This window comes from Bidens hawaiensis, unplaced genomic scaffold (genome assembly GCF_021521415.1).
Source record: "Bidens hawaiensis isolate Kalapana, Puna unplaced genomic scaffold, B.hawaiensis_p1.1 tig00000326_1, whole genome shotgun sequence".
NCBI classification, from domain to species: domain Eukaryota; kingdom Viridiplantae; phylum Streptophyta; class Magnoliopsida; order Asterales; family Asteraceae; genus Bidens; species Bidens hawaiensis.
The window spans coordinates 7,128,698-7,200,786 of NW_027491025.1; the positions used below are offsets into that span (position 1 = coordinate 7,128,698).

The 72,089-nt window shown below is 36.2% G+C and overlaps 1 protein-coding gene across 1 annotated transcript; it reads left to right on the forward strand.

Moving 5' to 3' along the window:
• The first annotated feature begins 2,179 nt into the window (after positions 1-2,179).
• LOC143622092 (uncharacterized) lies at positions 2,180-52,526 on the forward strand. Its single transcript, XM_077093336.1, has 3 exons — positions 2,180-2,297; positions 51,581-51,667; positions 51,730-52,526. Exons 1-3 carry the CDS (start codon positions 2,180-2,182, stop codon positions 52,524-52,526), a joined length of 1,002 nt encoding a protein of 333 aa, XP_076949451.1.
• The last annotated feature ends 19,563 nt before the right edge of the window (positions 52,527-72,089 follow it).

Sequence of the window (72,089 nt, forward strand, 5' to 3'; positions counted from 1 at the left end):
GAGCGAGGACTACTATGAGGCTTTCTTTAACCAAGACCAATACATTGACCGAACCATGCCAATATATTTCCCTGGAACAGAGAATTGTCCAATAAACTTACCCGATAGTCCACCCATGCCAAGAAATGATCCTCCAAGACATTCAAGCTACCACCCGTCAAGCATACCCATATACCACCCATCCAAAGTCCCAACATATCATACTTCCGAGATTCCAACATATAAATCGTCTGAGATCCCGCCATATTACCCATCTGGTGCTCCAACATACCTACCACCAAATCCTCACCCATTGTACACTTTCCTCTCCAACCGACTGATCAAGGAGGAACCTAAGTCTGACTCGTTCGATTGGATGCAATGCCATTCTGACCAACGTAGATGGCACACCGGAACATCTGCCTTTGACTCTGTTGATTCTCGCCCCAACAACGTTGAAGGACCATCTCGCAAGCCTAAAATGAGAGTCATGATGCCATACAAAAATTTTCGCATGCCTCCGATAGTGAAGGAGGCTGCCCAACTGATGGAAGAAGAGGACCCAGAAGAAGAAGAGGACCCGGAAGAAGAATCTGAAGAGGACCCTGAAGAAGAGTACCAAGAAAACCCCAATGAAGTGACAGCACTGATGGAGGAACTATTCTTTCCCCAGAATCCAACTTATGGATCCGTTGATCCTTATGTGAAATATCTCGAGGAACTCAAGAACAAAGCTTCATCAAGTTTCCCACCATACCAAGGCGAGATCCCATCAATTTAAAACCAAGAAAATGAAATCCGTGAGCAGAATGAGGCTACCAAAGCTTTCCTCAATTACCCATTCGACGTGACATTATCGCCATACCCAGACCCAAGGAACCACTACGATGTGGTCATGATGGGGTACCGTGATCCGCCACCAAAGTATGGATACCCAAACGAGAACCCTTAATCACAAGAGGAACATTTGGACCGAGCCTTGCATGAAACAGATGACTTAAGAAAGAAGATAGCAGTGGATGGAAAGAAAAAGAAGAAGGTAGGAGAAAAACTTCTGAGAAAAATGTAATAAGATGACAAAAATGGTGAAGAAGTTCATCAAGGATTGAAGAAATGCAAGATGAGAGCATGGTGTTGTGAGGGATGTGTGTGTTTGATGTAACTTTAATGTGATATGTGTAATATGTGTATAAATAAGGATAGTACATATGTATATCGAGTAAACGATAGACATATGAAAGTTGGAAAAATAAAATGTATATATATATCATGTTATGATATATATATATATATATATATATATATATATATATATATATATATATATTGTGACATAAATAAAAAGTGAGTTTAAGAAAAGAAATTTGTTATATTTCAGTTAAAAAGAAAACGTGATGTCTCAACAAAGTAACAACGTTGAAGCTACTCGAAAAGAAACTGATAATAGAAAAGAAAAAGGAAAAGATCATGAAAAAGAACAAGAAGAGAAAATTCCCGACAAATACATGAATCAAATACAGAAAATGATAAAAGAAGCAGTGAGGGCTGAAACCAAAGCTAGATCTCAGTCTAGGCAATCCAAACATTCTCATTCTGTAGAACCCTCCCGTAAATCCGTTAAATCTCGCCCGAACCATCTCACGTAGAAAGTTCTCATGAGTACAATGCCAATGGTGAAGTTAGACAAGAGTTTAAGAAACTAAAGATAGGAGGATGTTTGTTCAAAGATTATAAGTATTTTGGACCCAAGGAGTTTCTTGGAGACAAGGGAGCTATTACGACTGTTAGATGGCTCGAGGAGATGGAATCCATTGTAATGATAAGCATGTGTTCCGATCAAGAGAAGATACAATACTCTGCCCAAATGATCAAAGGCGAAGCGTTAGAATGGTGGAATACACTGATTTTAAGCAAAGGTCGACAAGTACTGTACAATCTGTCGTGGGAAGAATTCAAGGAGATGTTGATGGCGAAATTTTGTCCTATGCATGAAACCGACCAAATCTAAACCAAATTTCTCAATCATAAGTTCGTAGGAACTGACCTTCGTGAATACATTTCCAAGTTCCACGAGTACTGTCGCCTCGTTCCCTAGCTGGTTAACCCTGAGTCTAGCAAAGTGACACGTTACATATGGGGATTGCCGCCGGAAATCCCTGACATGGTGAGGTCTCATCTCCCTTAAACTGCCGACTCCGCGATGGAGTTAGCTGGGTATCTTATGGGTGGCCTTGTCCGCAACAAAGAAGAGGATAAGAAGATTATGTCAACCAACGACCAGAGGAAGACTGGAGGAAGTGCCCGATTCAAGGGCAAAAGTATAAACCTAACCGGATTCAATTCAAATGCCTCGTTCTGCAAGACATGCAGAAATCACCACAGGGGAAAATACCATAGACCCGGCCACGCAACGGTCGATTGCTTGAAAAAGAAGATGACCTGCTACAACTGTAAAAAAATGGGTCATATAAGATTTGAGTGCTCCAAAAACAAACCCGCGACTGGTGGTGCGGGTGGAAGTGGTCAAGCCAAGAAAGGCAATGCAAGAGTCTTCGTTCTTGCCACCAAAAAGGCGGCTGACATGCCGGAAACCATCACCGGTACGTTCCTAGTTAACGACACATATGCTAGGGTTTTGTTTGATTCTGGTGCCAATTTAAGTTTTATAGATTATAACTTTTGTAGTCTATTAAACGAACCATTAACAAAACTAAATAAAACTCTAAGCGTCGAGACCGCTAGTGGTGAAATAGTCAAAATCTCCGAAGACTTTGAAAACGGAAAAATTCTTTTAGCCGGTTATATTCTGCCCATTCAATTATTGCCAGTGACTCTTTCTGGTTTTGATATTGTACTTGGTATGTACTGGTTATCCAACAATCATGCTCGTATCATTTGCAATAGAAAAACTGTCGAACTTCAAGCCCCTGATATATGAACCATTTGGATTGAAGGGGACAAAGAAGCTGGCCAAGTTAGCATAATTTCAATGATTAGGGCTAACAAGTGTTTGAATCAAGGATGCTTAGAATTCATGGCCTACGTCACTGAAGATCCAAACCAAAGGAGATAAAGGACGTGCCTATTGTCTCCGACTTTGCCGATGTTTTTCCCGACAAACTTCTTGGAATCCCTCCCGATTGTGAAGTAGAATTTAGGATCGATCTCATTCATGGTACTGCTTCGATCGCCAAAGTACCATATAACTTAGCGCCAATTGAGATGAAGGAATTAAAGAAACAACTCGACGAGCTTCTCAAGAAAGGCTTCATTCGACCGAGTTCATCGCCATGGGGAGCGCCGATACTTTTCATCAAGAAGAAGGATGGTTTCGTGCGTATGTGTATTGACTATCGAGAATTAAACAAAGTCACCATCAAGAACCGTTATCCACTCCCTTGAATCGATGATCTATTTGATAAACTCCATGGCGCAAGCTTCTTTTCAAAAATCGATCTTCGTTCTGGTTATAATCAACTCAAAGTCCAATCCGAGGATATTCCGAAAACCGCTTTCTGAACGAGGTATGTCCATTATGAGTTCACCATTATTCCGTTTGGTCTCACTAATGTGCCGGTCTCGTTTATGGATATGATGAATAGAATCTGTAAGCCTTACTTGGATTAATTTGTTATCGTATTCATCGACGACATACTTATTTATTCTAAGTCTAAGGCAGATCATGAAAATCACCTCCGAACCTAACTTGAAATACTTAGATCCGAGAATTTGTACGCCAAGTTCTCGAAGTGCGAGTTCTGGTTGCACAAAGTGCAATTTCTTGGTCACATCATTAACGTGAATGGTATTCAAGTGGACCCCAATAAGATTGAAGCAATCTCTAAGGGGGAGATCCCAAAGTCGCCAACCGAGATTCAAAGTTTCTTAGGTTTGGCCGGTTATTTCCGTAGGTTCATCAAAAACTTTTCTCGTATAGCCGTCCCCCTAACTTCTTTGACTCGCAAAAACGTTTAGTATGAATGGGGAACTAAACAACAAGAGGCGTTCGATATACTCAAACAGAAGCTTACTTAAGCACCTATACTGGCCTTGCCAGAAGATACCGAAGACTTCGTTGTCTTTAGTGACGCGTCTCATTCCGGTTTGGGATGAGTACTGATGCAACAAAAGAAAGTGATCGCTTATGCCTCTTGTCAACTAAAGGTGCACGAAAAGAACTACACAACTCACGATCTAGGGTTAGGCGCCATAATCTTTGCATTAAAGATATGGAGGCACTATCTCTATGGAGTAAGATTTATCATGTATACCAATCACAAGAGTTTGAAACACATCTTCAAACAAAAAGAACTTAACATACGTCAACGACGCTTGATGGAAACTCTAGACGACTACGACTGTGAGATTGTCTATCACGAAGGCAAAGCCAACGTTGTGGCCGACGCCTTAAGTCGTAAGGAACATGAAAAACCAAGAAGAGTCTGTGCATTAAGATTAGAACTGCAAATTGATCTCATCGAACAAATCAAATCCGCTCAACTTCAAGCAATCATTGAAAACAATATCTCCGATGAAAAACGTAACGGTACCATTGACTCGCTAGTCAAGGGTGATGATGGTATACTTCGAATGGGAAACCGGATTTGGGTACCAATTGTTGGGGACTTGCGTGAAGAGATAATGAATGAAGCTCACAAGTACAGGTACATGATGCACCCCGGTAGTGACAAAATGTAACAAAATCTCAAACCGAACTACTGTTGGGATGGGATGAAAAAAGGACATCGCTTCGCATGTGGCGAAATGTCTAACTTGTTTGAAAGTTAAGGCTAAACACCAAAAGCCATCGGGATTGCTTCAGCAACCCGAACTTCCCGTGGAAGTGGGAGTTAATAACCATGGATTTCATCACTAAACTCCTGAAAACGACTCGACAACATAATGCCATTTGTGTTATTGTGGATAGGTTAAAAAAGCCGCTCATTTCATACCCAAAAATGAGTCCTACTCAATGGATAGACTAGCGCGTATCTATGTCAACAACATCGTTGCTTTGCATGGAGTACCGTTTTCTATAATCTATGATCGAGACGGTCGTTTTACGTCTCATTTCTGGAAAAGCTTCCAACAAGCGTTAGGCACAAAACTAAACCTTAGCACCGCCTATCATCCACAAACTGATGGGCAAAGTGAAAGGACAACTCAAACGTTGGAAGATATGCTCCGCACTTGTGTAATAGATTTAGGTGGAAGATCGGACAACCACTTACCCCTAATGGAAATTTCGTACAACAATAACTATCACACGAGTATTCAAGACGCACCATTCGAAGCGTTATATGGTCGTAAATGTAGATCGCCCGTGTGCTGATCTGAAACCGGAGATAATCAATTATCTGGACCCGAGATAGTCCAAGAAACCACCGACAAAGTTCTACAAATCCGTGAACGACTTAAGGCGGCACGTGATCGCCAAAAGAGTTACGCCGATGTCTGTCGTAAGCCGTTGGAATTCAATGTTGGTGACAAAGTTCTTTTGAAAGTCTCGCCATGGAAAGACGTAGTTCGCTTCGGAAAGAAAGGAAAGCTAAGTCCTCGATTCGTTAGACCCTTCGAGGTACTTGAGCGAATTGAACTGTTGCATATCGATTGCGACTACCCGAGGAAATGCAAGGGATACACGATGTATTCCACGTCTCAAATTTGCGTAAATGCTTAGCCGATGAATCTTTGTCTATGCCCTTAAAAGATGTAGAAATAAATGAAAACTTAAAATTCGTAGAGCGACCAATTCAAATTGAAGATACAAAGATAAAGAAATTGAAAAGACGAACGTTGAAAATCATAAAAGTAAAGTGGGACTCACGAAGAGGCCCCAAATATACTTGGGAACTCGATTTGAAATGAGGAAGAAATACCCCCACTTATTCTAAAGAAGCGATCTCGAGGACGAGATTTATTTACAGGTGGGGAGGATGTAACATCGTGAAAATATCGGATCAATAATACCAAGTTCCAAAGTCAAAGAACCAAAAATGTCAAATTCTAAACCTTAGGGTTAAAAATGAAAAGTCTGGTTTCCTGACCCATCGCGATACGCGACGGATCAGAAGAGAAACCCATCGCGTGTAACATTCGTTAGTTTTAAAACCCGGAAACCCGATCCATTGTAAATTTTCGGTTTTTATATGTATTGACATATATATAAATCAAGTTTCGTTTCATGTATTTGTATTCGTTAAACTGACCCGCTTTGTCTTTTCAATATATTCGTTTTTGAAAGTTATGAATTTATATAAATTTCAATGATTTAAAGTTCGCTTAAGTTCACTTTATATTCATATTATTTAATTAACGAATCTCCGAGCTATAAATGTCTATCAATTAATCATAGTTTAAATCTATTGAGTATAAAATGTAAGCAATCTAAGGATATTAAAAATACAACAAGTTTTAATCAGCTTTGCATAATTATGAAGTTCAAGGTTCAAAGTGAAACAAAGTTAAAACAAGTTTATATATATTCTTAAAGTCCAGGGTGTAAATTGTAAATTTGAATTTAAATTATAATAAAATAATAATTTTAAACCCCAGCCGCCCCTTACCCCCTTCCTCGCGTTTTTCAGGCGATCCCAATCCGGCCGGCGACGGAAATCTCCGGCGACCTTTAACCACTTCAAAATGCATTTTTAATCAATTTTAATGATATAAACTCGTTTCTCCATCATCTTAAAGCTTAATCAAGCCTCATTACGCGTAATAACACACTACAACGTTCGGATTCAAACCTAAACCGTCGGATAATAATTAAAAATTGAGGCTATAAATAGCACTCTAGTCTCTTCCTAAACGTGCTACAAACTTATTTTTACACTAACAATCTCGTTACTATCACCAATTCGTCCTTAAAACCTCGGTTCCGGTCGACTCGCTGTTCATCCACATTCCGGCACCATCTAAGGTAATTGTCACATGGTTTTGATTCGTTGTAACCCAACAAACAAAACCCCTAACTCTAATTTAACAAACATGGAATTGTTTTGGAGAATTGAACTCTAGGGTTTTCTAAAGAAGAAGATGAACTGCATGTATTATTTTTATTTGTCTTTTCTGGCTTGATTTACAAACGAACAAGTAGCCTAGTTGGCTTGTCACCTTTGTTTGGCCACCAAGACCCGGGTTCGAACCCGGGTGAGGACCATTTTCCTTGTTTTTTTTTATTTTTAAAATCTTTTTCTTTTAAATAATAACCAAACTAAAATCTATAAAAACTATATAAATCAAATAAAATTATATTAATTTAAATAGAATTAGTTTTAAACCACATTTATCTTTTGTCACCTAAAAACCAATCTTTCAAACTCGTCAAGGCTCGTTTAAACTCATAAAACATTTTGCATATTAATTTATCGTTCGTTAAACTTTAAAATTCGTTAATATATTCTTTTCAAAATAAAAAATACTAATAACACTCAAAATTCAGTAACGTTATAATATTCAAACCTGATATTAACTTTAAAATTTATTATTAAAATATTAACTCGTTAAAATTCATTAACGTATAAAATAATATTATAATACCCAACTCCATAATAAAATATACATTCAACACTTCTATTTCCCGACAACCCGATCTATTTACCTTTTAAGTCGTTAGTTAATATTGATTTTTTACTTTTAAATTCTAGTTCGTGACGTTCAATTGCTTCGGTTTCATTTACGCACTTTCGCTTATATTTCAAGTTTGTCTTCAACTTCAAGGTGAGTTTCTCACACCCTCTTTTTACCCTTTTTAACTATTTTGGGGTTAGCATATATATCCTATCAAAATTCAATTTCGTTTATTTATTATTTACAAACTACAATTAGCATCATGGACTTGTGTGTTTACTTGTTACTTGCTCAATTATTACGTGCATGGATTTCTTCGATAAGTATGATCATACGCCCCCCTTTGCACCCATGAACCATTTGTTTCTGGTAGAAAAGAGACTCCGATCTGAGTACGTTGGTACACAATCCCAACTGGAAAAGACCTTCATTTATTCTTTACACTCATAGACCATTGTTTCTAGTGTAAAGAACCCTTATGTGATTTTCACAAGTTTTCATGGAATTGTATGATTTTTATATATTATTTTCAACTGTGTGAACTCACCAACTATTGAGTTAGTTGATTTTATTTTATATATATGCTACAGGTACTTTTCGTTAGAGGATGAATTGGCGAAGATACTAGAAGTTAGGTTATTTAAATAATAAACAATAAGACATTTGTTTTGTTCCTTCTTCTTTGTGTTTGTTCATTTGAAATAACTTGTGTATTTGATGCTTTGGAATGATTTAATTACAATATTGTCACTTAATAGTGTTACATGTGTTTTGAGCAATCTGTACGTCACACTCAGGCGTTTCCGCTTTAGCTGGGGTGTTACAGATTGGTATCAGAGCCGTGACTATAAGATAGGAAATTAGACGTAGTGTTCTAGTTGGTTATAGTTTATTTGCTTAATTGTTTAGGTTGCTTGATTAGAAATTATGTTGGCCTAATTTGATTGTTCAATGCACATTATTTTGTTATTATTAATTTGTTTATGCCTCATGTACGCAAATACTATTATACTGATGATTCAAGTACTTCAATTACATAAGCACACACAAGTACAAGGCTTACGCCAAGAAACAAAGAGTTTTCCAATATTTTCAATTATTGATTTTTATTTAATCTTCTTAAAGATGGTTCTATATAGCGGGTATGTAGTAAACTGTAAGGGGGACGTGCCTGTTTTCCGAAACTCTTGAAACCAAGGTTATTGAAACCTAAGGATAAGCAATGCGTATAAATCCCAATCAGACGAGGGACCCGGTTGCTTACCCGGAGAGTTAGGAAAGAGCACGAACTCTATTAAGCCAAAGCATACCAATTTCAACGCCATATGAATCACAACTTTAAGTTTTCAAACACGACCATGTTCTCTTTGTGAAAAGAATATGGTTGCACTCCTCTATGTTTTACGATGTGTTTTAACTGGAAGTCCGTACACGAATACCCAGCTTTCGGTTCGATTTAATTACGCATTTTTATACGAGAATAGTTAAGTTTAAAAAAAATTCATGACACGTTTTCTTTATATATTTATACGCTCATTTACGGCTTAAACTTTTAAAAGTTTGCAAAGTAATAACCGAATTTCAAACAACTCCTTTGTTATTTTACTATTATGTGTTAGAAGTGAAAATTTAAAAAGTCATGGTGGTTTATGAACATTCGATTTTCAATTCGATTTTACTATATATTGTTAAGTTTAATACTTTTTCCATATGATTATTCAATAATTTATGAGGTTTTCGTTTATTGAAAGGTGAAAACTCAAGACGTTTCATGGGAATTCCAATTTCGATTTCAAATTTGTTTCATGCGATTTCTTTTCTTTACTTGTTTTCATTGATGTATCTATTAGTAGTTTTCATACTTGCATCCCAAGTCACGCAAATTCTTCATGTTTCGTATCACGCCTTCTCGTTTTCCTAGTTGTCGCACTCAACAGGCGAAATGACAATCAAAGTTATCAAGTAAATGGCCTCCACGATCCCGATCACCCCACGTTTGACCGCACCTACCTTCATCGCTATAGTTAATTCAAATTCAAACCCAACACCATTCTTGGAAACGTAAACTAAAACCAACCGAATGGCCTCACGCTGAAACACACCCTTTTTACAGTATGTGTAAATTCCACCACTTTACTTCGCTAAAACGTTGACATGCTTCAATCCGTGGTAGATTCAGTTACCACTTATTGCTAAGACCAACCCAAACTCAACGCCCCCATCTGCAAGACCTGTACCTAACCATTTGTCTCAATCACTTGTTTATCCTTATGCTTCAAGCCTACTAACATTTTGGTGACCTTAGCACACTCGCCATACTTTGGAAGGCCTAACTTGTTTCCGCCATTAAATATCCTAACCCCGCATCCTTTGTCGACCTTATGCGATTTTTCGGTTTCAATACTTAGATTTTTTTACAAAACTCATCAAACTTGTTTATATTTTCTTTTGCATACTTTTTCTACATTTTATTTCTTTTACTAACACCTCGCGCCTAATCCCAAATCCTTAGTTATTTTAACCTTTAGTCAAATGGTTTTTCTTTAAAAAGAATTTATTACCTCTATTATTATTATTATTTTTAAAATTGTTAATAATACAATCATTATTAATGTTACTACTACTATTGTTATTAGTACCATCACCGTCATGATCATTAATATTATTACAGTAATTATGAATATGGTTATTATTAAATTTTTTTTCTTATTATTATCGTTATTAGTAATATCATTATAACTAGTATCATCGTCACTGCTATTAATATAATAATATTTAAAGTAAAATATTTGCTTCAAACAAGTTTTGAGCCCTTTTGAAACTAATTTTCATTCAATAATATTTTTCTGATTAGTAATATTATTATTACTAGTATTATCATCACCAATAATAATAATGTAATTATTATTTCAACCCATATTTAAAGTAAATTTTTGCTTCAAAACAAGTCTTAGGCCCTATAAGGCTAATTTTCATTCAACAATTCAGATACTTTGACGATCATTTCTTTCCTTTCTACCTAGGTCGTGAGCCAAAAGAAAACATTTTTTTTATGTGAAAGTTTCATAAAATTTACAACTCTTAGCGATAGCTAAAAACTTTTTGCCTTAGTAAAATAGAATAAATTTTATTTTATCATGAGATGAAAAAAAAAGGCATCACGATTTACAACCGATTTTTGTAAATTAAAATATATATTGCATCCATTCCTTTCTTTCCCCTTCATTAACGCCAATGAGTTTCGGCTAAGAAATCATAACACCATCTCTCACGTCAACATTCCTACCCCAAACAAACCGACACTTGAGAATACAAATGTCGAAAGCTACATTTACTTTTCTTTATTTTCTTCTTCACGTATGTTTCGAACTTACCCAAAGTGATTTTTTATATCCACTTGTTTAGAATATTGTTTACGAAGTTTTTCGATTGTTCATTGATCTTTGATCCATATTCGTTTGTATTTTACGAAACGCAAATTTGTACATCATCCTTAGTCGCATTTTGTGAATCGGTTTACGTTTGTTACCTCGGGATCTATGACCAATTTCCCATCAACGTAATCGTTAAGTGGAAATTGGGACTATGAACATGTATGTGTACATAGTTACCTAATAGAAACCGTATTTTCATTTTTATTTCTACATTTTACTATCGGTGACCGGTTCTCCAAAAACGAATTCGTTTACTTAGAACCGAGACTGTGTCCCATGTACATGCCGAGTTTATTTTAAGTTATATTTTTTTACACAAATTGTTTTGTTTATTCGTGTACTTCTCTTTCACTCGATGTTTTATATAAACCATTTTGTGGTTCTTGATTTCATCAATTTGGAACAAATGCTTTATTCTGATTTCAAAATTTAAATTTTTTACTTTGATAAACTCAAGGTTGCTATTGGAACTTTTCTTTCACAAACTTAATGGATTTCCATATTGTGATAACAGAATATTGTTTATCTATTTTATTTCAAATTTATTAATTTATATGTTGTAATGTTCACTTTATTTCATCTCAATGTTTTATTTGAACCAATATATTGTTCTTAATTTCATCAATCTAAGACAAATACTTTATTTTAGTTTTGAAGTTCTAATTATATACTTAATAAGCACAAAGTCACTATTGGAAAATTTTTCTTTTCATAAACTTAATCGATTTCAATATTTTAATATTAAAATTTCGCTTATCCATTTCATTTCGAGTTAGTATCAATTTACATGTTTATAAGATATAATTGTTTATTCATCTCGGCGTTGCCATTGGTCACGTCTATGTTTTATTGGAGATTTTCATTTGTTAAACATCATGATATTTTGATACTTAAAAAGTTTCGTTTATTTAAACTATTTTCGAACCTAATGTGTTATCAAGTTTCGTTGGTTAAATGCCACGTTTACTTACCATGTTATTCTCGATCCCATTACTTCAATTACATTTTACGATGTTCATAATTCAAATTTTTTCATTCTTTAAATATCATTACCTCGTTTATTTTGTTTTCATTGGTGCAACACAACGATGATTTCATTTACTCGACTTAGAGTTTTTCGCCTAGTAAATTGGCCTGAATGGTTAACAATAAGTTTTGTAATGTTTATACCCTTTTAATTCATTATTTTTGAATTTTCAACGTTCTATATGAGAATTTTTATTTCATTATCTTAGGTCTATGTCTTAAAACCACACAATAGAGCAAGTTATATGGACCATCCGACGATAGAGGTAATTATGGGTCGACACGTAATTATCAAAGTCCTCGCATGGAAAATATAATAAGTAGGGTTGAGTGAAATAACTCGGAACTTGGAATGATTTTTGGAGAACGGGACAAATACAATATGATAAGGGCATGGTGGATACGCCGCTGGTACATCCTATATATAAGTGTTCTTGTCATATTTCCTATTTGTGGCGTTCTTTCGGGTCATTCAAAGATCTACGTTATTTTATTTTAATAATGCATGTATAAAATTGCTAAAATTTCCAACAACTCCATTTATTAGTTGTTCTCTTTTAATTTTTTTTTATTTTTATTTTAGTTTCGGGACGAAATTTCTAAAAATTGTAAGTCCTGTAACATTCGTTACTTTTAAAACCCGAAAACTCGATCCATCGTAAATTTTCGGTTTTTATATGTATTGACATATATATAAATCAAGTTTCGTTTCATGTATTTGTATTCGTAAAACTGACCCGCTTTGTCTTTTCAATATATTCGTTTTTGAAAGTTATGAATTTATATAAATTTCAATGATTTAAAGTTCGTTTAAGTTCACTTTATATTCATATTGTTCAATTAACGAATCTCTGAGCTATAAAAGTCTATCAAATAATCATAGTTTAAATTTATTGAGTATAAAATGTAAGCAATCTAAGGATATTAAAAATACAACAAGTTTTAATCAGCTTTACACAATTATGAAGTTCAAGGTTCAAAGTGAAACAAAGTTAAAACAAGTTTATATATATTTTTAAAGTCCAGGGTGTAAATTGTAAACTTGAATTTAAATTATAATAAAATAATAATTTTAAACCGCAGCCGCCCCTTACCCCCTTCCTCGCGTTTTTGCGGCGATCCCAATCCGGTCGGCGACGGAAATCTCCGGCGACCTTTAACCACTTCAAAACGCCTTTTTTAATCAATTTTAACGATATAAACTCGTTTCTCCATCATCTTAAAGCTTAATCAAGCCTCAATACGCGTAATAACACACTACAACGTTCGGATTCAAACCTAAACCACCGGATAATAATTAAAAATTTATTAACTCAATTTAATCACCCAACGGACAAATTGAGGCTATAAATAGCACTCTAGTCTCTTCCTAAACGTGCTACAAACTTATTTTTACACTAACAATTTCGTTACTATCACCAAGTCGTCCTTAAAACCTCGGTTCCGGTCGACTCGCCGTTCAACCACATTCCGGCACCATCTAAGGTAATTGTCACATGGTTTTGATTCGTTTTAACCTGACAAACAAAACCCCTAACTCTAATTTTACAAACATTGAATGGTTTTGGAGGATTGAACTGTAGAGTTTTCTAAAGAAGAAGATGAACTGCATGTATTATTTTTATTTGTCTTTTCTGGCTTGATTACAAACGAACAAGTAGCCCAGTTGGTTTGTCGCCTTTGTTTGGCCACCAAGACCCGGGTTCGAACCCGGGTAAGGACCATTTTCCTTTTTTTTTATTTTTAAAATCATTTTCTTTTATATAATAACCAAACTAAAATCTATAAAAACTATATAAATCAAATAAACTTATATTAAGTTAAATAGAATTAGTTTTAAACCATATTTATCTTTTGTCACCTAAAAACCAATCTTTCAAACTCGTCAAGGCTCGTTTAAACTCATAAAACATTTTGTATATTAATTTATCGTTCGTTAAACTTTAAAATTCGTTAATATATTCTTTTCAAAATAAAATATACTAATAACATCAAAATTCCGTAACGTTATAATATTCAAACCCGATATTAACTTCAAAATTTATTATTAAAATATTAATTCGTTAAAATTCATTAACGTATAAAATAATATTATAATACCCAACTCCATAATAAAATATACATTCAACACTTCTATTTCCCGACAACCCGATCTATTTACCTTTTAAGTCGTTAGTTAATATTGATTTTGTACTTTTAAATTCTAGTTCGTGACGTTCAATTGCTTCGGTTTCATTTACGCACTTTCGGTTATATTTCAAGTTTGTCTTCAACTTCAAGGTGAGTTTCTCACACCCTCTTTTTACCCTTTTTAACTATTTTGGGGTTAGCATATATATCCTATCAAAATTCAATTTCGTTTATTTATTATTTACAAACTACAATTAGCATCATGGACTTGTGTGTTTACTTGTTACTTGCTCAATTATTACGTGCATGGATTTCTTCGATAAGTATGATCATATGCCCCCCTTTGCACCCATGAACCATTTGTTTCTGGTGGAAAAGAGACTCCGATCTGAGTACGTTGGTACACAATCCCAACTAGAAAAGACCTTCATTTATTCTTTACACTCATGGACCATTGTTTCTAGTGTAAAGAACCCTTATGTGGTTTTCACAAGTTTTCATGGAATTGTATGGTTTTTATATATTATTTTCAACTGTGTGAACTCACCAACTATTGAGTTAGTTGATTTTATTTTATATATATATGATACAGGTACTTTTCGTTAGAGGATGAATTGGCGAAGATAGTAGAAGTTAGGTTATTTAAATAATAAACAAGAAGACATTTGTTTTGTTCTATCTTCTTTGTGTTTGTTCATTTGAAATAACTTGTGTATTTGATGCTTCGGAATGAATTAATTATAATATTGTCACTTAATAGTGTAACACGTGTTTTGAACAATCTGTACGTCACACTCAGGCGTTTCCGCTTTAGCCGGGGTGTTACATCGCGTATCGCGATGGGTTGTCTGACACGCCAAACACGTGGCTGGCCACGTGTCCACACGTGGCACAACATTCTCCACGTATCACCTTGTATCGCCACGTGTTAACACGTGGCCCAACGCCTGCCACGTGGTAGGTCTAGATGGTGACGAAGTTGAGCTACGTCGCGATACGCGACGGGCTAGCCAAGGAGGCCATCGTGTATCACGATGCCTCCCCTGAAATTGCCTATAAATAGCAACTACGGGTTCAATCATTTCAGCACCAAAATTTCACAATCCTCTCTCTCTCTAACATATCTCTAGAACCCGAAAATCGTACCCTCGATCCACCTCGAAAAGCATGTCCATAATACTCGTTTTCCGTTCCCAATTCCTCAAAGTGCGTGCCATATACCATCGACGTTCTAACCAAGAAGGAGTTACCATCTCGACGACCCGCCTAGTCAAGCGTGCCGGCGTGAGGAGAAGTGTTGGTGCCTCGTTTTGCTTGCCAAAGTGAAGTGTTGATCAAGAAAAAGTTAAAAAGGGTAAAAGACGTCGAAGTGCTACTCGATCGTCTAAAGTTATTATAAGCCGACAAAGGTGTTGGTGCATGTTTTGTAACAGATGATCGCTGCATGAGCTTTGCTTTCAGCCTCATACATTTTCTTTTCTTCTTCTTCTTCTTCCATTTTATTGTATTTCTTTATCTGTTCACGACCCTCATACTCAGCAGTTGGTGGAATGTATCCATCTTGAATGCATACCCACATCTTAGCATCTTGGTATTTGACATATTGTTCAAACCGATCCTTCCACGCCACGAAATCGGTTCCCTTAAGCATCTTCGGTGCCTTAGTAGCTGAACCCGCTTCCACTTCCATCTTCACCAGTTCCGTAATGTTTATAGAAGTCATCTTTCACGAAACACAAAGAAACCCGAAAAACAAAAATTTTATTCTTAACAGTACTGTAGGCGAAGTTGAGAATATTATGGGAAAAAGAGTTAAATACATCAGGAGTGACAATGGGACTGAGTTCAAAAACTATCAGATGGAGATCTTCTGCTTACAGAAAGGGATAGAACACCAGTACAGCGCTCCGTATACTCCGCAAAAAAACGGAGTGGCTGAGAGGAAGAACAGAACGTTAATTGAAGGAGCCAGAACCATGCTGGCTGATTCGAAACTTCCTGTGGTGTTCTGGGCTGAAGCTGTTGCAACAGCCTGTTATATCCTTAATAGAGTTTTAACTGTTAAAAGACTAAATAAAACATGTTATGAACTTATGCATGGGAGAAAGCCCAACTTGAGTGGTCTCGAAGCATTCGGGTCCCCGTGTTCGATATTAAAGACAAATTCTAAATTTGGTGAAATAGCCGACGAAGGCATTTTAGTCGGATATGTTGTTGGGACTCCCAACAGACGAGTCTTTAATACATCGACCAGCAAGGTTGAGGTGGTGTGTAACACTGATATCACAAGTTACAAATCACCAAAACCAAGCACGGGACCCGCTGGGGTTTTCGACTATGATAGGCTTTTTAAATCTTTTAACATACCTTACTTGGATTGTGTAGAAGTTGATGAAAGAATAGCTACGAAGATGCTTTACGATGAGGAAGACAATGTTGTGCAAAGACCGCTGTATGATGAATGTCAACCTTCCTCGTCAAATGCTGTCGATACCCCTGCTGCCTCTACTGAAGAGGAATTTTTCAATCCTTTTCACTCTCAACAACAATCACCCATTGATGAGCTACCTTCGAACCTGGAAGAAAATCTGCAAGTCAGTGCGGTTCCGACTACGAGAGTTCACAAAAATCACCCTTTGCAGAACGTGATAGGTGATCTGTCCGACGGTGTACAAACAAGACAAAGCTTGAATGAGCACACCTGTGTTTACACAAGCATTAAAGATACGGGCATAATTAACGAATGCTTGTACACCTGCTTCATCAGCCAGATTGAACCAAAGAACTATCAAATGGCTCTCAAGGACAGCTCGTGGGTCGAAGCCATGCAAGAAGAGTTAGCCCAGTTCAAAAAGATGGAGGTATGGAACTTGGTTGCAAAACCGAAGAATGTGCATGCGATTGGCACCAAATGGGTTTTCAAATGCAAGAGAGATGAGAAAGGAATTATTATCAGGAACAAGGCGAGGCTGGTTGTAAAAGGTTTTAATCAGCAAGAGGTGATTGACTACAATGAGGTGTTTGGTCCTGTGGCGAGATTGGAAGCCATTCGATTGTTTTTGGCATTTGCTGCACACAAGGAGATGAAGGTATTTCAGTTAGACGTGAAGAGTGCGTTCCTTTACAGTAAAGTCGATGAGGTTGTGTACGTTGAGCAACTTCCGGGTTTTCCTGACCCAGACTTTCCTGATCACGTATACAAGCTAAGTAAAGCACTGTATGGGCTACATCATGCCCCTCATGCCTGGTACTCAACTTTATCCGACTACTTGCTTGAGAATGAGTTTGAAAGGGGAAAGATTGATAGCACACTGTTCTTTAAGAGAAAAGGAAGTGACTTTCTTCTGGTGCAAGTCTACGTGGACGACATCATCTTTGCTGCATCAAAAGTCGCCATGTGTCAGGAGTTTGAGGCCGTCTTGAAAAAGAGATTTGAAATGAGTGCTATGGGTGAACTAAATTTCTTTTTAGGACTGCAGGTTGATCAGAAGAAAGATGGGATGTTCATTCATCAGACTAAGTATGTCCATGATGTTCTCAAACGCTTCAAGATGGAGGACAGCACTCCATTTGATACTCCAGTCTGCGTCAACCATAAATTGGGTGCTGATTCTGACAATGATGCAGACGTGGACCCAACCCAATATCGGGTAATAATAGGTTCTTTAATGTACTTAACTGCTTCTAGGCCTGATATTATGTTTGCAGTTTGTCTTTGTGCACGCTTTCAGGCAAACCCAAAGGAATTTCACTTGAAGGGTGCGAAGAGGATATTGCGCTATCTCAAAGGCAAACCTAAGTTGGGGTTGTGGTACACGAAGGGAGGAGACTTGGAGTTGGTCGCCTACACAGATTCTGATTATGGAGGGTGCAATCAGAATCGGAAGTCAACAACAGGTGGATGTCAGTTTCTTGGAGGCAGATTAGTGTCATGGCAATGCAAGAAGCAGACCTCAGTCGCCATTTCAACCTGTGAAGCAGAATACATGGCAGCATCCAACTGCTGCTCCCAGGTTCTTTGGATTCAACAGCAATTGCGCGATTATGGTCTGAATTTCACTCATACTCCTATTTGCATAGATAACACTGCTGCTATCTCAGTAACTAACAATCCCGTAAAGCACAGTAAAACTAAACACATTGACATCCGTCATCATTTTATACGGGATTGTGCTGAGAAGAAACTGATTGTGCTCGAAAAGGTTGATACGTTAGATAATATCGCTGACTTGTTTACTAAAGCGTTTGACAAAAATCGTTTTCAAAACCTTGTTGAGCTGAATGGGATGATCAATCCCGAGTAACCGCGTTTTGTGTTTATTATATAAAAAAAAACATCACTATCGCTTAGAAATATGTCGGTTGCCTCAGTTTGAAGGACATATCTTCGGATATGTTTGTCCTCATTTCTACTTGTAGAATATAAGGATAGCCATTAACCAGATGACTGAAAGTGACCGGGGCGGTTATGATGTGTTTTTAATTCTTTCGCTGAAAATTAGTCGTTCATACTTAGTTAGAAGGACACATACTTGTATGTGGTCGGTCCAGCTGATCCATTGGATCTTCAGGATAGCCATTAACCTGAAGACTTTGACTTGATCAGGGCGATAGAAGTTAAAATTTTTTTTAAGGGAGATGAAATTATTTTTCAAGTCTACTACTTCGTAAGAAGTTCCTTTACTATGTTTAACAGAAAATTGATCCAACCTTGGAAAGTGATAGATATATTGATTCTGTGTGCTTAACTAGTGAAGTTATTAGGCCTAAAAGACTTTAGAACAGTCATTGTATGTCATGGTAGCTTTTTATGGTGCGTAAAAGTAGAAGTGATACTAACTAAATCTACTCGATTTTACGTGGAAACTCCTTAAGAGTTGTGCATGTCTCCATATATATATCTTTCCGAATGATAGGCAGAAAAGCGATTACCCAGTCATACACGAGCCCGTGAGTGTTCTGATTCCCGTGAAGATAGCGTGTCAAGAAACTGCAGTGATCCAGATTCGGGACTTGCAGTTGTTTACTACTCTGAAGTTGTGTAAATACTTAAAAAAAAATGTGTGAGTTATTGAGACATTCTAGAGTTCATAAGTTAATACTTCTCAATCAAGATGTAAGAAAGAGAACGGGAAGAAGAGTCTGAAGATCGAAGAGTAATTACTATTTAATCAGACACTACGGGTCGAGGTCAACTCCGGGTGACTTGGGGAAAGCCAAATATGCTTTGAGAATAGATAGGAGGCATCATAATTTCTGAGTTGTTGCCCATTTAAGTTTTGAGCTTAATTGAACCTAACCCGTATCACAGAAACGTTGAAAACCATTTTAAGTTATTTACCTGCTTACAACCTGTTTCTTTATGTCATAATACAGCTGAACATGGATCTGTGTGACAGTCACTTAATTAGTATGATTCCTGTTCGGATCTTTTCTATAACATGGTAGTCCCTGTCGAGACTGAAATTTGATCCCGTGTACTTTATAGTTTAAAATTTTTCTACTTATGTAGTTGTATGATTTTATACCTGGTTACTTGGTCTTGATCGTGTCAATTTAACTCTTTAAAGGATGTTTTAAAACTTAATTGCAAATTGATCAAATTATAGGGGTTTGTTTTGAAAATTTTATTATCAGCGAAGTTGTACATAACTTCGCCTGCATTAGGCGAAGTTATCCATAACTTCGCCTGAATAAACTTGACCCTATATAAAGGATTTTTAAGGTCAAACTGTTCATTATTTTCAAAAACCCAGCGAACTTATCTTCAAAAACCCTAAGCGAACTTATCGATCTACTCATCTGTGTTTTCTTTCCCAGTTCTAATCCGAGTTATAGGTGTGTAGTGTCGGTAGTATCGTATAATCATGTTCATTAAGGTTAATCAAAGGTCGTTTCGACCCGATTCACGACCTCGTTTTTCCGAAACCTTAACACCCGAGTTTCAAACTTACTTTCACGTGGTCGTAAACATAATAATCGTCCAGATCGTCTCTAAAACATGTGTTTAACTGACCACAATCTCCAAATTGCCTAATCAATTTGTTTGAATCGTCTATCTGTTGCCGTTTCATATTCGGCGAAGTTACAGTTTAGGCGAAGTTATTCTCAACTTCGCCTGAGGTTTAACTTCGCCTGACAATTAATTAATTAACAGTTTATTAGGCGAAGTTGTGGTTAGGCGAAGTTATCATTAACTTCGCCTGGCCCTTTTCATTTAACATTTATTAAGTGAAGTTCAAGTTGAGGCGAAGTTGTTCCCAACTTCGCCCCAATTCTAACTTCGCCTATACAGATTAAATCACAACTTCGCTCATGGTGAGAGGCGAACTTGTGATTTGCCTTGACGTTTATCTAATTTAGCCTGTTTGTTGCAGAAATGGCTGTTGTAGCTGGAGCAGACGGCGCAGGTGATGATGATGGAGGAGACAACCAACGACAGTTCTTCCCGGGTCATAACATGTACATAACATTAGACCCGGATGCGAGCGGTGTTGATGATTTCCGCGAGATCATCACGTTCTTACTCCGCTCTCGTATATTCCACGCGATTACCACAATACTGCCGATATCCTTGCCAAACATTGAATATTTTTGGCAGACAGTGGAGTATGACTGTCGTATCGAGCCCCCGGTTATGCGAGCAACGGTCAACAATCAGATTGTTCAGTTCTCATCTGAACAGATCCGGGCGGCTTTGCGGTTTGGAGATGAGACGAGAGACGATCCGACAGATTTCGTGGCTCCATTCCGAGATGGAGCGTTTCTGAGAATGGGATACTCTGGTCCCTTGGGGGACACTTAGAGACGCAAGGGGTTCTTGCTAGACCAGTGGCGCTTTCTCATGCACGTAATGATCGTGTGTATGTCAGGGAGAAAGGCTGGTACAGATGGGATGGGCGCGACCATGCAGTCGGCGATGACTGCTCTGACTTACAATAAGCGTTACAGCTTTAGTCAGATGGTCTTCAACGAGATAGATCGACAAAGAAGAGCGGTGGCGCGTGAGAGATTTCTTATGTATCCAAGATTCATTCAGATGATCTTGAATCACGTTGCTCCAATGTTACCTCAGCGACGCCCGATCAGATATGTAGAAAGTGTGAGTAAAAGGATCTTCGCCCAGTGCAGATCTTCCAGTGCGAGGAGTAAACCTGAGCTCCGTCCTCGACATACTCCATTATTCGGGTACTTGATCAACCCGGAGTATGTGCCAGCTCGTGGGGACGAGTTTCGGGATCCTCAACCACAACAGGCTGGAGCGACTCAAGCTATACCTGCTGCTCCTGTTGTGTCACCGGAGGACAATGTAGACCTTGATGTGGCATTTGGTGGTCAAGCATTCTTTGATATGGATCGGGTTGATCCAGAGGAAAATGTGCAAGTCTCAGTTGAAAGGGTTTCGAGTGTGAATATTGCTAGGCCAGCTCAGACGGTGGCTGATTCTGATTCAGATGATGATGTGGCTGAAGCGACACGAATTATGGTAACTCAAGAACGAATTCATGGGAAAAGAAAGAGAACTGATGATGACAGCGAGTCAGATTTTGAAGAAGAAGTACATCAGTTGATTCGTAGATCAAGAAGGGAGAGGACAGGTGCAGGTTCGGGAGCTGATGAGAGCTCAAGGGTGGTACGTTTCACCCCACCCGCACTGTCCGGTATGACAATGGTCCCTTCATCATTACAAGTTACAAGGCCAAGCGCCACGGATGTTCCCGTGGTGGCTACCTCATCTGCATTCGGCCTCCCATCCACTACATTTCAACTTTCGGCTCCGGAGATTGTTTCCTTGCCACCTCCAACTCTTACTCCAACGGAGGTTGTGGCAAGATTTATTGAGTCGACAGTGGTAGCTACTGCAGGGTTGTCAGTTACGATACCACCCGCGGTTACGTTTCTGAAGTCTCGGTTACAATGGAAATCCCTCCTCAGTACACTCAAGATATATCACATCTGAGGTTTGATTTCGATGCAACCTTATCAGACTCAGAACGAATAGTAGCGCTTGAGAGGGTCGTGGCAGAACAATCAAGGGTGAATCTTATCCAGACCCATGCTATTCAGCACCTTGTTGCAGAGAATCAGATACAGTCGTCCCTGCTGATAGAACATGGCAACATCATTAATGCTTTGAAAGAGTTCTTGGCATCTCAGGGGGAGACGAGCTGTAAGGGCGATGAGCTGAGGACTAAGAAGCGAAATGATCGAGACGATGATCCCAATGCATCGAAAGGTGCAGGTGGAGAGTTGCCAAGAACTGAACAAGCTCTTGGGACTTCCACATCTCAGGGGGGAGTCAACAAGTGCAGCGGGCGGTACAGGTGATGATGTGGTGGTCGTGGATGTTGAGGAGATGGATGATGAGTTTATAGGTGATGATGATGTATTACCAGTTGAAGAGATAGAGAATATTGGTGCAAAGATTGTTATTGATAATGAGATAGAAGAGGGAGAGATAGTAGAGGAGAATGTGGAGCTTGAGATTCCGGATGTTGATAAGGCAGATATAGGTAAAGATATGGGAAATGATGAGACGGAATGGGAAGAGCAGCCAAGATAGAAAGAAGGCTACGCTCAGTGGTTCATAAAAACGAAGAAACCGGCGGTCCCTACTATGTTCAAGAAGAGTTACAACATTAGAGGCTATGCTGAATTGAGAAAGGGGATTATATGCTGGATATATGATGAGCAGTTGAGGCTCTTTGTGATTAAGAGATATGATGGTGTTCAGTACTTCAAAAGGCTGTTGAGATCGTTGAATACATTGCCAGAATGTGAAGTGAAAGACTTAGCCATATTGGGGTTAATAAACAGGAGTGATGATAATATGGCTAGAGTCATTGGGAAGATTGTTTGGAAGGAAAATATAAAGGAGAAGAAGTTCGAGCTGTTGAAACCACAAAAGAGAAAACTTATCGAAAACAAAGATAGAGGGATGAGAGCAGATGGCAAGCCTTGGATGATTATGAAGTATAAGCCGATCCGGTGTCTAAAAGAGGTGCCGATGAAACAAATGCCCAAGGATGTGCTGAAGGATCTGAAGTGGTGGTATGTAGATTGTGAAACAGCTGAAGCAGTAATGGAGGACGAAGATGAACAAGAGCTGCTGAGAGTATATGATCCGATGCATCTAGTGAACTTGTCTCAAGCTGATCTGAAGGTGCTGAATGAGAAGAAGATATTTTATATTCCTGCTTGGAAAGAAGAAGCGAGGAAATATCAAAGAGTTGTCTCAGTTTGTGTACGAGAAGGAGTGCATGCTTAAAGATGAAGATACAAGATTGTTCAAGATTACAAGACACGTGTTTGAAGATAAAGATATGAAGCTACTGCCAAGGGGGAGTCTGTTGGTACATGATGTCAGTAGTTCAGTGTATAGTGTCTGTAATCGAGTTAGTTGGTTTAGTATTTTGTAATAAGCGAAGTTAGCTCACAAGTTCGCTGATATAGGCGAACTTGTAGAGTAAGCGAAGTTAGTGACAACTTCGCCTGAACATGCCAGGCGAAGTTGTCGTGTTTATAAGCATGTAGGTTACGGCTTGTTTAGATACAGATTCATTGTACGAGTTGTTCAGTGTTTGGTGATTGATATCACGTGTTTCCAGTTGCAATATAACGTGTCTTTGTTTATTGTAACGTGTGTTTAATCGTGTTAGCTCGTATCTTCTTCTACGCTCGTAACGTCTTACGTAGGGATTCCGCACCTACGTAGAACGAGATATTCCGTGTAGATCCGGCTGGGAACCTACAAAAGGTAGGCACAATGGCGAATAAAATAATAATAAAATATTATAAAGGTTTAAACCTAAGTCAAGGTTATACTCGATACCTCGATAAATAAAAGAAAATATAACAAATAAAAGAAAAGATAGAATTATGAATGTATATATAATATCAATGTGATTATATTATATGATTCTTTGTTATAGAATATTATTTAAGTGATAATAACTATTCTTAAATAATAACGAAAAGAATATGTTTCTTAAAGAAGAAGAAACGTAGGGTTTAAAGAAAATAAACTAAAGGTTTATAAAAGAAAAGAATATTTTTTAACTAAAGGTTTTAAAGTAAAGAAAGAGAGATTTGAACTAAAGGTTCATAAATAAAAATAATCGAGGTAAAGATTATAAAAATCTAAAGGTCTTAAGCCGGATTGTATATCCGACTAACAAAATGTTATACTCGTACTATAGGTGCGAGATAGCAACGGGAAAGACCCTCAGAAGGTGTATTGAAGCTGATCTAAATCAAAAAGGTGAATACACCTCAAACTTTACAAACTTGTTTTAAAACGAGTCAAACGTGTTTAAATGAAAAGGTTTACATGAGACTACGTGTCTCTAAAACATTTATTAACAAGAGTATAAGCCTAGCCCTCTTGACGTAGTATACTTTTGTCTGGATCCTTACATATGTGGTGGGCACACCACACCTGGTTATATTGATGCTTACCTGCGGGGAGTTAATGACCAAATGTATACATATGGGTACATAATTATGTCGAATGCTGCGGTGTTTGCTGGGGTATTTAGTGTAGAGACTCGAGTGTATAAATTGTGTTGTTTTAACTTGGTTATTCCTAAGCCACGATGGGCCGAGACCTACGTAGTCTCGAGGGCTGATTAAGTAAAAGAAAATATTTTTAGCGTCAACATATTCACCAGCATGCGTTGCTGACGTATTTTCTAAACATTTTGTATGTGATCAAGGTTAGGGTTTGGGATGACGAAGTGCTCAAGATATCCGATGGCTCGGATCTTTTTGTTAAACTTAATATAATATGAATGGTGGTTTTGTAATTAAAAAAAGTAATCCTTAAAACATTAAACGCGAACTTTTAAATCTCGTCTTTTATGAATGTAAATATTATATTTTAAATCCCCATGTTTCTAAAGACTTTCGCTTTTAAAACATAACTCTGATATATTTACAAATGTGGTACCAACATATGTGTCATACGCCTAGGCCGCGGTTTGGGGTGTGACATAAATATTTATAAATCTTGAAAACATTATATAAAGAAATTTGTTTTAAATATTCCTTTCTAACTAGATTTATGTTTACTGTATTTATATATATTTATTAATAAAGATTTCATGTTAACATTTAACGTTATATATAATAAATAATAAATACTAATATTTATATGTAATACGTAAACTATATTTTTAAATACGTGAATTAACGTGATATATATATATATATAGTTATATTAAGTTAAAATCCTTTTTAAATAAATTAAAACCTTAAACCAATTTTAATAAATAAAGTATAACAACTTCTTTTTATTTGAACTCTTATATATATATATATATATATATATATATATAACGGTTTTAACCAAGATTTGAAAAGTTTATTAGATGTTGTGTCGGTTTAATAAAAATATATTTTAATTACTAATTTATTATATTTATTACTCATTAGAATAGTTTAAAGAGAATGATTTCCAAAAATAAAAGAAAACAGGGTGGCAGGGTCTCGAACCCTGCGACCTACCATCCCACACCCAAGACACAAAACAACTGGGCTAGTCTGCTCACTGGTTATAACATACAAAGCCTTAAGTATAAACAACCAAAAAATAAGCAGAAATTAATTATAAACCCTAACAACATCAATCGGTTAATCCGATTGATGTTGGTTTGATTATTGATAGGGCTTATGATCAGTGACAACTCGCGATTTATATGCATAAACACGCTACCTTAATTGATGCTGAATTGATGGTGAAACAGCACTAGAACTTGACGGCGGTACTCAACGCCAGAACACAATCAAGAAGCTGATGATAAATCAATTATATAGGGGATTATGTTGGCTAGGGTTCGTAGAGAGTATCTACTGATTTAATTGAGTTATTGTGAATGATTTCTTAAATAGCAAGTTCGTTTTGACGTCGGCAATGTTAATAAGTAAGAACAGATCGTTTTTGATTGAGTTAACATAATTGGGTTGTCGATAGAAAGTATAACACGTTATTTGATTCAATTTCCAAGTTTTCTACTTAAATTGTGGTCCAAGATAACCTAATTGGAACCGGGTTTGTTAAATATGCATGGATTTGGGGAGAGGATCTGGGCCATCCAGATATGTAAATGGGTTATAATCAAAGTTACAAACTAGACCCTTGCAGTTTGAAAGTGGATACATAAAGAGATAAGAGTTTGGTTTTTGGGTCAAAATTGTCTATTAAATATATATTATATAATTAATTAAATATTAATAAAATAATCAATTTAGCTTGTTAAACGCGATATTTTTATAAAATGACCCGAGCACCGAAACGGGTCGGGTTTATAAGTTTCGAAAAGACCGAGTTGTTATATTGAGTGCTAAATCATTCCTAATCAAGCCCATATCGCGAATTTTGAGCCCCGAGAAAAGTAATCTAGTATGGTATAATGTATAGGTTCATTCTCCACTAATTCCCTGAAATTATATTGATCAAAAGACACAATTTTGGTCATTGATGCATAATTCTGTTTCTTTAATCGATTAAATGCTTAGCTAAACCCTTTAACCTCTGTATAATTCATCATAATACTTCCCCTGAACCCTAAAGCACCTGTCTCAGCCGTCATCAAGCTTTTTCCCATGAATTCTCTCCTTCAACTAAACCCTTTAACCCTTTAACCTCTGTATAATTCTGTTTCCTTAATTAGGCTAATTTGGGTGGTGACAAACGTTGTTTAGCCAATAATATTCAAACACGAATATTTACACAAGTTGGACATTTATTTATAAAATAATTGTACATGAGTTTAGTACACATTTATCTAAATAATATTTTTGTCCAACTTTTTGGGTTCGAACACAACTCCCAATTTTCCCACATTCCTTCACGAAGCTTCCATCTCAATTACCTGAAAAACATGTTTAAAATTTTGTCAACATAAAGGTTGGTGAGTTCTCAAATAAACATTTATTTATATAATTTACGGTATAATGGTTTAGCGACCATTATACACCAATTTGTTACCATAAGAAATGGTAGTATTTATTCCTCACCGTTCTTTAACACTGGTAATTAAAAACCTTTAAAATTTACATATTATTTCTTAAACAAATTGTATTAATGTAAACTAGCTAAGCTTACAATGCGTGTATGACTATCAAATCGATAACTCGAAACATATCAAACTCAAAATATGCGTGTATGACTATCAAATCGATTACTCGAAACATACCAAACTCAAAATACTCCCACTTTTAATCCAATGCGAATGGAAGTGGGGGCGTCACCCCAATAAATCTATAAATATTTATGTGCCTTTATTTATTTCTGTTAACAGTTATTTAACCAATTTAACTCATTCTACTATAATACAGTTTGTAAAATAACATGCATTTAAATACAATATGTCTTCCCCCCCAAGAATATTTAAAGTATTTAAAAAGAAGGGGCTTTAACATAAACTCACCTTTAGCGGGTAATACGTCAATAACGTCCAAACACTTGTGTCCTATTAATATAGTGCGAGTTTTAATAATCTATTCATGTTTATAAATTTTAAGTTGTTCATTCAACTTAATGCGTTCACACAAACGTTTATTTCCGTTGTTTCATTATTTTTGTGTTCAAATGACCCACTGACGACCTTGGTTCGGTTAATTTGAAATTGTTATATCCCACAAAAGCACATAGCTCCTAACACATTATACTCCTCTATTATTGCAAGTCTAACTTACTCATTTCTGTGCACATAAATACTATTAGTAACTATTTAATAATAAATAAACATTATTTATGTTTATCAAACTTAAGTTTTAGTATAGTTTTCTTACCGATAATATACACTTTTACTCCAAGTTTTATAAACTTTATGTTTTTGAACTATTTCTCCGGTTTTGCCGGTTTCGCGTCAAACGGTGAACCGGTTAACGTTTTGTTTTAATATTTTATGGTTTTAAGTATGAAAACACTTTTATGTTTAAATTGTATTGGTTTTAAAGTTTAGTTTATAAAAATATTTTTGTTTCGGTTTCGTTAACATTTACATAAAAGTAGTCATTTTTAACGTTTTCGCGTCGTGTTTCGCGACGTGAACCACCTAAAATCAAGTTTTGCCAACTTGAATTTATTATATACATTATAATATGTGTTATACATTTAAATTTTGGTTTTTCTTGCTGTTTTAAAAAAAAACCTTTTTGAACCTTTTTCGGTTTTGCATCGAAAGTCGTATTTTTGACCATTTAAGCAAATAGTTTACCATTTAAGCCAAGCAAAGCACGTTGAACACATAACACATAAAATATGAATATTCAAATGTGTTTTAACTTATATATTTTCATATTATATAGAGTGACTTACAAAAATGAATTTTCACCATTTAAAGTGTTTTTTTAAATCACGTGTATTATTTATCGCAACCATTAAGTATAAAATATCTAATCATTTTCGAATTATTATAAAACCTAAACATGTTATAAAAATCCAGAATTCTTATCAAAACATTAAGTTTTTGTTTTACATTTTTATAATATGCCAATTATTATTTTCCATTTAAAGTTACATTACACAATCATATATATATATGTGTGTGTGTGTGTGTAATACATGAATGACCAATTATATATTTTATGCATATTTTAAGATATAAAACTATATATGGACTAAATTTTATGATAGTCATCAACATGGATCATCATTTAAACTTAACAAACTAGCATTTCTATGTAACTAGTTAACAAAACACAAATATGTATATACACACATACATGCTTGCGACTATACACACATCTTCAAAATTTCCATTTTTACATTATTTGGTGTGGGTCTTTGTTTGTGTAATTTATCTAATTGTATGAACAACTTATTATCAAGGCTTTGAAATAAATCATAGCCTAAATAATTGTAAGCTTTTACCTTAGAATTAGGGTGAAGATGATGGTTCCTTAGTGTGTTGCTACTAGTTAATCTTTTATAACTCCTTAACATAGCTCCAAAATTGGCTCTAGATTAACTTCAACACTTAAACTTAAATGGTTTCTAGCATAATATTTTTAGGATGATGAAAAATTAAAAAGATAAGAAGTTGGGTGGTTTCTGGTGTACGTGTCGTGACTTACACACACATGACACGTGTCTAATGAGGTGTCATGCACTCAAGAGTCGTAGGTTCAGGTGTTGACACATGGCTCACCGACTCACCACATCTACCGACACTTGGCGCTGCATATTCTACATATTATATATTTTAACTAAGGAAATGGTCGTCATAAATTCTAATAACTTACTAGTTGAATCCGATATTAAATTCCTTACAATACAAGATAATATTATCAAGTTTTGGTGAATGTTAGATTTGGTGCTATTATGGTGTGCTATACCTGCTTCTATGCGTTTACTTTCTAAGTTTCCCGAACCAAAGCCTTTAAAATAATAATAAGTTATGACCTATTATTATTATTTTTATTAACAATATATTATTTTGGGTCATTTCTACGGATCTAATTAATTTTGGACTTTCAATTTTTATCCGTTCGTCGCCAGCATTCGTTTCGCGTATTGTCTGCTACGTAGCAAAGTTTAACTTTTTTTTAACGTAATAAAAAATAACTCATATATTCTTGGATTTTTTAGACTAACATAACATTATTATTAGTAAAATTAATATTTTATTATTCATAATATTTGATTATATTAGTAATGGATTATGCTTAAAATAGCCGGGTGTCACATGACAAAACTATGTTATTTTCTACACATATGCAAGTTATCAGTTGGTGTGAAGTTAGGTGAAGAGACATTAACAACCTTAAGAATAAATTAAATAAAGACTATTTACGTTAGTTTATATTGGGTTGAAATGTTTGGATTAAATTTGGAGTGTTTTGGTAATTTAATCGAACTTGATGTACTTGGATGATATTTGGATTATTTAAAAATAATTAAATAGATATTGTCCTATCATATTACATGATAGTACCTTGTGAGTTGTGAACCATCAGTTCACACCCCTGCATTCCGCCGTAGGTTGGGTGTGACCCTAGACATATCTAAACTTCATGCATGATGCATCAACCATGAATTTAAATAGCTAGTCAAATAGAATGAACATTAGTTGAGTATTGTATGCATACATGTCAAATGTTGTCAACGAATGCCCATTTTGTTGTCGATATGCTTATAAATGTGATATACGAGATGTTATTCACATCCGTTGTATTAGACGACATAGATGCAACAAGGTAGAATTAAAGTGGACTTGCGACCGTACTTTCATGTACACATCTATCTGATGAATAACTCCCTCCCATAACTATAGAATTCTATCATACTTCAACAAACCCTAGTGAAATATGTGTCTATATGCCCAATTGTTATTGACTTGTCCCATCGAGTCGGTGAATTCAATAACAGGCGTATATGTACATAATAAAGTCTTGAAAGCTCAAAATAAATTGTCAAAAGTCTTTTATCTAATTGGAAAAACAAGAAAAAATGGCTAAGATTTGTAGCAATTTAATTATATAGAAATTAGTATTTTACCCGACGCTTTGCGCCGAGGCAAATTGGTAAAACTCAGGCGGTGGTAAAATCCAAACGTTGCCGGTTCTGGGCATTGAGGCGGTAAGTAAACGTCAATTTGGTCTATAAATACATGTGTTGGCAATACCAAGCGTTTCGGCGGCGAGTCGATGCGTATTCGGTCAGTATCTGTTATGTTCGTGACAATACCATAATTAAACCCAAAACATAAATTCGTTGAATTAACATATAAAAAATAATATATTCAAGGGACGATGTTTATTCGGTCGGTGAAACCCGGGAGTTGGTAAAACCCGAGCGTTACGAGAGCGATTCGAGGCGAAGACACTCACTATCAGTTATGTTCGTTATGGTATTGATGTGCGTGCGCGTGAGTGCTTAAGATATAAGAGGTTTGGATATTTAGATTTCGCACAAGATCGTGTTTTAAATTTATAAAAGTGATTTCTACTAAGTGTAAACACACACAAAATAGGCAAGTGTATCTATCGTATATGTATAATAGTATTGGTAAGAACCAAGTATTAATCCGTGGACACAAATGTTTCTAACAATGAATCGTCATTTTACTTCAATCGGAGGTTTTAATCATATTGAGGTTGATTTTTGAACTTTTTATAAAATATGAATACTTATATGTAATATATAGGTGACCAAGATGAGTAATTCTAAACAAGTAGTTCAATTATATGTTACCATCTAAGATAAAGAATCCACTCAATTGTTCCCTGATGATTATTAAATAAACATGTGATAAACTTGCCGTAATAATATATGATAGAGCAGCCCCTCAATTCTAAGCGAGCGTATCCTTTGACATAAAAGAATGTAGTATGGCAATCGTGTTAACAATTTTATTTCCGAATTACCAAAACTAGAGAAATAGATCATAACTTATATCTCATCATTTCTAAATACAATATAAGAATTCATATTTCGATAAATTATCAAAGTATTCTATCTTTCAAGAACATGAATCGATCATGAATGATTGTCAATAGGATTGGCAATCACCAACTTTGAATTGTTGAATTAAGGTGGTGAAACATTTCTCATAAAAAGATAATTGCAAGATAACTATGTACTTTACTAAACTCAATCACATGTTTTATATAACCATTAAGTAAAACAAAGCTTCTTCATAGATTTTACATGGTAAATGGAGTTTAGCTCATAATGAGCGTGATTATGAACATTAGAGTGGATGATGATGATAACAAACACATGATTAAACTAGAACAATCTAACCAAATGCGGATGAATCTTCCTTCTTAATGATGATGATGGTTGATGATGGTGATGGATGATGATGACCTCCAACCCTTCACTAAATCTTCAATATGAGTGTTAGTGGGTGTTTTTATAAGTGAAAACTGTATAGAATTCTCTTCAAGGCACACTTGATCAATGCAACATGAGCCACTATTTATAGGCAGTCTAGAGCATGAAGCACGGCCCCGTGCTTAGGTAGGTACGCCCCCGTGCTTTTATTGACATGTGCTAAATTTGTTTTGTCTTTTTGTTGAGGGTGACCAAGGCCCCGTGGTCAAGAGGCACGGTCCCATGCTTTTTGTTCCCATGATTGGTTTTTTCTTGTAGATTTTTGTCTTTTCTGGTGTTCAGAAGCATGGGGACGTGTTTCTTGCTTTTCTTGTGTTTTCTTTCGTTTTTCTTCGTCTTTTCACTCGTTTCTTCGTTTGGGGCTTGGTAATACCTAAAATTATATTTTATTACGACAAGTAGCCTTCTGTGCTATGTTATTTGATAGAAGTTGCAGTTTTTATAGATTATTTGATGCTAAAAAGATGTATAATTTTATATACATCAAACATCCCCACACTTGAACATTGCTTGTCCTCAAGCAATCTACTTATGAATATTCTCTAAAATCAGCAAGTTAAGACCATAGCTTAAACATCCCCAAGAGAGTTCCAAGAAGATGGGAATAAAACATCCAACCTTAAATCATAGGAATATATGTAATGAAATGTAAAAAAAAGTGATTTTGTTTTTATGAGCTTCTGTTTATGCAAAACGTCATGTTCTCACAATTTTCACTCACACACGGTTTATATATCTGATCATACCTGTGATGTATGTATATGATCAGTCTTAGTCAACATGCAACCTGTGACAAATAAGCTTGTAACAAGTTAAAATCTCCACCATTTTTTTTGAAGAGTTGCATAAATCAAAAGGTAATATGGGTTGGTTTTGTAGGGATTTGATATGATGTGGTGGTTTTTGGGTTACTGATGGTAAGGGTGGTAAATACAACTTCTACTGATTGTCTGGAGCTTTAAGATGTCTTTCAGTGGTTAGCTCTTTCTCCCGATTGCTATATATATATATATATATATATATATATATATATATATATATATATATATATATATATTACAACCTTAGTGACTCTTTTAAGGTCAGATCGTCAAGACCAGTTTTGTCGAGGATGCGAATTAGTTCTTCCTCAATCCTGTTCTGAACATAACTTCCAACTCTAATGGATCGTTCGGCTTTGATCCTAATAGCCCCTACCCTCATTAGTTCGATATATTCATGCTGAGACTGAGTTTGACTGTTTCTACATCTTCCTTCGTGGGACCAGCCTCCGCAGCCTAGGCATCGTTCATATCTTTTTGCTCTCCTTTGCATTGGGCTTTTGGAAACTCCACAAAATGGTGGCTTTTGTTCGTCTTGGCGCCACTTTTTCCTCACCTCATTGCTAAAGAGAAAAATTCTCTCCCTAAGTTATGGAGGCAACCTAGGTTTCGCAAAATGTATGCAGCAAAGGAAATTGAAATCGAAAGAATGCATTTCCAGTTCTTTAGGGTCTGCCGGTAAAAGATAAGTGTTATATTTTACCGGTGAGATGGATAAGGTGGTAAGGTTTTTAGTTACGATTTTTGGGTTTTGTGATTTGGGGAATGGTGACAACATTACCTTCTTCTTTATACAATGCTTCGCGCGGTCTTGAAATGAAAATCTGCGACAAGTTCTAAATCAAACAAAACATATGACTCACTCAGATCTTCTGAAAAATATTTATATGGCATGAGGTTCATCTCACCGTAACGGAGGAATTGGGTATAAACGTCATACTTTGCATAAATTTCTTCTCAGTATTACAAAACTTCTTTTTACTTCTTCACTTTTGGTTATAATAGATTAGTAGTTGGTTATTTGCAAAAAAATTCTTGGATTTTCTTTTGGTTTTGTTATAAACATAGTCTTTATTTTCTACAAAAAAAAAAGAACATTTTGTTATTAGAGAATCTTATAATTGGTTGGGCAAGAAATTGGTCAAGTAATTCCCCTCCCCACACTTGAATCTCACATTGTCCTCAATGTGAAAAGATTCATTAAAATATAAGAATTCTAATCAGGTATGGTGGGTTATAATGGAGAGGTACTTCCCTTCGGGTTAACAAAATTTCGACAGAGCGTCCCCAGTTTATCGTCCGTTTTCCTGTTTTGTACCTGTATAATACAAAACTGCACACAACCACAAATAACCAAGAATAATTTGCTGAAAATTGGGTATGGAATCATCCATCCCTTGCCCTCACGGGCTAATTAAGTACCTGCTAATAGTGTCTTGGCATCAACGGTCATAAAAGTATCCAACCAAACCAACAAACAACAGACATAAAGTAAATTGTTCAAACAAACATAATAATAATGTCATGAAAGTACTACAAACCCGTGCATGCCCATACCCTGACCTACCAGTGTCATTGCCCATTAGTTACCCGTGTCCGGGTCAAATGGTCCCCACTGCCTGTCCATGCGATAGCCTAAACGATCAATCTCTCGCCTTGTTTCTGCATATTTGGCTGCCCGTTATGCATCGGAGGCAGCCATCTGCTCTGTGATCATGTCAAATGAGGCGGTGGTTCTTGCTGAGAACTGATCAATTAGGCCGTATAGGCCCTCGAAAGAATATAATCTATCATGTGACGAGCTGGGGCCGGCCACTGATGAAGATGGGCCTCCTCTCTGATGGTAGGTGCGGCGACGGCTTTGTCTGGGTGGTGATCCTCCTCTCCTCTCGGGCATGTTCTGGAGTAACATCTCTGCTTGGTCCTCAGGGTCCCAAACCTGGTTATAAGCATCAAAAAATCTCCACACATCCGGGTTTTGACCAATCCGCTGAATCATCTGTATGTTGTTACAAAAATCAAGACTGAGAGCAATCGGATCTGGGCTTCGGGTCTCTTCTCTCTACACCATAGACTCCATATAGGTTATAGATCCAAGCTCCACCTTTGGCATTTGCGTTTGTCGTGAACAACTTGCAAAATAAATAAGTGATGTTGCATGGGGTGCCAGTTTTCATGCAATACAGTGCCCAGAGATCCCTCAAATTAACAACCCCCTCACTCTGACCTCTAGCAGTGGCAGTGTGGCTGAGCAGGCGATGAATGTATCTCATAGGTGGGCCACGTAGTGCCGTGCTCTTTGAAACGCTTGCACTGTAATTTTCGGTCTCGTAGCTCAGCTGCTCCCATGCTTCCATCCTTGTGTTTCCAGCATCAGCATCATCTCACCGTAATCGTCTGCAAATGTTGTTCCTGCTCTGTACTAGATTTCACTGTTTCTCTCCTCAGCCGTGTATATTCCCAGATGAATCCCAAATTGGGTGAAAGAAGTTGTGTGCCATTCACCCCCACACCTGAATTCAATGGCTTCTTCATCCCACATGTATGGATTCTTGGTCTTTACAGAGACAGAAGCCAAGAATTCCTTTGTTAGTTCCGTTACAGCCTCCCCTGTTTGACCAAAGACTCGCTTCCATGGTCCTCTAACCAGGGTTTTGTACCGGTTCCATTGATTGACTTGTCTTAGTGTGTCCCTGCAAGCGTAGAAGTTTGCTTCTGGAAATCATCTGTTTAGGTAGGTTAATTTCGCTTGGGCTCTCCTATTCCTTGAATCACGCCCGGGAAAGACTAAAAATGCATGAATGTTTATCTCCATACTCGGCCATCTGCAATTTGTGTTCAAATTGGTCAAAATTTATCGAAAATTATATATATGGTGGAACAGAGAGCAAACCACGGCCCCGTGCTTTTAGAAGCACGGCCCGTGCTGCTACTGTTCTTCAGATTCTTCCAATTTTTGCTTTATGTTGACAAAAAGATGACCACGATTCGTGTTTTTTAAAGCACAGTTCGTGTTTTTAATCCTAATTTCAAACTTAACAAGACTCGAACCTGCATTTCTACCCGGTTGTTTCAATTGGGTTTTCAATTGTTACATATTTTACCCAAGACCCAAACCCAAATGATTTCTTTCAACAAAGATTATTGCAAAACCTATCTAACCAATCATTATCCTAGATCTAAACGAATATCCTCTCTAATTTTTGGGTTTGTACCCGATTCAATCAATTGGTGAGATTTTCGGGTTAATCTAGACCTAGAAAGATGAAATCGACAAATAGTTTTGTGAAATTAACATACCTTCGGTTGGAATTCAAAGAGTCGATGCAAACATTAGTGAAATTGATGAATGTTCGGCAGTTTGTGGTGCTGAACGGAGTTGTTTTTAGGGTTAAGTGGTTGAAAAAGTTATTTTATTGGTTATAAAATCGTAACTGCTGTAGACTCAAAGCACGACACCATTCTTTTTAGAGGCACAACCCGTGCTGCACTAGGCAGACAGTTTCTTTTAACTGTTTATTCTGTTTATTTGTCAAGCTGGTTCATTTTAATTTTTTTCTTTGATGGATAGAATCAAGACGGTGATTAAAGTCCTAAATTTCATTAAAACATAAAACATAGTAAAACGGAAAATACAACAACAATTCCGGATCATAAAACATAACACTAGCAAAAGAAACTTCAAAGCAAGACAAAGTCGGGACTTCAACGACCACAATTCCCGAACAGGTCTTGAATGTGTGGTGGGGCTCCTCTAGCTTCTAATAGCTCGAAAGCTTTTTGTCGAGCTTTGCGATTTCTCGGTTAAGATAGTTGAGCTTGAAGGCCACATCCTTGTTGTGGCTATCCCCGACATAGAAGTTTTTGAACCAAAGTAGTTCGACTTTGTTGATTATCTCGATCATGCGAGCTTCGATTTGGATGTTGCTTTCGACTAGGTCTCTTATGATGCATTGTAGCCTCATGACTTCCTCATCAAGATTTGGGGATGAGCAATGTTGTTTGCCTTTCCTCATTGGCCTCCATTCAACTTTCTTGCTTTCCAGTTCAGTAATTTTTGTGTTTGGTGTGAAAGGAATAGTGAGTTTTTGCATGCATTATATAGAGACTGGAAAGTCGGACATGACCCCATGCTGCTAGGGGAATAAATGTTTCTGATTCAGAGTATTGTACGGAGTCAGCTCGTATCATGCTGAAGTTTCTAAGGTGACCACGACCTCGTGCTGCTAGGGGAATAAATGTTTCTGATTCAGAGTATTGTACGGAATCAGCGCGTATCATGCTGAAGTTTCTAAGGTGACCACGGCCCCGTGCTTCTGGAAGCACGGCCCATGCTTTTCGTTATTGAAAATTTTCTTTTACTTTTCAGCCAAACCCGAGAGCTGGAATTTTTAGAATGAAGTTTAGTATGTTAATTAAGAGCATGATCATCCTAAAAATTACTTTTTATTAAAATTAAAGGTCCTAAAACAAATACGGGATAAGCCGGTTTTCCTAGAAACATGAAAATTCTCGGGTTAAGCCCGAAATTCCTAACTCAATGTGCCTAGTGCACTTGTTCACACATGAAAATAGAAAACTAAGGTTCCTAGGTTTCTCCGAAAGGTTCTCCTCCCCCGAATGGTCCTGGTGGTGGAAATTACGTGAAGCCGAGAACTTGGAACTGGAGTTGCTTGTTAATGTCCCGAAGTTCCATTTTCATGTTTTCCACTGATTCGTTGAGTTGAACGAGACGCATCTCAGCTAGGAGATTCATTTCGGTGAGTTTCTTGACGAGTTCTTGAAGTTTCAAAAGAAGCTCGGTTTTGGAAATATGGCGGGCATCGTTTCTTGGTTGTCGAGGAACGGGAATTGCTTCACTCATTTCAGTAAACATGTCGAGTTTTCAGAGAGAAGTGGTTTGGTTTTGGTTGGTGCAAGGAATGCATTGGCAAGAGGTGCCTTTTATAGCCAACTAGATTCTAGACACGGCCTCGTGATTTTAGAAGCACGGCCCCGTGGTTTCACTCTGACAATTCTGTTACGAACCAGTCTGACTGAGATTTTTGCATCGAAGATTCCAGCCTGAACATTGCGGCACGGTACCGTGTTTTCTTAGGCACGGCATGTGTTATATTTTTATTATTACTTTTATTATATATATACATATATTTGTTTTTTGTAAAACATATATTTACAAGGCCAAGTTTATGAAGGTCTTGGCTGGACCATGTTTCCTTATATGTCGACTTAGTCGGTCGGAGGATCAATACCTCCGAAATTTCTTTAAATGGTCCATCGATATATGGTTTTAATCGATGTCCATTGAATTTTAACTTGTGACCATTAGAATTTGAAATATCGACTGTCCCATAGTCAAAAACTGATTCAACTATGTATGGACTTGTCCATCGTGATTTTAATTTCCCTAGGTAAAGACGTAAACGTGTGTTGTTTAAAAGCACTCGATCGCCAGCTTGAAAATTTTTGTTTCCTTTCAGATGGGCATCATGCAAAAGTTTAGTCTTTTCTTTATAAGACCAGGAATTTTCATAGGCCAATGTTCTTAGTTCTTCGAGTTCATTAATTGGATCTTCTCAGTTTATTCCGGCGTACATTAGATCAAAGTTCACTGCTCTGAGGGCCTAGTAGGCTTTGTGTTTTAGTTCTACCGGTAGACAACATGTTTTCCCATAAACAAGTTTGAAGGGTGTTGTTCCTATGGGGGTCTTGTAGGCTGTCCTAAGGGCCCACAATGCGTCATCTAACTTTTCTGCCCAATTTTTGCGGTTCATTCCTAAAGTTCTTTCTAAAATTCTTTTAATTCCTCAATTTGAGACTTCTACTTGCCCACTGATTTGAGGGTGATATGGTGTCACCAATCGGTGGTGAACTCCATATCGTGCTAAGACTTTTTCCATCAAGGTATAATAGAAGTGAGTACCTCTTTCGCTGATTAGGGCTTTCGGGGTACCGAATCGTGAGAATAACTTTTTCAGAAATCGTACAACTACACGAGCATAATTAGTGGGAAGAGCTTGTGCTTTTACCCATTTAGAAACTTAGTCGACTGCTACAAAGATGTACTTATTTCCAAAGGAGTTAGGAAATGGGCCCATGAAATCTATTCCCCATACATCAAAGACTTCACATAATTGAATGCCGTTTTGAGCCATCTCATTTTTGGCTGAGATGTTTCCGGCCCTTTGACAAGCATCGCATGCTTTGATCAAAGTATGTATGTCTTTGTACATGGTGGGCCAGAAAAATCATACATCAAACACTTTTCTGACTGTAGTGGCGATTCTGTGGTGTCCACCATTACGTCATTCATGACAGTGTTTGAGAATATCTAAGGCTTCTTTTCCTGCTACGCACCTACAAACAACCTGATTGGCACCTATCCTAAACAAGTAAGGGTCTTCCCAGAAGTAGAACTTAAGACCGGAAAAGAATTTCTTCCATTGTTGATGAGTAAGCCCTTTTCTTAGTATTCTACAAGCTAAATAGTTTGCGAAGTCAACAAACCAAGGACTTTCAACCTTCTCTTGTATGACTGCTTGGATATGCATGAGAATTTCATGTGGAAAATTATCATTAATGATTTCCTCATGATGCTCCTCTGAAGCTAGGCATTCTAAGCGTGATAGATGGTCTGCAGCTACATTCTCTGCTCCTTTTTTGTCCTTAACTTCAATGTCAAATTCTTGGAGTAAAAGAATCCATCTGATAAGTCTAGGTTTGGCATCTTATTTGTTGAAGAGGTATCGTATGGCAGAATGATCGGTGTAAACTATGGTTTTGGAAAGAGCTAGGTAGGATCTAAATTTTTCAAAAGCAAAGACTACTGCCAGTAACTCTTTTTCTGTTATGGTTTAATTTTCTTGTGCATCGTTAAGAGTTTTACTGGCATAGTAAATTGGGTAGAAGTGTTTTTCTTTGAGTTGTCCGAGTATGGATCCAACTGCAAAGTCGCTTGCATCGCACATGATTTCGAATGAAAGGGTCCAATCGGGTGTAGTCATGATTGGTGCGTTAACAAGTTTGTATTTTAATGTGTTGAATGATTCAACACATTCTTCAGAGAAGATGAAGGGTGCGTCTTTCTCCAGAAGTTTGGTCATAGGCCTAGCGAATTTGGAGAAGTCTTTTATGAAACGACGGTAAAATCCTGCATATCCTAGAAAACTTCTAATGGATTTTACTGAAGTTGGGTGCGGAAGTTTAGAGATAGTTTCAATTTTTGCTTTATCAACTTCTAATCCCTTTTGAGAAATCTCGTGGCCGAGAACGATGCCTTCTTTAACCAAAAAGTGACACTTTTCCTAGTTGAGCAATAGATTTACTTCCTCACACCTGGCTAACATTTTGTCGAGGTTTTTCAAGCAATTATTGAAAGAGTCTCCAAAGACTGAGAAGTCGACCATGAATATTTCCATAGAGTGTTCGATCATTTCGTGAAAGATGTCCATCATGCATCGTTGGAAGGTGGCTGGAGCATTACATAGCCCAAACGGCATTCTTCGGTAGGGGAAGGTTCCGTATGGACATGTAAAAGTGGTTTTATCTTGATCTTCAGGAGCAATGGGAATTTGGAAATATCCGGAAATCCATCAAGAAAACAGTTGAACATTTTTTCAGATAAATGTTCAAGCATTTGATCGATGAAAGGGAATGGAAAATGATCTTTTCTTGATGCGTCATTAAGTTTCCGGTAGTCAATGCAAACTTGCCAACCTTTGATGGTTCTCATCGGTATTAGCTCATCATTCTCGTTCATTACAACTGTCATTCCTCCCTTATTGGGTACTACTTGAATGGGACTAACCCAAGGTGAATCTGAGATTGGATAGAATAATCCGGCATTAAGGAGTTTGATTACTTCTTTCTTCACCACATCTTGCATGTTGGGATTGAGACGTCTTTGATGTTGGACCACGGGTTTGTATTCTTCTTTCGTGAGGATTTTGTGAGTACAAAAGGAATGACTGTTGCCTTTGATATCCATGATCTTCCATGTGGTAGCCTTCTTATGGTTTTTGAGAGCTTGAAGAAGTTTGTCTTTCTCTTCTTTAGAAAGGTGAGATGAAATAATTACTGGGAGCTGAGAGTATTTTTTGAGGAAAGCATATTCGAGATGGTTTGGAAGTTCTTTTAACTCTAAGTCCGGTGGTTCTTCAATTGATGTTTTTGACTTTTCATTAATTTCAGTTATTTCATATACTACTTCTGATGTTTCTTGATTATTGTCATTAGTACTGAGAATTTCGATTTCTAAAACGAGTTTGGTGTCTATGTCGGTTAAGATCTGTGTATCTAGTGGGTTAGTGAGGGAGGAATCTCTCATATAGCAACTCACGATAGAATCGATGATGTAAACACAATATACGGCGTCATCGTGTTGTTGCGGATATTGCATAGATTTTCCTATATCAAAAGTGATTGCCTCGTCATTGAACCCGAGAGTGAGTTTGTCGGACAGCCTTTGCAGTGGCTAAGAAGGGTCTTCCTAAAATCAAAGGTACACTTTTGTCTTCCTCCATGTCTAGAATCACTAAATTTACTGGGAAAACAAACTTGTCAATTTTGACAACATGTTTTCAACAATGCCCTAAGGGTATTTAACAGATCGGTCAACTAACTGAATACTCATGCGGGTAGGCTTTGGTTCTCCTATCCCTAGTTTTGCAAAGACCGCATATGGCATTAGGTTAATACTAGCTCCTAGGTCGGCCAAGGCATTGCTAACAGATAAATTTCCTTTGAGATAAGGAATAGTAAAGCTCCGTGGATCGGTCATTTTTGCTGGTAGCTTGTTTTGGAGGACTGCTGAACATTCTTCACTAAGGGTGACATGTGATAGCTCCTCCATCTTCCTCTTGTTTGTCAGCACTTCCTTGAGGAACATGGCATATTTTGGCATTTGGGCGATGGCTTCGATAAAAAGGATGTTGATATGGAGTTGTTTGAAGAGTTCTAAAAACTTCCCATACTGAGCTTTCAATCTTTCCTGCTTCAGCCGTCCAGGGTATGGAATAGGTGGAATATAAGTTCGGACTGGCTCCTTGGGTTGTACGGTGCCTGTTGGTATCAGTCTTTCCTGCATTTTATCAGGGGATTCCTTTTCCGTAACTGGTTCTGAAGTTGGTGGGGTAGTGGTTGTGCCGCTTTTGAGTGTAACAGCGTTAGCTATTGCATTCGGGTTGGTGATTGTGTTGCTTGGAAGAGTATCGGGTGGTCTTTCGGATAATTGTCGGGCAATTTGTCCGATCTGAGTGTCTAGATTCTGTAATGATGCTTGTTGACTTTTTAGGTCAGCTTCATGTTTTAACAATACTCCGCTGATATCAACAACTCTTGATTTGGCCTTCTTTTCTACTTCATTTGTCTTGGTCATGATTTGGATTAAAATTTCTTTGATTTTTGAGTAGCTTGGGTTTTGATGGCTACTGGAACTTTGATCTTGAAATTGAGTTGTAGGTTGGAAGGGTTGATTTATCGGTCTTTTTTTCGAATTCGGGTAGAGGTTGAGTGTTACCTCCATCTTTCCAGCTGAAATTCGGGTGGTTTCTCCATCCTGGATTGTAGTTGTTGCTGAAAGCGTTGTTCTGACGGGCGATGAAATCGAATTCCTCCATAACCATGATGACTTGTTTACAGTCACTTGTCTTATGACTTCCTCCACAAGTGTCACAGGACTTGAAGTTGTTTGAATTTCTTAGAAAGGGCTTCAAGCTGTGCGGTGACAAGAGTGTTGGAATCCACGTGGTGTATTCCTTTATGGGTTGGTGTAGATTTTGGTGGGTTGTAAGCGAAACTCTTCTTTGCTGCCTTCTTCAGGACTTCAAATGCTTCGTTAGATGATTTGGATCCCAGGTCTCCACCGGCGATTTGGTTGATGGCCTGTTTGTTTTGGCGGGATTGTGTGTTAAAGAAAGTCTGTACTTGTAACCATACACTCAGTCCGTGATGAGGGCATCTTCTTAGAAGAATATTGTATCTCTCCCATGTTGCGTGTAACGACTCATCATCATCGGTCTGGAATCCGGTAATGCTGGCTCGGTATTTGGCAGTTTTATCAGGCGAAAAGTATTTGAGGAGAAACTGTTCAACCATCTGGTCCCAGGTAGTGATGGAGACAGAGGTAAGAGATTCTATCCATTCTAAGGCTTGACCCCTTATAGAGAAAGGAAAGAGGTTAAGTTTGATTTGATCTTCTGAACAATTTTAAATTTTGAATGTCCCGCAGATTCGTAAGAATCGAGATATATGAGAAAGAGGGTCTTCGTCAAGGAGACCATGAAATTGAACTGAATTTTCCACCATATGAATGGTGCTTGATTTGATTTCGAAATGTTCGGTGATATCGGGTGGAGCTACTCCATTGCCGTAGCCTTTGAGAGTTGGCTTGGCATATTGGCTCATGTTCGGCTCATTGTTTTGGGTTGCCATCAATTCTTCGGTTTGATTTTCTCCTAATGTGGGGGCGTCTACTGACTCGTCTTTGATTGTTTCGGTGGTTTCTGCAGTCCGTTTACGCGTTCGTCGATGAAAGAGTCGTTCCGGTTCAGAAATTGGAGAAACAAGCTTAGGTCCGAATGTAGAGGACATACATGGGGTTAAATCAAAATTTAAACTATTAAATTAAACTAAAGGCTAGTTAAAGTTAAACTACGAGTTAGGCTAAGCAATTCTAAACTAAACTAAGGTCTAAGTTAATTAAGCTAAACTAAAGGTTAGGTAAATAAAGGTTAAAATTAGGCTAGCCGTAAAATTATATAGTTTAATAGTTAGTAAAAAAATAAAATAAAAGTAAAAATTTTGTACAATTATAGACAATGATTAAATTAAAACTTGCATCGTTCTTAGAAACGTACCGTGTCCCCGGCAACGGCGCCAAAAACTTTGATGTGCGTGCGCGTGAGTGCTTAAGATATAAGAGGTTTGGATATTTAGCTTTTGCACAAGATCGTGTTTTAAATTTATAAAAGTGATTTCTACTAAGAGTAAACACACACAAAATAGGCAAGTGTACCTATCACACATATTTTGAATAGTATTGGTAAGAACCAATTATCAATCCATGGACACAAATGTTTCTAACAATGAATCGTCATTTTACTTCAATCGGAGGTTTTAATCATATTGGGGTTGATTTTTGAACTTTTTATAAAATATAAATACTTATATGTAATATATAGGTGACCAAGATGAGTAAATCTAAACAAGTAGTTCAATTATATGAAGGTTACCATTTAAGATCAAGAATCCACTCCATTGTTCCCTGATGATTATTAAATAAACATGTGATAAACTTGCCGTAATAATATATGATAGAACAGCCCCTCATTTCTAAGTGAGTGTATCCTATGATATAAAAGAAAGCAGCATGCGCATTTTAAAGTCAACCCTTTCCTAATGTTATACTACCACGAAAATGTCAATTTGAGTTGGCAAGTAGTTTAGTAAAGTAGAAAGATTAGGATTGACTTTGATTTCTCAAATACCAATTTTAACAACCTTGGGTGGTTATAATTCATGACACAACCTCCCCTTGGTTGATTTAAGTATGTTATAATTGCACATTCCATTAACATATGATTTCTTTAACTAGCATGATAACCTAAGCAATCATGTTAACAATTTTATTTCAGAATTACCAAAACTAGAGAGATAGATCATAACTTATATCTCATCATTTCTAAATACAATATAAGGATCCATCTTTCGATAAGTTATCAAAGTATTTTATCTTTCAAGAACATGAATCGATCATGAATGATTGTCAATAGGATTGGCAATCACCAACTTTGAATTGTTGAATTAAGATAGTGAAACATTTCTCATCAAAAGATAATTGCAAGATAATCATGTACTTTACTAAACTCAATCACATGTTTTATATAATCATTAAGTAAAACAAAGATTCTTCATAGATTTTAGATGGTAAATGGAGTTTAGCTCATAATGAGCATGGTTATGAACATTAGAGTGGATGATGATAACAAACACATGATTAAACTAGAACAATCTAACCAAATGTGGATTAATCTTCCTTCTTAATGATGATGATGGTTGATGATGATGATGGATGATGATGACCTCCAACCCTTCAAACCTTTCACTAGATCTTCAATATGAGTGTTAGTAGGTGTTTTTATAAGTGAAAATCATATAGAATTCTCTTCAAGGCACACTTGATCAATGCAACATGAGCCACTATTTATAGGCAGTCTAGAGCATGAAGCACGGCCCCGTGCTTAGGTAGGTACGCCCCCGTGCTTTTACTGACATGTGCTAAATTCGTTTTGTCTTTTTGTTGAGGGTGACCATGGCCCCGTGGTCAAGAGGCACGGTCCCGTTCTTTTTTTCCCAGGATTTGTCTTTTCTTGTAGATTTTTGTCTTTTCTGGTGTTCAGAAGCAAGGGGGGAGTGTTTCTTGCTTTTCATGTGTTTTCTTCCGTTTTTCTTCGTCTTTCACTCGTTTCTTCGTTTGGGGCTTGGTTTTACCTGAAATTATATTTTATTACAATAAGTAGCCTTCTGTGCTATGTTATTTGATAGAAGTTGCAGTTTTTAGAGATTATTTTATTACAATAATTTTATATACACCAGGTATAAATAATGTTGTTAAAACATAAAAAAACAAACTTGTAATATTAACATATAAAAATATTTAAATATAAAAAAGTAAAATATATAAAACGACGTATATTGGTAGGTAAAACCAACGCGTTTGTAAAACCCTAGCGTTGCGGTCCCAGGTTTTATGGCGATGAGTCGGTAAAACCTGAGCGTTGGTAAAACCCGATTGTTGTATGGCGTTGCGCTCTAAGTCGATGTGAATTCGTTAAGTTTCGATTACGTTCGTTACGATACTAGAAGTAAAACAAAAGATGATTCGTAAAACTCGGACATTAATAAAACCAAAGCATCACCGGTCCCGAGCATTGCGGTGGTGAATAATTAAACCCGGACATTTGTAGAACACGAGCGTTGTTGGTTCGGCCATAGTGACAGTGAATTGGCGCAAATTCAATTGATTTTATTGCGTTTGTTATGGTACCATAAATTTAAAAAAAAACATAAAGTTATGCATGGTACAATGATGTTGCGCCATTTGGCCCAATAGGAGCTCAAGCAGCACCAAAGTTCTTATTTATTCTATAGTAATAATTTAAGTCACATATGTTATTGTATATATTCTTTCTAATTATAACATTTTATATATAGACACGAACATGGGGAATGATCAAGAAAATACTTCCTTTCTAAAGAGAAAATTTAATACCTTTAAAAATTACTTTTAATTAAAAATAAAAAAAATATTTTCATTTTTTTACTTTCATCTTTCTTATATTTTGTTTCTTTCCACCTGAAAACGAAATAAAAAATAAAAAAAAGTCGATATAGTGCGCATATGTAATATTATGCAATATTGTTGTATTACATATGTGCAACAATGTGTATTTTATATGTTCAATGGTGTTTAATTGTATACATTCAATAGTGTGTATTTTATATGTGCGATAGTGTCGTATTATATGCAAAAAATATAAATAAATAAAAGTCGATGTGGTGCATATGTGAATTAGTGTTGTATTACATATACGCACTAGTGTGTATTCGACGTGTGCAATATTCTTATATTGCATATATACAATAGTGGGTATCAAATATGCACAATAATGTTGTATTCTATGCAATACAACACTCTTGCATATATGCAAATACACATTGTTGCACATATGCACTACACCGACGAGATTTTTTTAATAATATCAACATATAAGAATATTGAAAGAAAACAAATATAAAATAACTTTTTAGGAGTTTTAAGTTTTCTCTTATAAGAGGAGTTTTTATTTGTGTAATATCCCAAGTTTCGTGAATATTTAAATGAATCAAGTTTAATTGAATTATAGAAGATAAATGTAATTATCTAAAGTATGTGGGGATAAATGTCGTTAGGTGAAAAGTTAAACATGAAACACTATCCCTTCCTATAAGTATATCCACCATACCATTGGCCTCCAACCTCAATCAAACCAAAATTCCCGTTTTTGAGTGGGCAACCAATAAAGATTCGACGATTCCTGAATATCTAACCATCGGATCGGACTCTAATTTTAACTGAGTGTTCATAGAATATAAGTGGAGATTTCCACCAGTCGGATCTTTAATCAAAGGTCGGTAAGTCCAGTGTTTATCAACGAAACCGTAAGTGAAAATGTGAGTTTTACGGAAACTGTTTGGGTTTTCCGATGACTGTAGCGGCGGTTTCTGGCAACAACAAGCTGGTGGGTTCATAGACGTGGCGAGGCGGTTCCGTGGCCACTTGAATCTCTTAATTCTGAGTTTGTTTGATATTGTTTTGGACTATTCGAGTGGTTTCGAACATGAACATCAAAGATACGTTTTTTTATTAAATAGGCTAGTTGGCTCGGTTCGGGTTAAAACAGTTAAAATTAGAATCGTGGAAATATGAGTAAATGGAGTTGGTATGACACGAAACTTCATAGCACTGTAGAACGGGTTATAAGGAACTAAAGGTAGCGATTGAATCGGGAAAACCAACCTAGTCGAATCGCATTGGGAATGCGATTCGATCCGTTGGAAACTCGATTGATCCGTTAGAACTCAATTCGATTTGATTGAAAGAAAACTCAATTCTATTCTTTTAGGACACTTGATTCTATTTGTTTGTAATATTCGATTCGGTTCGTTTGAAATATTTGACTCGATTCATTTTTGATACTCGACTCGATTCCTTTGTAAAACTCGATTCGATTCGTTGGAATACTCGATTCGATTCGTTTGGCCTATTCGATTAGTTTGGCCTTTGGTCATATTAGCTTGATGACAAGAGTAGTAAGACTTAAATACAAAGTAGTTAATTAACACCTATATCTGTTAAACAGTTAGCCGTACCCAGCTGAAGAGATGTGTTACCATCAATTCCGAAAAAAATAGGACCTATGTGAGTTCTAGCCCCTTTCTATGTTTATGTTTTTGGGGCTGTGTACATACTCAATGTGATAGTTTGATATTATATATTTCTTGACTAGTAATATATTTGGCATGTAGAATGTTGACTATGTACACCTATTAAATTACTTATGTTGGTACATTATTTATACTTATTTTATATACGTGTAAACAGGTGTATGAACGGTATACAGACTGTACGTCTGGCATAGTAAGTTACGATGACAAATACCGCTAACTTCTGTGGGACATAGACGTGGCATGTGATAGCGTAGTTAAGAACTGTAGACCTTATACGTGATATAGATGATAGACATCAATGTAGATAAGGACAGTGGACCTTATACATGTTGTAGATATAGATGTCAGCATAGGAAAGGACTGCGGACCTTATACGTGTTGTGAATGTAATGTGGTAGCATAGGGGAGGACTGAGGACCTCATACGTGCTATGATATAGGTAACAGCATAGTGAAGGATGGAGAACCTTTACGTGTTGTTAATGTATTGTGGTATAGAGAAGGACCGCTGATGTATAAGAAATTATACATATTTTCAACTCTAAAATATCTCCTAATATGCGTAATTTCAGCAAATATATTAGAACAAATAACCACTAATGTTTATAATTGCTATCTATATGTAAATATAGCCCTAAGGAATAAAACAAGTTGATTTACGCAGAAAAACGGAGATAAACGGTGAAAACAGACTCAACACAACCCGTGGTGAATCAATACATGACCATGCCTAGAGCATACGAAGTAAAGTAAAAAATCAGGAAATCAAGACATGACCATGTTAACCAAGACACACCCGTGTTATCAAGAATAAGAGGAAAAGACAAAATAGAATATTCTGAAGCAAACACGGCCATGCCTTCCTGAAGCACGACCATGTCTTTAGTACATGAGTAAAGGACAAATATGGAAGAGATTTAGACTGTTGTGTACTCAACACGGCCGCGCCTTGCTTAGCACGGCCGTGCTAACCCATGTTGTACGAGTAATGATGAAGCATTTAATGCAACAAGACAAAAAAGGTCACCACGGCCGTATTAGACTCAACACGACAGTGCCTTGGAACCCTGGACAACTTATAAATTGAATGCACATCTCCTTCATTCAATGAACAATTCCAAACTCGTTTACTCCACTTCAACCACCATTTTTCCCCACCATTAATAAGGGAATTAATCTCATCCATCCAACCCTTGAAGTTAAGGAGATTAAGCTCTTGTAAGAAGTCATTAGCATCAAAGATTAGTCATCCAAATTGGTTAGATTGTTTCAATTTAATCATTTTTGTATATGTTACACTGTAGAACAACATTATGCTTGTTATTGGCTAAAATTTCATAGTACCATCTTAGTTATGGTTATTAATGAATCTTAACTAAATTTTAATAATAATAATTTACATGTGATCGTTTTTAATAAGTAATGGTTATGTTGCAATTATCACTTAACGAGGAATGTTAAAATTCTCTTAAAAGATACTGTAATAACCCAGCTACTTCTGCACCATAATATTGGTCGCTTTGGCTGGGACGCACCACCATCGCCTCATGGGTTTGCTTTTGGTTGCCCAGGTGAAGACTTCGCAGGAGGTCACCCATCTTGATACCACTTCCACCTGAGGACGCTTAACTATGTAGTTATCCTCACATCCACTACCATTAAACGCCCAAAACGCATTATGATGGGGAAGGTATCCACCTCCTTATAAATATGGCTTAGTTCTCCTCCCTAACCGATGTGGGATGTCACAGATACCCCAAGTGCCAAGCTTGACGATAGGCCAAGAAACTGCTAGTCTTGCGAAGCCTTGGCGAACCATAAAATAGACACCAAGTTTTGAGCTTGACGGTAAGGCGAGGAACTGCCACTCTTGCGAGGACTTGGTTATTAAATTAATAATCTTTAAATGAGCCACCAAGTTCCGAGCCATATGATAAGTCTAGGAATCGCCATTCTTGTATGGGCTTGGTTGGTTGAAAAAAACATAAATCCTAATATTTACATGGACTAAGTGGAATATTAGTAGTAATTAATCATTTTTGAATGGGAATCAACAATGTTTGTGGAAACGGATTGTTAATATTCATCCACTAAGATCGGTTAATTACTCGTTGAGCGAGTATGCAACATAACCTATTTTAACAAATCTTGGGTGGTTATTACATGATATCTATAATTTTCCAAGAGTTGTGTGGATTAACATTTGGTAATTCAAGGTTAATCCTTTAGGAGTCAACTAATCTTAATTGATATTTTATGTATAATACAAAGGTTATTTTTTCTAAAGTATTTAGGACAATTCACTTAGTAATTTAAGAGATTGTCTCACCTTAAAAATGAGTTATTTTATAAATATTTATCATAAACCACTTGCTTACATAAAATGATATTTTAGTGGAGATCATAAAATTATGCATATCTCTTTATTTAATTATCATGGAATAACATGAATTAGAAATAAAATGTTATTCCCACATTTAATCACTAATATCACATGTTTACTAATTCATTGTTAAACCAAAGTTAAAAGGAGTTTAAACCAAGATGATACACTTTTATGTTTGATCATATTTCAAAAAAAAAAAAAAAAAAAAAAAACCCAAATATATTGTCTTTTAGTTTATGTCTTTAATTTCACTTTAGAAAACTTACTTATCAAACCAAAACCAATATGATATTCACTTCCGACTAAAATAAATACAACGATTTAGCAGTAAAAATCAAACAAGTGTATCTGTGGATTGATACTTGGTTCTTATCTATACTTTACTATATATACGATAGGTACACTTGCATATTTGTGTGTGGTTTAGTTAAGATAATTTTGAGATTTTCAATGGAGGGTGGTATCACTTCCGACCTGTTTTGGAGGTTTGGGTTTATGTTCAGCTTCAGACGCATCTAATTTTGCATTTGTGGCATCGAGGGTACAATATTGGAAATTGCAGGACCACATTCTTCATGGGTGTGGTATTGATGGGTGTGACTCTGATTACGGGAGTGTGATAGATCGCTTGTACATGTCACTTCCCGATTTTGATCTTAGCGGTTTCTCTTATAAAGACAACCCCCCCCCCCCCCACACACACAAAGCCCAACTTGCTTTGGCGAGTGCCCTTTATAATAGAATGGTATAGAATTTGGAAGTGAAGTTTGATTTATTCCGTGGTGTTTGAGTGTCTTCGGGCTCCTTAGGCTCGGGATTTTCTTATGGTTATCCCTATTGAAGGACTAGGCCAATATATGTTGGCTTTTGCACTTGGCGCATTTGGTTTCTTAGCCCTGGAGGCCGTAGACTTTCTAAACAGGGTTCAACGGGTTGTGCATAGTAATTACTTGGCTCCTAAAAACCAACACTTTATTTTAGTAGGATTAAGTTTGCTATTTAAATAAAGGTTATGTTACAACTTATTGCATGTTTACAAGTCATTTCATTTTAATCTCATTGTAATCGTTTGAATGTTTTTTAGTGAAATATTACTATAAAAAAATTCTTAGTAAAAAAAACGAGTGATATTGAAAAAGTCAAAAGGAAAAGATATAGGTAGGAAAAACAAAAATTGTCGACCGACCATAATTCAAATACACCACACACCACATAAATGATTGTACAGTCAAAACAATTTCTGAAAGAAAGGGAAGGCTTATGCTGATCTTTGAGAAATTAAAAAAAAGAGGGAAAATTTTCTAAGTTGACTCCCTCTCTATCCCCTTTTCATTCTCTCACATTATCATCATACATTTTTTTTTAATTTTTTTTTTCAATTTTTCTTAAGATTTGTTTAGATATGAGTAATTTTAGGGACAAAAGACCTCCAGAATTAACTGCAACATCAACAAACACACAACCTTATGATGATGCCGCCTTAGAAGGTAATAATAGATTCCCTGTTTGTTTATGATATAATATGGCATGATATGATATGATGCATCAGGTGTTGCAGCAAACGTGAAGTTACTATTGAAATTAATTCAAGACCACAAAGAAGCATGCAAAACACAAAAAAATGATGGAAGAAGGATGTTAAGGGTAGCGGGAATGATGACCATTATCGACATGGTTCGAACCAGGATTCAAAAATGCCAATCGTTTGGAACCAAACTAGCCGATATGCCACGATCAAGCCCGGTGCAAAGCCCAAAGGACAAACGGTTAACCGAATCCACAACGATTGATGACAAAGAAAGCCTAAAAAGAGAGCTCGGTGCAAACTTGGCCGCACGTAAAAGCCTAGAAATAATGTGCTCAAGTTTGGGAAAAGAAAAGGAGATCATGATGGGAGAGTTAACCAAAAAAGCACACGAGTTAGCCGAAATGGAGGAACATATAAACAACCTTAAATCACAAAACGAGACATTATTAGAAAAGGTTCATGAATGCGCGGAAGTGCATAAAGACGGACATAAAGAGAAGGAAACACAAGGGACGATAGAGCTTCAAGAACATAACAAGTCACTTTCAAAACAACTTTTGAAGTCATTAGATGGATATAGATCAATGAAACGAAAATTAAAAGAGACACATGAGGAAAACAGCGCGATGCAAACAACACTAGAGGAAATGGGAGTGAAAGTTAGTTGCAGTTTAGAGAAGATTCGAAACTATAGACAACATCTAACAACAGAAAGTGATGAAATTGTGGATATCGAAGAAGGGATTTCGGAGTTAGATCATATGTTGAAGTGTTTTGAATTAAATGAGAAAATGGGAAAAAGGGAGGTGAACTTGTGAAAAAATCGGATATGAAGTCGTAAATGATACCGAAACATGTATGTTTAATGAAAGGGAATCATCTGTGAGGTATGTATACGGATGATTTGTAGCGCGTTGCCGTCCCATGTAAAATGTAACAAAAACTGTAATATTAATCTTTCAATGACTAGCACAAGAACAAGTTTAAACAAACATAGTTAACAATTTATGTTTACATTTTTTAGGCCTCTTTGAGGATTCTTTTTAAGGCTTTCCCTTTGTTTTTATTTGATTCTAATGTCCCAAATAGCCAAGAAACAAGCTCAACGGTGTGTCAGTAACGTGTTTATGGTGAATGTGTCTACCTCCTATTAATATTTCATACCTATGATATTCAACACTTATACATTAGACAACCTAATGTTCTGTTTAATTAATTTTAAAAGAATAAAAAAACTGAAAAACTGTATTTGTGAATAATGTTTTTTTTTTCCTTTTTGGTGTATTGAACAACTTAACATCTCTCTCATGAGATTATACATAAGAGGATATGGCATGTAAACGAACTTGACATTAAGGCGCCGTTACAAGGAATGTTTGTAAACGAACTCACATAAATATGAATAAATTGTTCTTTTAGTTAAACAAACGAATATAAGCATGTCCTGTTTGTAAATTATATTTGTGAACGTTCGGTCACTTTTGTTTGTGTTAGTTTGTTTTAATTCAATTTGTAAATTATATAGTAACTAGCAGTGTTCTCCGCGCATTGCACGGGAAACTCACCAACGGACGCAAACATTAAAACACGAATATACAAATACATCGTGGTGACTATCACTTCGACATAAAAAATGTTTATCTATATACTAAAAGAACTTTGTTCTCAGTATACAAACACAACGAACGACTATAACTTTGACACAAAATATTTTTTATCTAAATATTAAAAGAACTTGTTCGGTATTTGTTCGACTCATTACGGTATCAAGGCGATACCGACACTCGTTATATAGCTTACAATCCAAAATAGATACTCCATTGCGTATACAACATACATGTATTGCGAATACAAGTCCGTTTTAAAGGCAAGGCGTGGATGTGTTATGACACAAATTAAAAAATAGAAAAATTATAGGGGTTAATATACAAAGTAAACAAATATCGAAAACGATTATGACACAAATTAAAATCATTAAACTCTAGGGGGCTAAGGTGCAAATCAAAGAAATTTAGTGTACCAGTACTCCATATTGCCTTTCTTTCAACTGAGCATGTTACTAAAGCTAAATTACAAAAGTATCCATATTACTGTAGCTTTATGTTTCCAATTATATATAGATGAGTTAATGGCCATTTTCATCCCTATGGTTTGCTACTTTCGCCACTTCAGTCCAAAATTTTTAATTTTGTCAATTTAGTCCTCACAGTTTTAAATATTAGCCAATTACGTTTCATCCGTCTAACGGCATCCAGCTATGCCGTTAGTTTAAGGGTATTTTTGTCTTTCTCCTTTTAATTTTGAGTTAATGGTCATTTTAGTCCCTGTGGTTTGATATCTTTGCCAATTCAGTCCAAAGTTTGAAAATTTGTCAATTTAATGTTCAGTTTAATTCAATTTTTTTTTATTTTTTATGTTTTTTGTTTATAACCCTGAAGAGCATAATTCAAGCCCAAACCCATCGAGCAACCTCAAATACTGGTATGCATTTACTCTGTTGACAACAGTAATCATAACCCCCCCCCCCTTTATATTTAGTTTCTAGACATTTCCTAAAATCTTCTCCATGGTGGAATTCAATGGTAAAGTGGCCAAGGTAATTCCCTGAAACCGAATTATACAGAAAAAACTAAAAATTATTTTGCAGATTAATGTATAATAGTTGATTACGACCCAGATTTTCGTTATGATATGTTAATCTCTAAACCCTAAATATTATGCTTCATCAAAGAAACGATTTTTAGTTTTTGCGTACAATTCGGTTTCACGAAATTGCTTTGACCACTTTACCATTGAATTCTACCATGGGGGAGAGTTTAGGAACCGTCTAGAAACTAAATACGAGAGGAGGGGGTGTGATTATTGTTGTAGATAGGCTTGGAATTAGCTCTCTACGGTTATAGAAAAAATCTGACTTAAATTGAAAAAAATTCAAACTTTGGACTGAATTGGCAAAAGTATCAAACCACAGGGACGAAAATGACCAATAACTCAAAATAAAAAGGAGAAAGACAAAAATACCCTTAAACTAACGGCATAGCTGGATGCCGTTAGACGGATAGGACGTAATTGGCTAATATTTAAATCTATGAGGACTAAATTGACAAAAATACAAATTTTGGACTGAAGTGGCGAAAGTAGCAAACCACAGGGACGAAAATGTATGACATTGATCAAATTTACAAGTGTTCCGTAAATTTATATATTTCGTAGTGTTTCGGTTTTAAGTAAACATGCAAATTTTATGTGGAATAATTTCACGTCAAGGATGTTTCATAAGTTGCAGTTCAACTAGTGTTATGATATTATACTATAGCTGCGCTCGCTGGAATGCATACAACATTATTTGTTTTATACAGTGTTGTGAACGAGAAGTTTAGCCATTTTCCCCTTCTCAATCCGTTAATGATTGAGAAAACAGTGTCCTTATTTAAAACTGACATTATAAAGAGGGTAAATCGTATATGAGAAACTCTAAAATATGAAATCGTGAAATAGAGATATTGCTCACGACGGCTTGACTCTTTATTTTATAAAACAACATTCTGTAAACTCAAATCAAGGTAAAGTGGTAACTTTACTAGGTAAATGGTCAATAAGCACCACAACATAAACAATAGGTAAAATTATAAAAAGATATACAACATGGTTGAGCATATGTGTTTTGCCAATGTCATTTAGGCGAGGTTTAAACGATTAAAGGACACATAATATATATATGTTAAGTAAGTCTCCGTATCTTATTGATGAAACTTACTACTTGAAATTTAACAGATCCTCTGTTTTCTTTGTTTTCTTCTTGTTCTTTCAAAAGAATTGAAATAGATGAATTTTTTACCATAAAATAATTTGATACTCCCCTTTTTGCAGATATTGATTTTATTGATCAGTAATAATAATGTCATAAATTTTAATGTAGTATACACAACAATCATAATTTCTTTAAATTCATTTTATCAATTAACATTAACCTATTTTTGAGTTCATTTGCCTAGTGATACAAAAAGATGATACCAAAGTGTTTATCTTTTTATTTATTTATAGCTTTAATTGATACGTCACTTCCTTATTATTTATCCTAAACTGGGATGTAGGACAGTACATGTGTGCATCGGGTTACTTGCATATAACATGGATATTTACAAATCACGGACAGCAGAAAAAATAAAAAAATATGATTGATAGAACAACAGAATATATAGGAAACTCAAAATTTTCAATTATTAATACATATATATCCTTAACATACTAAAGCGACTCCCATTATTGGTGTCAAATCAATAGCGATTCATACAAGCTAAATCCTCTAATCGATAATTAGGCCAAAAAAAGAACTTTAATTTAATTAATTTATTTTTTTTATGTCAAAATTTTCACTTTCATCCAAAAATTGACTCCAGTATTATATCTTATTCTCCTTGCAAAATAATTGATTTCTATGCACATTATTTTGATTCTTTAAATTGAAAGAAATTAGAATTCTCAATTCTCTACGACGTCTAGACGATAGAATTTTTTCAGGAACAAGCAAATTAAGACTACCTGCAATGACCGTGGAAAACATGCCAAAACTCCCCCAACAACACCCCCCCGCACCCCCGGGTTGTGAGATTAGGTTTGCAGTGGATAGTTGTGTACATAACGTTTGTTGCGTGAGAGAATGATAAAAAAATTGTAATGATCACAAGGGGGTTTTGAGGTGTTTTATCACTACGTCACTTTTTATTGAACTCTCCATTGCTAACTGAGACGCTACGCGTCGCACAACGCTCCTATATGGAGAGTTACCACTACACATGTTCTAATATGTAAATTGATAAATCTTTTTTTATTAAATATTAGTTTTTAATGAAAAATGAAGCTTTAATCATTCAAAACTATAATCTATTGTACAACAATAATATGTTTTAACCAATGGAGAGACGACTTTTATTGGCCCTTGTGTTGTTATAAATACATTGCAATCTTCTTATTAAGATAAAAATAAGTAAATTGGTATTGTTTATTAGAGATGGACAATGTTACTTCTCCTCCGTTAGATAGGGATTGTCATTACTGGTGGATCTTTCAATTTGATTTTTATTATATTATCAATTTATAAAGGTAGCCACTAGGGGCGAACCAAAGCCAAAATTTACGAAACCGAATCGAAATTAACCGATACCAAATTAATTGAAAATTGGTTATTAGTTACTTATTATACCCTCAGTTGACCAAAATCAACCGAATCGAACCATTCATATTTTCATATATTTCTATATTTTATATTTTCATTTCATTTATTCCATTATATATAAGGATAATTGTGATTTGCATTCTTGTGTAATACGGGTAGGAGACCCTTGGACCACTGATTCTTAAATTACGTGTATTGACCCCTCGCAGTTTCCCGGCGGGCTTAGTATGGCCCATGCCGTCAGTTAACCTTGAGTTGACCTGTCAAAAAATATTGAAATGACCATTTTACCCCTAAGCCTTTAATTAATTATAAAGTTATCTTTCAAAATGATGTAGATGATGGGGTTCTAACCCCAGACCTTTGGTTTAACACACATCCTACCATGTGAACTAATCTAACGTTTGGTATTGGTATACAATATGAAATATATATTACCACTTTATCACTTTATTAAAGGCTTACTCATCATCATCATCTCCATATCTTCATCATCTCCATATTAATAATTACAAACACGGCTTCATAAGTTATCATGAACACCTCAATCACCCTTACCATATTTATATCCCACTTAACACTTTTCTGTTTCCCTCTTTCTTTTTTCAAAAACTAAACCACAAAACATCAAATCATCACACAAATCATCAAACTTAATCCAAGATTTTTCAGGGTTTTGATTATTAATTGAGATATAATCAATTAACTTCATCAATTTTGCTTTCAGATTAGAGAACAACAAAACCCCCAATTTCAATTTCAAACTCAACAAAACCCTAATTTTCAAATTCAACAGAATATGATGAACAAAGACCTGTGATTATGAGTCCTCAATCAAAAGCGTTACCATAATTATAGAAGAAGTTATTGACAAATATCTTTAATTTGTTGTTCATCTTCGGAAGCACTTTTATCGACAAAATAATTGCTTTAAAACTATGGAAATTGGCTCAATATAGGGTTTTGATTCTCATCTTTTTTGCTGTTAGTTTATTTGTTTTCTTTGAGTTATAAATCATCTTACCTTTGCTTACTCCATCTATTCCCGTGGTAGATTTGCAAATCTACGATGGATTCAATGGCGACGGCGTGGTGTCGGAGGTTAGGGGTTTTGACCAGCAAACCACCTGCAACTTTCCATCGCCGCCGTATTCTTCTCCCTCGTGACCTGCAACTAATGAACTGATGACAAAGACTAGTAGCAGCAGTTCGTTTTGTATCATTGTTGTTGTTTTGGTAAAAAATTATCAAAGCAATGATTGAGCAAATTCGTTAAACGAGGTGGTGTGCTTCGCAGTAGTGAGGTGAGTGATATAATAAACAAATGCAATAAAAGTAAAGATGAACACAACGATGTGGCGAGGAAAAAACTTAGATCCTTGTGAGGATTCTCGGAAAAAAAACCTTAGGAGTAGAAAATTATCCCCTGCTTCAATTTATTAATATAAAACGAATGCTACACCTCGGGAACTAGTTGAGAATGAAAGCTAGAATACAAGTGTGAGTATTGTGAGTGCAGAATGTGTCCTATAACATTATCAATAGCCTCATTTATGTAGGAAATAAAAATAACAATAAGTCCTATAAATCCGGGAAACCTAGCCGCCTTGATTAGTTAACGACTTAGTCTTCATCCCACGGGTATTTAAGCTGTTTCTCTGAGATTTTAGGTAGAATGAGTCATCTAGCGGTTGTAGACCGTTTAAGTCTTGCGTAACCTGCCTCTAGTCGGGAATCCTAGCTATCAGGGTAATGGTCAGGATAGCGTTAGGGATAAAATGACCCCTAACGATTGTCCCCAAACATGTTATAGTTGTCACATTTTCCCACTTGATATTAATTTTGAATTTTGACGGCCTGGGGTAACTTGATAAGTGTGAGTGCAACTTTCGAGGTTAGCTAACTGCTTCTCGATTTATCTTGAGAAATTCCCTATAATTACTCTTGGTTTGTTTAAAATACACATTCATCTTCCGTAATCAGGTAACTTCTCTCTCTATACTTTGATATTTCTCCCTATCTTCCTCTTTCTACTGATCATGACTAAAAGGCAATCCCGAGATTTCGCTTTCTGCAGTGTGAGCATACACCCTGATTTCGAATGTCAATATTGTCACATCCCGACCAAAGGCGGCGGAACATGCCGGGGTGCAACGTGATTAGAAAAATACACAAGACACTATTTAAAGTGACATTATTTAATCAACTCATTTATTTCATAAATCAGAAATCAACACATTTCGTTCATATAAACAAATTTGGAAACAAGTAGTAATCATATTGTTCGTTTTACTAATACCCTAATAGTCTCTGTAACGTTTTTCATCAAGTCCTCGAGTCAACAAAAGTCAAACCTGTAACATTTCATAAAATAAAGTTTGTCAACACAAAGATTGGTGAGCAATTCATAAGTTTGAGCATGTAAGTATATAGTAATAAAAAGCCACAAAACTTATATACAAAATAATAAATAATAGCAACAATTTAGACATGCAAAAGATAAATGGTTCGGACCCTTTCTAAATGGTAACAACCAAGTATACTCGGATCATAGTGTCCATGAGGCTACCCGCCTCATGCTAAATAGTTATCGTTAATAAGAATACATTAACGACACCCTCCATAAGAGAATACCAAATGGACTCAGGATTCGATTCGGATCGCGATACCGTCTATAAGGGGATACCAAATAGATCGGATTTTGTGAGGCCAACCTGCCTTAGCATTCAAGTGTGGCTACCCGCCAAAGCAATAAACATTTAAGCATGTAAGCATATAACACCAAATCGAGCATTTATTTAAGTAAAGTATACAATCACGTTTGTGGGTTTAAAGATTCAAGTAAATAAAGCATTTAGTTTGATAAGTATGAAATATCACCCCAAAACGGAAGATGGAAAAAGCGGTATGAAAGTACTCACCTCAATTGACGAATCGGGAAATAATAAATAGATAAATAAATAAAGCTCGAACGGTAAACGAATAGATCCGACTTGAAACGATTAACACCTTAGCTAAAATAAATAATGTAATATATATTAATGAACTTGAAGCCATAATGAAACTATATTGGAAACAATGAACGATGAGGTTTGGTTGTAAATCGAATTACCGGTTAATTTGTTAATGATTAGGGACTCGTACTTAATTGCTAATTTAAAATAAAATAATAATATTTTATTGGGATTTTAGATAACTAAACCAATATTAAATAGAAACAAGACGGGTTTATTTCAAGATTTCGGTTTTATAAAAATGAATAGATAATAAAGCTTATAATGATATTATTAATGATTAAGTTAGTAATGCTAATAATAATTTTAAAATATGTTATATATATATATAAGATAAATGATGATAATAATAAATAATGATACTACCAATTGAGGATTGTTGTTAAAACTCATAATAGTAATAGTAATAACATATATAATATTAATTACTTTTGTTGTTGAATACGTTATTAATAGATTTATAAGTTTTAATAATAATAATAATTATTATTATTATAATAATCATATGTGCCATATTAATAATAACTAATACTTGTAACATTGTAATACTAATAGTATTAGTGATAAAAAATATAACTCGAGTATCAATGACGTTAAACGACGACTAGGCCTGACATGGGTTTCGGTTCCATCAACAAGTGGATTGTATTAACGATATTAGATTTTATTAATATTCCTTAATAATAATAATAATAATCATATTAATAATAATCTATTATTATGAGAAATAATGATAATAATAACTGTTTTGTTAACCAACAATAATAATGATATAATAATAATAAATATTATCTTGTTAATAATAATAATACTAATAATAATAATTGTTAAAAATAATGAGTTTTATATATTTAAATAGTTTTATACTAATTATACGACTTTTAACAACGATAACACAAAATCGGTTTTAACGTGGGACTCAAACTCGGGTCTTGACGAGACGACTCAACAATCTAATCCCGAAACACACTTTGTTAACAACCCAAATCCATATCTTAAATAACAAATTAAAACCAAACTCTTCCTCACAACATAAACACCCCAAACCTAAATTTATTTACCTTTTAAAGGTTCGCGAGTCGTGGCTCTACACCGGAAAGGAACCGAGCCAAATAAGAGTCATCGGAGACCGATCCTGTCGTCGGAGGGACGCCAGAAAACGCAGCAGAGAGAGAGAGAAGCGAGAGAGAGAGAGAGAGGGAGATGGGGAGAGAGAAGAGAGTGCATCGGAGGGAGAGAGAGAGCGTCGGAGAGATGGAATGCAGCGAGAGGGAGAGAGAGTGCTTCATAGGGAGAGAGAGAGGTTTGGGGCGCGATTTTCCGGTCGTCGGAAAAGAGACCGGAGAGGATAAAGGGAGGGTGGTTGAGGTTGATGGTGGGGTTATCGGGCCGCCGGAGGAGCCAAGAGGAAATTAGGGTGGTTGTGTCGGTGTTACGAGGGAGACGGGTAGCCGGAATCGCGTCGGAGGTGGTGGCCTGCAGGGGTGGCGGCGGCCGGAAATCGGCGCCGGAGAAAAGTGAAGAAGATGGGGGCGGCTGGTGATTTTAGTTTAGGTTTAGGGTTTTTTTTTTCCTTTTTATATGTAGAATGGCCCTCCAAGTTTGATATTTGGTTTATAATGATTTAAAACTTGTATAACTTTAAAGAATTTCACTTTAGTCCCCAACGTTTACTAACCGAGCTTATAAATTATAAATAACTGTATTTGACAAACCCCACACACGCTAGAGTTATAACATCAATAATTTGATAAAATGCCGGTTCGGGTTTACAAGTTTAACCACAACTACGAAGGATAATTTATTAAATAAAACGCGAAAAAAAGATCGACATGTTACAGATTACAAAATGAATATAAAACGAGACTCAAATTTGACGAATGTCAACAAATATATCCTTGACGAGCCTAATTTTGAAACTTGTACTTTCTCCGATCTCGACCTTTCTTATATTCAGACTGGTAATGCTTTTTCCGCCGGAGCCAAATTTATCCCTATTGACAAAAATCTCTGTTCCGACTGTATTTCCAAGAAATGAATTGGCTTTCTTGCTTTTCTGTTTACCATTGGCTTAACTTACCCTTTTCACGATTGCATTGCTCATTCAGTGCATTAGCTACATTCAAGCTATGTCAATGTTATGGAGGGTTCTGTATACGCTCAACAAGCTCATCATAAGTCGCAATATTGAATTAAAAATATACGATTTAGTCTTCGTCTACAACCTTAGAACCCATGGTTCTAGCCATTTTGTGCTTCAAGTGAAATCCAGCCAGGTTCCCCTAATACTAGAAACAAAGAGAAACGATGGGAAATGGTACAAGAGATTCTTCTTTGTCCAAAGGGATTCTATTCCCGAAGGCGAGGGACTCCTTTACCCGTGGGTTAAGAAGGGTAGGAAATATATTTAGGATTTTAAGAAACAAAGGATATAATCGATACTTATCTTGTTTTTTATCTTTGATTTTCAGCGAAGTTTTATGATCTTGTGACTCCTACGTATGCCGCTTGAAGAGGATTCTGGCTATTTTGGGGATTTCCAAAGTAGAACGCTCCTTCCAGCTTGAGGTCTTTACTTATTCAGAATACGAGCAATCACCAAACGGAACTATGTCAGGTAAGATCATTATCTTTATCCTTTCCGAATATTTGGGATATTGGTGTCTTTAGGATCTTGACTTTGCGTTATAGTAGGAAAAGGATTGGGTTTGGATGATCTGGACAACTTCATATCCAAGAAGGGACCTGCCATTTTTGAAGTCTCCAAGACGCTTCGTCCAGCTTCCCGAACGAGAGCTTCCACTCCCAAGAAGAGTAAAGCTATTGAGGCACCAGGAGCAACTATTGACTCACTCAACTTTGACAATGTTAAGCCAATCTTCATTCAGGTTAGGATCCTGTAACTTTTATTAGTTGTAGGTAATTATTATACTGATCATACCTTTTTTATTTTTGTAGCGTCTCCAACACTTGACCAAGATTTATCAAGATGCTCTCCACAAGGTCGAAGTAAAGAAGTTGTAGGTGGCTGATCTCAACAGGATAGTCGAGGCTAAGTCTCTTTATGTTGTATAGATGGCCACGGAGTTTGATCGCTTGAAGCGGGATTATGCTGACCTCAAGGTTGTTCATTCTAAGGAGCTGAACGACTTCAAGACCCAACTTATGATACATGCGCTCACTCCATGTGCTGTGCCAGGATCAAATTGATGGATGAGGTTAGGAAACCAGCTTTGATGTGTTTTCTTGGGATCTTGAAGGGTTAAAGGTGAGGGAGGCAAAGATCAGGGCTGAATTGGGCTTAGCTTTTAGAGAGGATCCCGCAAAGTTAAGAAAGGCTGTTGAGGTGAAGGCTGGAGGTGCTTAGGTAAAAGCTGGAGATGGAGACAAGGTGGCGCAGGTTGGGATGGCAGCTGGTTTCTCGAAGGGGCAGTGAAGCATGATGCAGACAAGGTCCGAGACCCTCTTTATTTGATGACCTTTGTTTGATGGTATTCGATATGGTTGTAAAACAATTTATTTTTCTGTCTTGTGGTGATGCTTGAAACAATTTACTTTTTATGTCGTTTAAAACAATGATAATCAAGGTGGAGGGCACCTGAGTTTCAGGACGAAACCTCTGATTATCGCTTTTAGGAAAACTTTTAGATATTCCAGATTGAGGGATAAGGACGAAGTCAGGAATATCCTTTTGCTTAATATAATGATAATATTTTGGTCTTACTTATGTCTATCCCATTTTAGTTTTTAAAAGATTATTAGTAAAAACGTTTGTTGAAAAATTACTTAGAAGAATAACTCTTTACCACGTAGCTAGAAAAGTAAATAAATGATCAAACCTGATAGGGGTAGGTAAGGTTTACTCTGATAGGTTCTAAATTTCCAAAATTCTAATCAATCGTCACAACCTCCATCTTGGGTTGAACTTTGAATTCCTGTAAAATAATGTTATGATGATAATGAGATTGTTAAACGATCTCGAGGATCCTGGGGAAGATTCCCAAAAGTAGGTTTAATCATAACGATCCCACGAATAATCTTGAAAATAACTTTGATCTTGAGTTAACTGATAAATATCAGAGACTTAGGATAAGTGACATGAAAATGTCAAGACCTTACATAGAAACTTGGGACAAGCCAATCGTGAGTGACATGAAAATGTCAAAGGCTTACGTAAATATTCGGGACAAGCCACGGTTGAATAACATGTCCATGTTATTCCATTGATAATATACTTGAGAATCCTCCATGTAACCAACAACAACGAAATTGTCAGCCACCCTTAGAATGAACTGGTCCCGCCATCTTGAATTACATGTGAACAACATGCGCTCCTGGCGAGGTGTTTAAACCCAATTGGTAGAAAGGTGAAAACCTTTAAACCTTTGAAGAGATTTATACCTTAAACTTAGAGACGTGGCTAAACCCTTAGGAATGCATTCACTTCTTAGTTGGGATCCAAATTCTTGAAAACACTTGAACCTTTGTGAGGGTGGGTTTTAGCTTGGCTAACACGAGCTAACACCCCTCTGATGCTTAAGTCAGTAATGGGTTTCAATAATAATAATAATAAAATAATTGAAATAGTAAAGTCATAATACATACCATGCCAAGTTAGAAATAAAATTCTAATTTACACGAAGTAGAGTTTAAGGTGAACAACATTTCACGATCTTGGCAGGATCCTACCATCCATAGTGGATAGTTGATATGCTTCTTTTCCTGCCTCAACCTCGATCTTGTATGGTGCTACCTATTTGGGTGCTAATTTCCATCCTTAGGATCTGTTGTATTCTGAAATGTCTTCCTTAGTACTAGATCTCCCACTTGAAATATTCTTACCCTTACGTTCTTGTTGTAGGATCTGGTGATCCTTTGCTGATATGCTGCCATATAGATTCTTGCAGAGTCCCTAAGTTCATCTATTACGTTAAGATCATCGGCAAGATCCTGTTTGTTGGTTACAGGATTCTGGAGGTAGGATCTTGCAGTAGGGATCACCATCTCAGTCGGAATCATCGCTTCGGTCAGGGGCGGATCTAGGTCTTGGCTAGGATGGGCCGGTGCCCACCGTCCGCTAGCCTGAGTGCCGTGTTTATGGGTACGTTTTAGTGTATTATGAGTCAAGAATCAGTTAGTGACCACCGTATGTTACCTTAACAGAGAAGAAGAGAGTGTAGAAAAGAAATATGTGAAGAGAGAAGAGAGCAAACCAAGTTTTTTATATTTCCGGTAGACTGCGTTTTATGTTTGTTTGAGGAGGAAGAAGACACTTTAATTTTATTATTAGATTATTTATTGTTTATTTAAAAAAAGTACTGAGAGTCTTTGTACAATTAAACTCCTAAAACCCACCTATTGTTCTTTTTGACCTTTCTTTAGTTTAATTTACGATTGGTTATTCTTTTTTACTTTATTTTATAATATTGTAATAAACATATTTTTATTTTATAAAGTTTTTCATTGGTTATATTATCATAGAATATAGCATATTATTTGTTAGATATAACATTGTTATAAGATTTAACTTTCTTTAATACAATAAATACCAAATACCACTAATACTAATATTAATAAGTAATTAGCTCAATAAATTTAGAATGATTAGAAGGTACAATATAATTCACTTGGTCTTCTGGCCAAATGGCGTGAGAGTATTTAGGATCTTATAGTTTCAAGTTTGGACTTTGACACAAGTGGGGTTTTTCTTAGTGGTGAGTTTTCTTTTTTATGGTGTTCTTGAGTGATTCATGTATAGAGTGTCAAAATCAGTACGGACGATTGACATCCCGTCTTAGAAATACTCACTTAGGGATTGAGGGTAGTTTTAAATGTTTTACAAAATCAAAAAGAATGTGCGATAAATATCCAGAAGTTCATTTCGCTCTGGGTCTTCAGAATGGTTGGCCGGCCCTGTTCTCTTTAACCCGGCCTATGTTTTACCCGGTTCATTTTGTGCCCCCCGTAGCATAAATTTCTGGATCCGCCTCTGGCTTCGGTACCAAACACTAAGGAGAAAGGAGTTTGCCCTGTTGCATTTTTTGATGTAGTTTGATCTTTCCATAACACGAATGGTAGCTCTTCAGCCCATTTCCCTTTCTTTGTCCCCAACTTCTTCAAATTGTTGATGATGATGATCTAGTTTGAAGACTCTGCTTGTCCATTGGCTTGAGGATGTACTGGTATGGAATTGATCATTTTTATCCCCCATGCAGCACAAAAGTCAGTAGTTCTCTTGCGAATGATTTGAGACCCGTTGTCGCAGATGATCTCGGCTGAAATCCCGAAACATATCAGGATATTTCTCTTGAGGAAGGATATCACTTTTCGTTCTCTAACTTGGACAAATGCCTCTACTTCAATCCATTTGGAAAATTAATATGTCATTGCTAACATGAAAACCTTTCTTCCTGGAGCCTTCAGTAGTTTGCCCACAATATCCATTCCCCACTTCATGAAGGGACAAGGAGACAAGATCAGATGGATAGGTTCAGACGGGTGATGAAGAATGTTGCTATGTCTTTGACAGGCATTACACTTTTAAGCATATATCATTGCATCCTTCCTCATGGTTGGCCAATAGTAACTGGTCCTAAGGATTTTAGAAAACAATGATCGAACCTGAGTGTGATGCCCACAATGACCTTCATGGATATCTTTTAGAACTTCTTGTATCCCAGGATCCTCCGGGAACCTCAAGTATGGACCTGCAAGAGATTTCTTATGGAGAATATCGTTTAATATTACGAATCTGGATACCTTCATACAAAAAGCTTTTGGATTCTCATCCTTAGGGATCTCGTTGTGTTGCAAAAATCTCTTGATGGGTTGAATCCAGGATTATCGATTAAATTGAGGATCCTGATCAGCTGTATCTTCAGAATCCATTATTTCATTGACTTGGGGATCCTGCTTGGCATCATCTTTTATCGTTTCCTTTTTATCGAGTATGGGCATTTTTGTAGTTGGTTCTGGATACGTATGATTAGAATTTTTATATATGTTGGGATGCTGAAGGCAGATCCAAGATTTGTCAAGGCGTCTGCTTCAGCATTTTCCTCCCTATGTACTTGTTCAATAATAAAAAGAATTGAATTTCTCTGCCAATTTTTAACTATATGAAGATTTTATGTTAGTATTTCACTTTTCACAGCACATGAGCCATTGAAGTGGTTAGCAAGCATTAAGGAATCCACATATACATGAATATTTTTAATTTCTAAATCCTTGGAAAACTGAAGGCCATCAATTAAAGTTTCATACTCGGCTTCATTATTGGTAGCTTGGAAATCACATCAGATTGCCTGGGGTATTATGTCCCCTTGTGGTGATTTCAGGATGATTCATAAGCATGTCCCCTAACATTGGAGGCCCCATCAGTAAATAATATCCCCTTACCCTTATCCTGGTCTAGTTGTTGAACTTTCCAGTCAGCTTCCTACTGGATATCACTGAAATCAGCCACAAAGTTGGCTATAGCTTGGGATTTAATTTTTGTCCTAGGCTCATAAATTAAATCATAAGCACTCAATTTAACATACCACTTAGCCATCCTACCAGACATTTCAGGCATTCTTAAAATATTTTTAATAGGATAATTAGTTTTAACAAAATAGTAAGTGTCTCAAAATAGTGTCTTAACTTGGTAGATGCCATAACTAAAGCTAAAATCAATTTTATAAATGAGAATACCTGGTTTCAGCATCAAGTAGACTCTTACTTACATAGTCGATTGGATGTTGTGCCCTTCGTAATCCTTGACTAATACAACACTTACAGTGTCTCGAGATACCACCAGATAGAAGACTAATGGCTCATCATCTCTAGGTTTCATCCGTAAAGGTGCTGATGAAAGATATACTTTTAAGTCTTCCAGCGCCTTATCATGCGTTTTCCCCTATTCAAACGTCTTGTTCTTTTTCAGGATATTGTAGAAATCCTTAGACCTTTCTAAGGATCTTGAGATAAATCGGTTTAAGGCTGCGATCCTGCCAGTCAACCTTTGGACATCCTTCACGTTAGTCGGTGCCTTCAGGTTCACGATGGCTTTGATCTGCTCTGGACTTGCTTCTATTCCCCTTTTGTTAACCATGTATCCTAAGAACTTGCCTGCCACCACTCCAAAGTGACATTTGGACGGGTTCAGCTTCATGTTGTATTGGTCCAGGATATCAAAGGCTTCCTGAAGATCCCGGAGGTGATCCCTAGATTTCTTTGACTTCACCACCATGTCATCGATATAGACTTCCATAGTGTCCCCCCAGTTGTTCTTTGAACATCATGTTGACAAATATTTGATAAGTGGCACCTGCACTTTTAAACAAAAAGGCATCACATTATATATATATATATATATATATATATATATATATATATATATTGGAGTCATAAATGCAGTGTCTTCCTAGGCTGAGGGTTCCATTTAGATTTATTGGAATCCCTAAGAGGCGTCCATAAAGGTCAGCATCTCATGTCCAACAGTTGCGTCTACCATGGAGTCTATGTGTGGCAATGGAAAAGGATCTTTAGGGCAAACCTTGTGGAGGTCTATGTAGTCGACACAAACTCTCCACTTGCCATTCTTTTTCTGGACTACCACCACATTGGCTAACCATCTTGGGAACTTTACCTCTTTGATCATCCCCACTTTCAACAATCTCTCTACCTCTTCTTGGATGATGACGTCAGGTGCAAACTTTCTTCTCTTTTGTTGGATAGGCCTGAAATTATTAACCAAACCCAATTTGTGAGTAATAACATTTTTGGAAATACATGTCATGTCATCATGCTTCCATGCAAAGGTGGATGTTCTACTCTTGATGAACTTGATTAATTGTTCTTCAGTTTATTCAGGAATCCTAGTTCCTATCCACAACTTGATGTCAGGACCCTTATCGTCTAATTGTATTTTATTGACCTTTTCAGCTGCTTCCAAGACATAAAGTGTTTTGATCTTTGATTGCTATGCTTGAGTAGATTTAGCCTTAGGTTTCATCGATGAGGCATAACAATCTTTAGCTTCATGTTGGTCGCCTTGAATCTTGACAATTTCGCAAGGCGTCGGCATTTTGATGCATTGATGATAGGTTGAGGGTACAACCTTCATATCAATGATCTAGGGCCAGCCTATGATAACAATGAAATAAGTCAACACATCAATAACACAAAATTTATGGACAGAGTTTACTCCCTCCACATAGACTGGCAGTTTGATCTCTCCCACTATACTCTTGGCTTTCTCATTGAATCCTAACAAGACCGAAGACTTTGATACAATCTCGGATTCTGAATTATTCATTCTCTTCAGGGTGTCCAAGTGGATGATTTTTACTGAACTTTCATTATCCCCCAGGATCCTGCGTACAAAACAATTAGAAATACATAGGGTTATAACCAAACCATCGTGATGAGGATCCCGAATATTGTTCTTGTCCTCGTCATCGAACGTGACTCCATATTCTTTGGGAAAGACTATAGTCTTAGTTGGTCCTTTGGGTTTTCTGCATTGGCTACTTTGGTATTCCTTTTGGCTGCTGAATAGGACATGCCGCAAATATCTGATCCTCTGGAGATAACGTTCACAATCAGAGCGCCCGAAGGTGGAGATTCTACCCTTTTGGGATCCTGATCAGGATACTGGTTTCGATTGTGTTTTACTAGTAGCTCTTTCAAATGACCCTTGCTGATTAAGTAGCTGATATCCCTTATTAGAGAAATGCAATATTCTGTCATATAGCTTAAATCTTCATAAAAAGTGCACCATTTGGACTTGTCTTTCCAGGCACTATTTTTCTCATTCTTTCGTAGCCATCTTGCCTTATCACCTAAATCCTGCTTAACACATATTAATCCGAAAATTAACAGAAAAACAATAATCACTTAAGTTGGGATAAGAATCATGATCCTCATCATCGTCCGCCACATTGACCCTGCCTTTTCTGGAGTAAGGTTTGGATCGATATGGTTTAGATGACGGGGAATCCTACTTCCTGTTCTGGTGGTTGTAGGTGTTATGACCATCTAGCCTCTGCTGAATCACATCGTCTTCTTCCAGCATGATGAACCTTATGCCATGTTTCTTGCTTTGTCCATATTTTTGAAAGGATTCATTATGAGATCCTCAAAGAATGGGGTATCTTTCTTGAGATCCATTTGAAAGTTTGCACAAATGTTGTAACATTCATGTTTGGGATCTCTAGAGCTTCCTTGCTGAATTTGCTAACAAAATCCATTATGGTTTCATCATTTCCCTGTGTTACTCTATACAAGTCACTAGTTAACCTCTCAATACTTCTACTTTAAGAAAATTGATTATTAAGAAAATTAACTAAATGAGCAAAAGATTTAATATAGAAAGGAGGGACACTTAGGAGTCATTTTATTGCAGCTCCGTTGAGTGTTAAGCCAAAACCTTTGTATAAGCAGGCTTTCTTGAGATTATGAGGTTTGGGGTTAATTTCCATTCTCTCTCGGTACTGGGCAACATGCTCTTCAGGATTCGTGGTTCCATCTAACAGCTTCATGCTCGGAGTCTAGAATCGCTTCGGTATCTCAGCATCACATTGTTGGAATCGGTCTGCCCAAGACACATATTAGAGTTGATGTGGCTAGTACGTTATGATCCAAGTCGGGTCATACCCAATAACAAGCTAGACAAACACCATGATATTTATTTAAGATATGATCTAACAAATAAATATCAACACTTAGAATATTTGGAAATTGGGTTTCTAAATATTTGCACTTGTGTAGTAAATAAATTATATGTATAATTTATATTATGAGAGATTTTGCATATATGATGTTATTTAAATGGGTTAAATAACAATATGCAAAACCTACTACTTTTGCATTCTGCATATACGATGTTATTTAAATGGGTTAGATAACAATATGCAAAACCTACTGCTTTTGCATTTTGCATATACATGGGTTAAATAACAATATGCAAAACCTATCGCTTTTGCATCTTGCATATACAAAGTTATTTAATTTGGTTAAATAACAATATGCAAAGCATACTGGATTTTGCATGTTATGTTATGTTATGTTATGTTATAACATAAATAAATAAAATAGATTACTTGAGTTTGAATTGGGTGGGAATATTTTGGCTGAACACCTTTTCCCTCTTCTTTCTCCTCACTTAATTGTTTTATTTATTCCAAGACATACACTAGTTTTGGTAGGTAGATTTATGTGGTGCATTATTGCTCACAACTAACTCTCTCTCATACACACAAGTTTCAAGTAAACTTTTCTTTACTTTCTCTCTTGATTTAGGCCAAGGAAAGAAATATCAAGGAAAAGTTTTCCAAGTGTAAATCCTAGCAAAATCAAGGTGTTTGTTGAAAGCATGGAGGGTATACAAGCTTGAGGTTATTCTATCTTGAAGACTCGCCCTTCATATCAACATCTCCTTCATTTTCTTGGACTCTTGAAGGTAGTATGCTGTGAACACCCTATGGTTGTTTATATTGGTAAGAATGCAAATTCGTATATGGATCCGGGGCTTGGGTTTTGTATATAAAATCGGTTTTATATTCATCTAATTAACAAGATTTAAAACTTATTTATCCGCTGCGTTTTTTATATAAATGGTATATGACTTTGGTAATCTTATTAAAACCCAACAATGGTATCAAGAGCCGCTTATACGGATACATGCTTCAGGAGATCTGAAACTTTTCAGGTTTTATGGTGTGGTTCACCATATGGCCGAAAGTTTTGGGGCTTTTGGTTACCCCTTGGTTTTTCAAGATTATACTTTACATGCATGTGGTAATCTTGAAGATTTAAGTCATTTGGATGATTGAATATTTTTTTTGGACAAAAACCCAAAGTTTTCGGTTTGCTTAACCTTGGCCGAAAACTTTAAGGGTGAAAAGGGGAACCATTTTGGATATACACAGTTTGCATATTCGGATATGCATTTTCATGTTCATAACCTAGCCATGACCTTGTGTTTGGATGTGTGTTTGTGTTGTGATTCATTCAATTATTCAATATGGTTGTAATATTCATTTTTTTGGGTTTGTAATCTATTTATTCATTTCACATTGGTTTGTAATAATAGGTAGATTAGTTGTATTTCTTTTATTAGAAGAAAATGTATTAGGATATATTTTTTGTAAAAGAAGATGCAACAAAGTTACGGTTTTGGTTTTGGGCCTTAATGGACCTCATAGTCC

Excerpts from the sequence above, each read along its gene's own strand:
- LOC143622092 (XM_077093336.1), top strand. The coding sequence starts at position 2,180 with ATGGAGTTAGCTGGGTATCTTATGGGTGGCCTTGTCCGCAACAAAGAA. Across the intron at positions 2,298-51,580 it reads TGCCCGATTCAAGGGCAAAA|ATATGAGTAATTTTAGGGAC; the intron begins GTATAAACCTAA and ends AGATTTGTTTAG. Across the intron at positions 51,668-51,729 it reads TGATGATGCCGCCTTAGAAG|GTGTTGCAGCAAACGTGAAG; the intron begins GTAATAATAGAT and ends ATGATGCATCAG.